At 37.4% G+C, this 72,089-nt stretch overlaps 1 protein-coding gene across 1 annotated transcript; it reads left to right on the top strand.

The window, feature by feature from the left end:
- The first annotated feature begins 29,478 nt into the window (after positions 1-29,478).
- On the top strand, positions 29,479-58,180 carry LOC150090674 (G protein-coupled receptor Mth2-like). The gene is made up of 3 exons (XM_090390157.1): positions 29,479-29,536; positions 49,666-50,588; positions 57,842-58,180. The coding sequence occupies exons 2-3, from the start codon at positions 49,666-49,668 to the stop codon at positions 58,158-58,160; spliced, it is 1,242 nt and encodes a 413-aa protein (XP_090246283.1). The 5' UTR covers positions 29,479-29,536; the 3' UTR covers positions 58,161-58,180.
- Positions 58,181-72,089: the final 13,909 nt, after the last annotated feature.

Here is a 72,089-nt window from a genome sequence, read left to right as displayed (position 1 = left end):
AGTACTTTATTTTTTTTAAGAATATGCTGTCCCATAATATTTCTGAAAAGCATATATTGTATATTCCTAAGCTATCAACGAACATTGGTCTAGAAAATTAAGCAAATTATTATTATTATCCTCGCCTCTAGAGGGGGCGCGGTGGTAACGACATTGGACTACCAGCCTGATGTACCCGGATTCGAATCCCGCCTTGGCGGAAGCGAACGCGGCTCCATCACACTGGGAGACCGGTATAATAATAATAGTAATAAATTAGAACAATAATAATTATTATTATTCTCTTTTGTCTTCTTATGGATTTTGTTTCCATCCATCCCACGACGGATAGCAATACCAGGTGCATGGGTTGGTTGTTATATCCGGCTATCATTATTGGTCAAGGAATTCTCTGACTATTCTAGAGGTTTCCAAGACTTTCTGAAATTCTGGGAGGCCTATTATTGTTAGGTTCTTATGCAGGCTCTTTGGCACCATGCCGGTGGTTGATACGACGATTAGGTTGGTCATTACTTGTTCCACATGCCACATACCGTAATACGGTACGCGTTCCTTGATCAACTGGTATTTCCTCCCTAGCTTCTGATCCTGGCGACCTGGTCGTGTCTATGAGTGTACTCCGTCTAAGTGATCACCCTGAATCCTGTGCTGGATCGTTTCTGAGGGCAGGTGGCATCGTCTACATGTGTCATCTGTCACTCCGGGTTCCTTGCCGATGAATTTTCTATAGTTTCTGGATGGCGAGCATAACTCTTTCAATTTCGGGGTAGAGAGTACCGCTCGTGAGTCATGCCTCGAAGCCATTTTATCTATGTGGTCTTGATGGAGGTCATTATAGTGTCTTCTTTTCCCATCTTTCTAGCTTCCTTTGTTCGAACTGGGCTGGAGGGGTCGCCTCGCTTAGGTTGGGTAGGATATGCCTCTGCCTACCTTCCTGATGGCCTGGTAGAGGGGGGCACTGTTTTTCTGGAAGTATTATTATTATAAACACATTTCTCCTTTATAGAATTTTTTCAGGCCTATAACGGTTATAGAGCTGGTACCAATGCATGGTGTGGTTGGTAGTGTTCGGTTACTATTATTATTGTTACTGTTCGTTGAGAAACTCTCTTACTCTTCTACAGGTTTTCACATTGTGGCTTTCTGGAGTTCCATGTATGTGTTCTCTGTAAGGCCTATTGTTGCTAGGTCCTTATGGAGGCTCTTTGGCATCATGCCGATGGTTGACGCGATGATCGGGATGATCATTACTTGTTCCATATTATTATTATTTCCCGCTTGGGGCTGAGAAAGATGTCAAGATATACATTCCATTTTTACAAACCAAAGTTCAGATATTTGGAGAGGATTCGTGGCATGAATGAGATATTCGTCACATTTTACTTTAGCATCTTCTTGGATTGTACAGTAAAGATACCAGTACAAAACTGGTATCTTTACCCGACATTCTGAAGTATTAGAGAAAGTACAACAATGAGTAAAGAATACGGTTATCGTGAAAGTGAGAAATCAGTGGTCGGTTACATTAATGGTTGACCTATGCAAATTAGAAATCCGAGAAATATTCATTAATTTGAAAGCGTTGATTTAAAAGAATAGTTCAATTAATGAACCGCTAGCAGAGCGTGGTTTCGATCCACGGACCTCTGGGTTATGGACCCAGCACGCTTTTCCTGCGCTACTCTGCTTTATTGTAATAGTTTCCTTTATTGACTTACATCAGGGACCTTTAGTGGGTACAAGTCGATAGATCAGCTTACATATTTTAAATAAAATTTCAAACATAACTTTAAATTAAAAGCAATTTCTTATAAATCTGAAAAATAGCAAATCACAAAAGAATTAAAACTTTAACGGAAATCACGGGCAGCAACTATTTTATTCACATTTGTATTTTAGTATTAGTAGATACAGTATTATTTTAGAACTGCTTATGTAGGTTATTATTATTATTATTTATTTATTTATTGATAAATATGATTGAAATCACCAGTCGCACTTCTTAAAAATTTAACTACGTTTAAGTATTTATTCGTATCTTAAGCATATTACTGTATTTCAAATTTTGTTCTAAATCAAACAAAGTGCCACTAATTAAATGAATTTTTGCGAATTTAATTAATATAAAAGTTATAAAAGAAAGAAGTTACCATAAATCAAATGAAAGAAAGCTTGAATTCGGCTGATGTTTAAAACGGGACCGTTCAAAGTCCGCAATTTATCTGACTAATTCAGCAAATTTACTAAGATAAATAAAATAAAAAATCTGTTTGGAAACGACTTATCAGAAAATGACTGCCTTATTACCCAACTGCTAAAATAGAAAGAAGAAGAGTTCACTTGGTCTTCAAACTGCTACTTAAATCTGGAAAGTAAAGTGACACTAAAGTGCGACATTTCCAGAGACTAGGAAGCAAAGTTCTGGAACAGTTCCAGCTCTTGGAGATAAAGTTACTTTAGAAGACCTTGATCACACCATTCAGGAGCTTCGACATAATAATAAATGAATGGATGAGTGTCTCTGGTGTGGGCTGGTGACTTCTGACAAACACAGTCATCCACGTGGAATCAAAGCTGATGAACTTGAGGCTTCCTCAAAACTTCATATAAGGTATATATGCGTCAAACGGCACCTGGGGTTTCTCCCATCTACGCGTGTGTACATTGTATCGGAAACAGAACACTGTCAAGCCAGAGATTTAAAAGTATGTGGGTCGTGGGCTGTGTAAGATGTTGTGCCTATTGTTCCTCTGGCTTATTGGCCGCTGGACCCCTATTGGGAACCGACGTTGTCCATAGCCCGCAACGTATAGGCTAGCCAGGTGTTACCAGTAAGTGATACTCTGGCAGGTCCTGCCACCTACTTTCCTGGGAGATCAGTGGCAAGGACCTAAAAAAAAAAAAAAAAAGTTTAAGTGATTGCGGTTTATTTAGGTGAGATTTCGTTCAAGAGGGCTGCGTGGGGTTGTACGCTGAAAGGACGAATTCTAGGAGCCTAAAAGGTCGGGCAAAATTTGGACGAACGCTGTGTAAGAGAAAGTAATGGGAGGGGAGACTGAAGAGTTGGGGGGTGAAGTAGGAAGGAGGGGTCGATAGTGAAGGTGACCCCATTTTTTTTTTTCAGTGGGTCATGCCCTGCCCCACCAGAGTGAAAATTTGGGGAAGCGAGAAGAGGGAACCCTCTACTCCCGCCCGCGGGAGTTGGAAGTAAAGATCCGCTCAAGGGAGAGCGGATTAAGAGTCGCCAATAGGCCGTCTCTATATCAGGGCTACCATAGTAATCCATGTCCAGGTCTTGTCCATTTGGGGGGGAGAACTGGGGAGTCCCGTCCGAGAGTCAATAGTAGTGAGGTTAGTTTTGGAGATAGTTCAGTATTCCGTGGGAAAACAAGATTCTGTACTTGAGTCCATTGCTGCAGTTTTCGTTGGTGGCGTGGGCCATTTGTTCCTTCAGGAGCGGAAACGTCCTGTCTGTACCTTCCTTTGGGACAAAGTCCCATATTTGGTTTCATGTTGTGGTTTTTAAAAAGGTTTACTCTTTAGTTCTTGGGGGGGCAGAGGGAGTCCATCCCTGCATGCTTGACATCAGACATCAGTAGAAGTTTGTCTGTTCCGATGTGACATTCATAGGATCAGGGGTCCCATGTTAGGGTCCTCGTATATGGAGAGTCCTTTGTGTTGGTATTCGCTGTCAGGATTGTGCTCTGTCCTCAGTTCTGATGTACAGTGGTGATATAAGCCAAGATTATAGCGGTGGGAGGGGCCTTCTTCTGTAAAAGAGTTCCTGTGCGAAGTTGGTAAAGGCATTATAGGTCTCGCTGGATTCCAAGAGGTAATGCTCTTGGTCCTTTGGATTAAAGTGTATTTTGGTAATTAATACACATCTTAGGTCTTCGTAGATTGGGTAAGTATACATTAGGTGCTCCCAGGTCTCTGGGAGCCCGCAGGAGCATAGGGGGTTGTCTGTTAATCCCATTGTTATTACTTCATATAACTGTTATTAAATTTTTAAATTGTTAAAATTAAATTGTTAAAACTTCATATATTTGGAAGAATATTCAGCAATCTAGCCTGACGGCAAACGTGCGAGTTCATCTATTTCAATGAAAGCTGCTGCTGCTGCTGCTGCAAGATAAGCATCAACACTTCACGAATTGAAAGAATCAATATTTCCAAACGTTGCATATCATTTCAATGACCACAAGTGGCTTTGCCAAAGAGTCGTACTTGCACCAAAAATAATGAAGTAGATACTACAAAAATAAGAGCTTTTTGAATTGCCTCATGTTGTAATGTGCAAAATTACGTCTGTTGGCTGTACCAAATAACAATATTATAACCAACTATCCATCAGAATTTCTCAGCTCTGTAACTACGTACTAAGCTCCTTCGGATAAACTGAAGTTGAAAATTAGTGCTTCTCTAATGCTTCATAGAAACCTAGACCGGACAATATTCTGCAATGGAACGCCTTTAGTTGTACTATATTGCGTATGTGGTAACCACATTACATAGATTGTCCATATATAACAAAGATACAATACTAGCCCCCTGGCCACGAGGGCAGGGGCTTGTTGCCAAAAAGCTCATGCTATACATCACTGAAACCATCATCATGACTAGCCATGCAGCGGGTCATCATATCTTCATTCTACGCATTCCAATCATACCGTTTGATCTCTTATTTCAATTTAAGCATCTTCATTTCCTTGCTTGCCTAAGTTTTGACATGAACATGAATAAGGCACAGGGACAAACCCTGAAAGTTGTTGTCTTCAGTACGCAAAAGCCTACATTTCAGTCTTGGTCAACGCTATGACTACTGCTGGTAAACGGCAAAACCTTTTAATTTTGGCCCAAAAGTAAAGTTTTCGATACAGAAACTCTGAATCGATAAAATATTGTCCAACAATATAATACAATGTGGGTAATAAATACTTTGTTTTTAATGTTCACTGAGTTGGCTTGCATTATCAAAATCCCCTTGTGTAGGAATGGACCTTGAGCCTTCACCAGTGTCCGTGACGCTGGTGAACGCGCAAAGTGGGGAATCGCTGATATAAGATTGTGATTCGCACACGTGGCGATCAGATTTTGAGTGTCTGCAAGGAAGAATGGGTAGGCGTCGAGATCTTTCCAAGTTCGAACGTTGGATGATATAGAAAGCGTGCAGGGAGCAGGTGCACCCGCTCCCGTTTTGTAGCGTCACGAGTCTACCGTGACTGCGGTCGAACAACTAGCAAAGGTCACACGTGGGACAGCCACATGTTGTCGATCCCCATGGTAAGCGTGATGTGTCTCGTCTCATAACACAGCAGCGAAGCAGTACAGTGGCTCCACTGACCACCCAGTACAAAGCAGAAATAGCAACACCAATATCCACACTGACCTTCTGTCTTTTGTATATTCTGTCAAGCACTAGGAGCTGTCCCAACTGCACACGGACTATGTACCGGACATTGCCTCGCATAGGCTATGGATAGTCGATGGTTGTCATACGTCATATCATACCACGGATACCCATGCCCACTGCGAGGCACAAGAAACTGCGCCTTGCACGGGCACATTAGCACCAACACTGGACCACTGACATGTCGAAATCTCATGAATCGCTCGTCTGATGAATCCCGTACATCATGCTGATGGGCGTAACCGCGTTTGGAGAAAGCAACACGAGGCCATGGCACCTGGATGCACTGTTGGAGTTCGTCAAGTTGGAGATGGTGGTGTTATGGTTTGGGGACTGCTTTCGTGCATTACCTGGATCCTCTGATGCGCTTGTGGGCAGCAAGTTGGTAGAGTTGCCGTCTTCCCCACACCAGGTGGAAAAGACCTGAGTTCGAATCTCGTCGATAACGTGAGAAATTTTTATGGGCTTTTTTCATAACGTGGCTGAGTTAGTCAGTCTCAGCTGAGGGCAGCGTAGTTTTTTCTCCCAGAAACTCTGGTTTTTCATCCATAAATCAGAAAATCGACTACAGAACAAACGCAATTTACAGACAATATATACGATGAAATATGACCTTAGTCGCTGAAGCGCCTAAAACTGCTATAGACAAACAAACAAACGATTCTCTGATCACCGTCACCGATAAAGAACACCCCTTTATGAGGACAGATTATTCAGAAAACTGCGGCGTCTATCAACAAGACAACGCGCCATTTCACAAAACCTGGCAGGTTGCTAATTTGTTTCAAGAACATGGCAATGAATTCTCCGTGGTGGGAATCTGCTGGAAAGGAAATTCTATACTACGACTATCTATGTGACAATGTGCGGGAATTACTGGACACACTGCGCAACGTATGGGTAGCATTACCACAGGACACACGCAATAACTTCTGGAATTCATAGCAAGACGTGTGCGAACTGTGTTACTAGCAAATGGTGGCCTTACGAGATTTTGGTAGCTTTTACTAATGCTAATGCAAAGCAAACTCAGTGTACGTTGTACTGTATACATAGGGATTTATGATTAACATACTGTATTGGTGAAATTAATTATTAAAGATTACGATTTAAGTAGCCAAGGAGAGAAGTCTGAATTTTTTCCCCTTCTTATTCTTCTCTAGATACAAGTTATTACAGCAACTAAAAGGTTCACTGAATCCTCTACTGAACTTGTTACTCCGTTCCTTATTTGATCATCTTTGAAGTGAATGGCCATCCCTTTCTCGAACAAACTGAAAGCTTTACACATCCTTTTTTTTTTTTTTTTTTTTTTTTGTCGTAAGCTGTTTTACTTGCAGTATTGGCTGCATTTCTTCTGATGCTGTTCCTCCCTGTTGCTCCAACTCAATCAGATCCTCTTTGTTCAGTTGCTCCGTCCATATAATCCACAGTACAGGCCATCCTTTGCAGGCCGAGTACTTCCATGGATTTTCTTCCTTTTTTCAATGCTGTTTATGGACAAGTGATGTGGGAGGTTTTTTTTTTTTTTTTTTTTTTTGACTGATGCTTTATAAGCTTGCTTTCTTGCATCATAATCCACTACTACTAATAATAATCATAGTGTATCCTTTCCAGAACTCCCGAATTGATAGCTGGTCCTCTCTCTCTCTCTCTCACTCTCTGATCAGTTGTCGATTGTCGAGGGTTATAAGCTTCGACATTCCTTGGTCCATCGGTTGCATCAAAGAGGTCATATTTATGGCATGAAAGCGACTTCTATGTTGCCATCCAGGCAGAGGCGAAACTATAAATTCTCGCCCTCCTAGCCAAAATGCTTAAAAGGTTTCCATGTGATCTTTAAAAAACATACCAAGCCAACCATCGGGCTCCCTACTCCTTGGGCCCTGGTGGTTGCAGATCTGGCATTATAGTTTCGCCACTACAACTAGATATTCAGTGTTAACAGAATGGCCAGGCACGTTGTGAAAAACAGAAAGACCCAATGTTAGTTTTGTTTCTTCGTGACGAAGGCAGAGACAAGGCGATTTTTTTTTTTAAATTTAGAATTTAACAGTTAAAACGACGTTATATCGAAACGCTATAATTAGAAACGACGCAAATCGGGACTGCCTGTATTTCAAAATATGCCTAACGCCTTAGACTGTTTAGCCTGCCTTGTACTAACTGAAACTAGTACACATCTGCTAAGACCACTTTAAGCTGGATATAAGAAGTAGCAAACAAAATTATTGTACCATACACAATGATTGTGCAAATAATACTCGACATTTATGACAGTATGGAAGAATAATGGTTGTGTATTGTTTGCCAGTTTGAAAATTAACAGACTACACAAAATCCCACTTCGAGGAACACTCGCGAACTCCAACTTACGCAACTGGTTGCAAGCATCGTTTACGATCAACACTGGTTAACAGGTTCTTTTATGCTGTATGATATTAAGCAGAAGAAAAATTTATAAAAAAATAAAAATAAATAAAATAAATAAAAAGTCCTCTGCACGTGTTTAGAACAGTGTTATTATTAGCAGTTTATTTATCATGCCATTTATACATAAAAACATACCTGTTATGTGTCATTGCATAATGAAGGTTAAGTGATGTGTGGCATTCGCATTTGAACGCTGCCATTTCTAACTTTTTAATTTTTTGCTCTTTTCGTTTTTATTGTGTAGTCATGACCTTCAGTACAAAAATGGAAAATATTACTCAGAATCTCCAATAACCATGTAAACGTATCCGCTCACATATTTGAAAACATTGATAGAATCTGCTGCATTTTATAATTTTCGTATGTGCGTGAGCAGCAGTGTAGAATACATATGATTGTCGTCTGCGCAGTTTCTGTCCAGCGTTAGCTCGAGTTTGGAATTTTTTTGTTAGTTCGAGTTTGGAATTTTTTTTGTTAGCTTCACGTTTTTGTTCCATTTGCGAAGCAAAGCTATTTCCTCTTTAACAGGAAATGAAATGATTTTTATATTTCCTGCCATTTTGCGATAGTTATTGGAGATAATAGAGACAATTTTTTTACGTAATATTTCCATGGTCTGCGTCAGTTCGGCGAGTATTTTAAATATATCAATTTCCAGAAATTAAAAAAAAAAAAGTGGTCTAGTATTTTAAACACACTGAATAATATTACAATGAAGATTATAGGGCAGCAACAGCAAGCCATTTCCAGAATGCGTGCTAAAAATGAGACGAAAGAAAAACATCTGATCCTTATGTGGTCATAAGGATCGGAGATCTCTCTCTCTCTCTCTCTCACTTCCCTAAGAGAGAGAGAGAGAGAGAGAGAGAGAGAGAGAGAGAGAAGTTCCCTTATGAACTCCTCTGATCCTATGTGGCCGACTCGGAGTATAAAAAGGAAATATATTGTTGGCATAACGTATCCAAGTGGTTAGCACAAGAATGCAATACCACACACGTTTGAGCAGACCATAATTGAAGCCTACATGACTGCTAAATATAATAATGACTATCTTCTTGTCGCTGTCAAAAAAAAAATAAAAAAATAGTTTTAAACTCCTTTGGCTTTGTGGACAATAAACAGAACATTTATTTATTTTTATTTATAAAAATTTTGCAATGCCATAAAAAAAAAAAAAAAAACTGACTAAAATTAGCAGTCTTGATTGATATAAAAACAATAATTTTCTAATGAGAACTTTGTTGTTGCAAAATTTTGCGCACAATTACACTTTTCAAAGTTCTCGTGAAATATGAAATAAATATTTTTTATTTGAGGATATTAAGTGAAAGGTAAATAAGTAATTATCTTGCCATCAATTCATTACTAATTAATTAATAAATAATAAATAAAATATAATTAATCAATTTACTAATATTTTTAATTTAAAATTAAATAATAGCACAATTAATTAATTATATTACATGATATATAATATAATTGTTTTCACTACCTGAACACAACTCACAACGTAATATTCACTCCATGTTTTGTAATACTTTGTAATCGCAGCACGTGAAATGCAACACATATTTCAGACTCGGTGATTTAGCGAATCAAAGAAACATTAGCAAATACCTCAGATCGTAATATGCTGTCAACACTTACGCAATGTAGTTTACTTATTTCTCTCTGGATATTATAAACAACTGAAAAATAACACATATTTCACGGTTCTGAAAATAGTGATAATCCATGATTTATGTAAATTGACAACAGAAACGAATGTTATGCGCGACCAAGAACATTTCGTTTCTTACGCATCTATCATATTGTCCATTCATTCTTCCAGTCAGGGCACGGCATCGAACATAATATCTAGTGCTTCAGCTACGATATATGGATAGCAATAAGTTGTGATTGTATGAAAAAAAAAAATAAATAATAATAATAAAGAAATAAGAACTACAAGATTTCTATTTGCCTGATTTTAATGCAGTTTGGGATGGTTCAACAAATATTTCTAAAAAGACACCAAAATATAAAATTTAATGAAAATCGGGCAATTGGGAATCGAGTTTTTAGATGCGGACTGACAGACAGATCGAAAGACAGAATAAATAAATAAAGGCATATTAGGGTTACCCGAGAACAACCTGACCTATCCATGTGTATTATGTTTATAAATTGAGTGTGCTCTCTGGTCGATTTGCCTGTTTGTTGAAAAAACTTGAGTTTCTGGGGTATTCGTCCAGCAAACTTTGCTATCCTCGCTTGAGACTAACTCAGCTAAAATAAATAAATAAAATAATAATAATAATAAATAAATAAAAAGTAAAAATTCCACACGTTATTAACAGGATTCACACCCCGGCCTTTTCTACCTAATGTGCTGATTAAGCTGATCATAACCATTGTGTTACCCAGCGAGGAAAAACAGACGGATAGACGGGAAGTAACAGGCACTATGCCCATATATGTAAATACACGTAACAAGGTATAATATTTAAAATCAGACCATGATTTTATTATTTTTTTTCCCACTGATGTATTGAAAAAACTGAGTCTAACTTTGTATTAATATTGGCATCATGATGCAAGGAAACAAAGCTTATACAGAACTAGCATAAAAATAAGCAATTTAGTTGCCCATTTCTTCTAATTAAAATTTTGTCAGAAACTTATTAAAATGCATTCAGACTATCTATCCACTTACATAACGCCGGGAGAGAGTTTATTGCAAGATTCAATTACTCTCTAGTTGAAGCATATTTTCGCACATCTATTCTGCAACCATCCTTTTCCAATTTAAATTTATGTTCCTTTGTGTTGTAAGATGTAAAATCTTACATGTTAATATTTTAGAAAAAAGAGTGAGATTTATTTAAAATAAAACTTAGGAAACAGCAAAATAGGACAGTAAACATTTACAGTCACGAATATTATTCTAGGTCACTCACAAGGAATTAAAAATTAGATAAGGTTGATTTAGAGAAGGGAGCGGTAAGCATTAGCAAAGGGATACATTTCAGTTCCCACCGTGGCAAAGAATAAACAATAACAACGGGAATGGTGACAGGACTAATGGCGAGCAGGCGGGAATATCTACGGCTCTGAGGAACAAAAGGGCTGTAGACTGAACATTGTGGGACATCCCTTTTGTCGGCCAGGTAGTAAATACGGTCAAATTACTCCGGCTAGCAATCTATTTGCGTCTGACTGTCGGCGATGGCAAGATTGTTAGAGTAATGTAAAATAAATCTGCGAAGTTTAACGAGGGATGGCGAAGGTGACGGCGAACTTCAAAGCAGCGGATTGCCTGGGAAAATTTTGGAAATTTATTAAAATGAGCTCTGAATATACAGCTTGGGAAATTTTAAAGGACGAATAGGAAATAATGAAAGTTGAACAAAATGAGAAGATTGGCTACTCTGAGAAAATAGGCAGACTCGACATAAGGAGGCGGTACGTGATTGAGATGACAAAAAGTGAGTGAGCAGGGGGAAAAAGAGTTAGTTCCCTCAGTTGAGCGTTATGTGGGCGGTTATGAAGATGAGTTAGGAACAGTGAGAACCCCGGGTTGAGTATGTGGGGGTATGTGGAAATGAGTTAGGAAAGACAGGGTTGGGTTTTGACAATGTTAGTGGGAAAATGAGTAATAAGTTGTGTAGGGTTAGATAAATCCTGTCCTGTCCTGTCCTGTCCTGTCCTGCCAGCCAGTTGAGAATGTTCTGACAAAGTTAAGATGGAGTAGTAAGATAAGTTTAAGTACAGTCAGTGGGTTAAGAAGGGTTAGATGAGTTTCATGATAAAAGAGAACAGTCGAGTAGTTGGCCATGGAAGAAATATAGTAGAAAGAAATAGTTTAGTCCGTCATCGGAAGGATGTGAAAGTGGCCAGAGTGAAAATAAGTGAAAGGAGGAACCTTGGTAAACCGAAAGAAGCAGCCTTGTGAAGCTGGAAGTAGGAGCCTTGGTAAGTAGAGAGAAATAGCCTAGTCCGTCATAGGAAGGCAGTGAAAGTGGCCATGTACATATAAGTGAAAGGAGGAACCTTGGTAAACCGAAAGAAGCAGCCTTGTGAAGCTGAAAGTAGGAGCCTTGGTAAAGGAGAAGATAAGCCTAGTCCATAATCGGAAGGTAGTGAAAGTGGCCAGCATGCAAATAAGTGAAGTGTATGGAGAGAAATAACCCTAGTCCATCATCTGAAGGCAGTGATAAAGGCAAGGCGCAGATAAGTGAGCTGAGAAGATAAAGTTGTAATTCCTAGTCCGCCAGAATAGCTGAACCGAAGGTTAAATAGCAGTATCAAAGACGAGCCCATAAATTTCCTAAAAGACACAATGATGCCCTGTCCAGACGTAGACTACAGCCCGTGGAGAAACTTGAAGTTCTGAGATGAATGCAGTTGGTAAACGATGATGCCATTCCCAGACAAGGAGCTGAAGGACCCAAAACGGAGAAATCCCATTCGTAAAATTAAGTAAGTGACTAGTTATATAGTATTCTCCCTCACAAATAAAGGACTGTTGGAACTCTAATATCAGATTAGTATAACGTTTAGAAAGATATTAAGGGAAGGATATACAAAGGTATAAATATATACATAAATATAGAGATAAGTCAGATGATAGTTTTGAGTTTTGATTAATATAATTAGACATATGTAGAAAGGAAAAGGAGAGGAATTTGATATTTGTTATTAGTTAATTGTCTAACATATAGGTATGATATATTTTGGAAGGGAAGGGTAGAGAAATACAGAGAAAGAATTAGTCTTATGAATGTAGCTAACCCTTGGGACCAGCATTAGTCCAGAAATTGATGTCAAATGTACTATCTGTCTTGATTAGAGAAGGTTAAGAAGTTATATTCCCCAAGACAATATGGGGCAATAATTAAATTAGAAATTTAGAGTGAAATTCCTAAATCAATTTATAAGGAAAGAATAAGATTTACATAAGAGAAAGAGTGTGAACTAAACCTCTTAAGTAATTATTGTTCATGTGTGGAGAAAGAAGAAACTAAAATAAGTTTATGTAATGATATTGATTGAGTTGTATTGAAGTGGATAACCTTGTTTAGAGTAAAACCACTGTATTGAATTGTCATATAACAAATTAAAATAAACAAATAAGTAAATAATAATATGTGCTTGAGAGTCGATAATTTTTATATTGTGTATATAAGTGTAAATAAAATGTTATGTTATATATTAATGTGTGTGTTGTTTGTCATTCTTGAACACTCAGCCTGTCCGAGGGGAATTATAAATAATTAAGAAGTTCCCTCGAACTTGGAATTCTCCTGTAAAGTAAAGTCAGATGTGTAAGTGGGGAAATTAAAATAAGGTGGACAACAACCATATAAGGGAACTCACATAAGGGAACAAATAAAAACAAAATAAATAATAATATAAAATACACAAATAATTATATAAAAATATATATATCATCATTTTCTTTTTTATTCCACCCCCCACAGTGTTTATCTGAAAAGGAGTATAGGCGCCATCAGTTTAGTTTACTTAAATTTCTTAAAGCCTTGCACATTTCAATTAGGTCATCAAGCAAGTGCCTAGTTTCCAGAGACCCAATGTCTCTTCGTGAGAATATCCTTTCACGCCCACAACAAATCTTATTGCTTGTCTCTGTACCTTTTGCAACAGATCTATGTCCTTCCTAAAATGTGGTTTCTGAACATGTCTTCAGTATTCCAGGCATTGTCTTATACGGGATTGCCTCTTTATTTCTGCTGGCAAAGTTCTTGAAAGAACCATATGGGCTGTTCTGGCAGTTTGATTACACCGCTCAGAGAATTTCACGTAGGAATGCACAATTTCACCTAAGTCTTTTTACTTATCAACTACTTTGAATTTGGTGCAGTCCAAATGATAGTTCTGCTGAAATGAAATACTTTGCATTTGTCAATGCTAGTATTAGTATTAGTAGTGGCAAGTGATGCAAGGGAGTAAACTTAAACGTCAGTCAAAAAAAAAAAAAAAAAAACCACTTCGTGTGTCCATCCTTCTAATAATTTTTTTTAATCCTCCTTTTAAACTCACTTCCACAATATCAGGTGGAAGTTTATTCCAAAAATTAATTATTCTCTGGCTAAAAGCGAATTATCGCACATCTATTCTGGAAGGTATTGTATCATGACGCGTACAATATTAACTTACAGGAATAGATACAATAAATATAAATTTTGACATAAAAATTACATGGTGGGGGGAGGGTATGGGAATCTGTGCCTCGCAGTAATTATTTTAACAAAAAAAAAAAAAAAAAAAAAAAGTTAAATTATTCTAAGTATGTGCAACCTACGTCTGTTTTTCTCCAATTATATGCATATCAGAGCTCACTGAATAAAATTCGTAGCAAATATCACCTTTTTTCTGATAATCTCTCCAGAAAAAAACCGTGTATTTTTCGTCAACCACATGAAACCAAAATATAATGGAAGCTACAAAATCTAAGATTGCAATCACACTAACAATCTTTTATTACGCATCGTCAAGAATTCTGAGGATTTTTCGCAGCTCGCAGCACCATTACAGTGCACACCAGCCTTGGACTATGTAATAATTGTCCTCGATTGAGCATGGTTGATTTAAAAGCGCCGACTCACACAAATCTGGATCTCATTAGATGATGCAGTGACCCGAAATCTAAGGCCCAATGCTAGCACGTGACAAAAACAATTCAGGACGTAAAAAAAAGTGTTACCAAATACTAAAATGTGTACTTTTTGTATTAGCTCTTTGAAGTACAAATGTCAAAATAAAAGTTATTCCATAATAGTGTTAAGTGACGTTCAGTGAATTGTGAAGTGGCGTTGTATAAAAAGAATCTCTGAGGTTTTTTAGGCATAACAGCCGTTATGCCATTTTTTTTTTTTTTTATGAGTTAGTTATGAATAGGATTTCGCATCAGCCAGATGCCTTGAACTGGAAGATAATTAAAAGGTAATGCTTTAAAACATTTCCAGTTGAGTCACCTATATCCCCTTCTTAAAATGAATCATCGTGGAGAAAATCCAGTAACGTTTTCTTCTCAAGAACTGTGTGTAATGAATTGTCAACATTGCACACTGTTTATTAGTAGTGATTTATTGCTTAGATCAACAGTTGATATAAAAATAAATATCAAAGTTGATATAAAAACAAAAATATATAACAAATGACGCAAGACTAGGTTGTAGAACAAAAAGAAATCCTTCTTACTTAGCATTTAGCTCTACGTGAAGATGGTTAATTTAAACAATAAGGAAAAGGTCAAAATATGGGCGTATGCGGAATTTCATCAAAACGAGTGGGTGGAAAAGGAAAAACCATCATATAAGAATGGCACTGAATTAATGTTTCATTCTGAAATAAAATATACTTGACTTTGTTAATCCATATAAGGTTGTCAGTGAACAGCGTTCTCCACATTATCTTTCATAAATTACTTTGGCTACACCTGACAGGTGCATTCTTCCTCAAACGGATGCAACATGCGAAATCTCAGCGAACGTACAGAAAGTACCAAAAGGTAAAAAATTAAATTTTCTGTTTATACTCCGGCACGACAACCAAGTCAGTAGAGTTTACAATAAATCGTTAATACAAATATTTATTGTATTTAGTAGTCACGGGCTTGAACCCCGGTCCACTCAAGGAACGCATGCTGTGCACTCTTGCTCCTGACTACTGGGCTAGGTACTCTGTGTAAGTTCCAAGAGTGATCAAGAAAACTGAAAACCAGATCCACATACAGATCATTTTGCTTTATCTTTTATGTTGATTGATTGATTGATTTGGTAGTTGTTGGCGCATCGGCTTCTGTGGCCATATTGCACCTCCCAAGGTTTTTGCAGTACTTTGATCCAAGCCCGAGGCGAGAATCGAACCCGCGACCTTTGGGTTGCCGGGCAGGTACTTTACCACTCGGCTAGCCCGGTCGGCCATCTTTTATGTGGAAGACAAAAAAAACAGTTGTAGATAAATCGAAATAGCCAGCAGGTACATTCATTAAATCAGTGCTGAAACAGCAAACATTGGAACAAAGGACTGAAATCTTTAATTAAGCGATTAAAAATCAGCTAAAAAATTAGCAGTAATTCGCGCACTGCAAAGAAGGCATTGTAGTAATTAGAATCTCAAAATGTAAAGTGAAAAAACAGCGCCACCGTAGCCAGGTGGGCAGGAGCAGCACACGCTTCTTGATTAGACCGGGGTTCGAGCCCGTGATCCCCAGATGCGGAAAGGTTAAGGAATGACCACCGTATATCCCCGGAGCAATATTACCTTAGTTGTTAATGCTCCAAATAACAAACAAACAAGAAAATAGCAATGATAAATACAACCCTACCGTCTTTCGCAATAAAAAAAGATTCAGAACAAATAATTTTTTTTTTTTATTATTTATTATGATTGAAAACGTTTGTCCTTCTACGATTTTCACGTATATTAGACCTCACAACGCTTCAGTGATTTTACATTCGGAAAATTAAAAAAAATATAAAAATCTTACATCATCATTGTTCATTCAGGAGGAAAATTATATTTTTCACAGTAAATGTACGTATTAGAAGCACTTCATATTAGAATTTTACTACCTATGATTTAAATTCAGAATAAATAAATATCAGTTTATTGTTTAGTATTCAAGAAACGAAGGGTTTCCGAAAAGTAAGGTAACACATTTTTTCTCTCGACGATGTTTAACAATACAAAGTTGAAATTACACACCAAGAAATAAGTGAACATGCACTACTTCTCCACAAAATCGCCAGTTTTATTGATGCACTTGTCCCAACGATGGATCCGTTTATCAATACCAGTACTGAAGAAGTCCGTGCCCACACTCAGTAACCAACATCGCACCGCATGATGACGTCCTCATCCCTGGTGAAATTCTTTTCTGAAAAGTGTTTTTTCAGAGGGCCGAACAAATGGAAGTCTGAAGGCGCTAAGCCTGGGCTGTAGGGGGGATGTGACAGAATTTCCCAACGATTACGTGCAACCACACACGAGTGGTGTGGAGCTGCGTTGTCGTGCAACAAAATCACGCCGATTGTTCGGAGTCCTGGTCGTTTGCGTCGAATGGGGGCTTTCAGTTTTCCAACGTTACACAGTAAAGCTGGGCACTGATTGTTCCTTCATTCGGCAAGAAATCCACCAACAGAACGCCTTGGCGATCCCAGAACGCTGTGGCCATGACATCAGGCCTGCCCGCCCGATGTCGATCTTCAACGTCAACACGGCCCACTTTAAATTCATTGCAGCCGGCACTCAACACGCAACATAACAACACACATACTTACATACCTACATATATACACTTGCCGGCCTTGGCCTTTTGCCTTTTCAGATGCTACTGCGATATATAGGGAAAACCCTGGAGACCGCAATTAAAACAAACACACCTTGACCTTGCATCAAAAACACACCTGCTTCTTTGTCATCACCTTTTAGCCATACACAGCAACCAGTTCACGGTGAATTTCACTTGGTGAAGACCCGTTTGCTTGCAAAAAGCGAATAACTTCAAGAACATCTGTTTGGACCACAATCGCACATTAACCGTCATTTTGCAACTGGAATCTGCTGCGAGGCGACAGTACTACGACACTGCACTGACGGTCTTTTTGAACGTTATTAACGCGTCTGTCTGTCCAACGCGTTTCATCTCATTCCCTTTCACCATTATTAAGGGGGAAAAAATGTGTTACCTTACTCTTCGGAAACCCTTCGTACAGTACTATCAACCAATCCCAGACAGCACAAAAGCCAGAAGGGTTTACCTGCTAGAGTTAAAAAAAAAAATGTAGATGGTTTTATCTTTTATGTCAAACATCCTTGGGGATACCTACAATGGATTTATGATAACTAAAGTAAGAGACGTATACTTGCGATTGCAACGTATCTAAATGTCTCTGGAACACAGCGTCGATTGAGGTACCTGATATGCTATTTTTTTTTTTTTTTCTTGTTTGTTATTTGGTTTTTAGGAGCATTAGCAACTAAGGCCATATTGCTCCGGGATATGCGGTGGTCATTCCCTGAATGACCTTTCCGCATCCTCCGTATTTGGTGGTGACGGGCTCGAACCCCCGGTCTAATCAAGAAGCGTGTGCTACGCACTGCTGCTCCTTCCCACCTGGCTACGGAGGCGCCCTCCTGATATGCGACCTTCGTCTTTACTGATGTGATTTGTTGAATAGTATGAGTGCAGCAATAAAAGTATTTGTCATATGACTGTAACAATATAAATACGTATTTGTAAGCGAAATTTCGCTGTGACGTAACTTCCGTGATGCATTTTTTGTGACCGATCAGATTTACTTGATTGGTGCCCCAAGGATATTTCACATAAAAAATTACAGGAAAAAATAACACACTAATTATAGAAGAAACATAAGCATCACATAAAATTGTTCTATATTCGGCGGTTTCATGCAAGTATTTATATTAGAAATGATTTTCTTTAAGTGTGGAATTTTGCTGTTGAGGGTCTGTTAAATTTTGAATTTCTTACTAAAAATTACGCGTTTTCACCTGATGGACTTTGTTTCTTTAACCTTATACACTCAATAATCATTGAGTGTATAAGGTTAAAGAAACGTGTTGGGACACCGTTCGTGTGGATAACAGCAACTATTTTCTTAAGTATTGACTTCATTAAATGTCCGAAGACGTCCGGATCTGCAGCTATGCTGCCTGCAAAGCTTTTCACAGTGTCAGAATAGATATCAATACATCTCACTTTCTGTTCCAACATCGAACAGATATTCAAATGGATTGAGGTCAGATGAATTTGGAGGCCAATCAAGATGGGTGGTATCTTCACTGTGTTCCTTGACCCACTCGTGCACAGTGCGGGACTGATGATACGACGTATTATCGTCTTGGAAGATCCCGTTTCTGTCCGAAAAAAAATCCAACATGGCAAGAAATAGCATCAGGGGTCCTAGTCCCTGGCAGTAAAGCATGCCCCATATTAAATAACCATCGCAACCTGCCTGGATAGTGGGTACCATGCATGATGAGTCCATGGACTCGTGTTGCTTGCGCCACACACGAAGGCGTCCGTCGGCGTGTTGTACCAGGTATTTGGACTCGACCAGCACTCGTTTCCAGTCCTCCAGTGTCCAACCAGCATGTTGTTGACTCCGTAGCATTCGCCGTCGAAGATGATCAACGGCAGGGAGAGGATGTCTCTTGGGTAGTCTTCTGTGGAACCCCTACGTCTGAGTGTGCGGCGCATCGTCATTTTGGATATTATTTTTGCATTCCCCATATTGTATTGCGATGTCAACTGTCACACAGTAATCACTGCCGTTGAGCCCGTACAACGAGCTGCACCCTTCTCGTATTACAAACATCCTCCCCCTTGCCTAATCCTTTACAGTTTTGTCGGCGAGAGGTGGTTTGAAACGTTCGACACCATTCTTTGTACACCTTAACCGCAGTGGGCCATAAGAAACCGATAAGACGTGCCGTTTCCGATATGGAAGGATCCGACGCACGAATTCCCACAATCACGCCCTTTGAAACTACATGATATCTTTATTACATCCCATAACTGCTACTTTATCACTTGGACTTGCACGACCAAATACAAATTACAACTGCTCTAGCGTAGGAAGCTGTTCGGCTTTTTATAATGCGAGCTATATGGCATAGTCCATTACAGATGGGGTGGTCATAATTCAGTGATTACTGAGTGTATAATTTTTATATCTTAAAAGCACCGGATAGCTCATTACACCTATCCCGTATATCCATATCGTAGCTATCCAATCTAAATCATCATATCACAGCTTGGAAATCGGGGAATATTTCGTGAACTATTTTTGGCAATACAGGCCAGCCCAATACCCAGTAGCAAGGAGATCAACAGCCAGATCAACTGGGAAAGTTTTAATTTATATTTAAGACAACTCTCAAATTTTAATAGTATACCCAAACTATCTTTCTCTCCTAAAGTTTTAAATATTACATTGATGATATTAAGGTGATATATTTCACCATAAGTTACTTGGAATAACAGTAGCTTCATAAACTTCAGATTAGGAGAGGACAGACTTAATTTTAAAAAAGAACTTAATGATGAAGAGAGCACCACTACCACCCTTTTTACGTTTTCTGTTATTTAGAATTATATTACAACCTGTAAGAGCGGTAAAAGATTATCAGTGGTCAATAGTCACGTTTCCATTAAGATCTATAATACCAAAACCTTGAGAAAAAACAAGAACTTCTAATTTAGATAATTTTTGTTTAAGCTACGTACGTTTACGCCCATAAAAGTTAACCCGAATAAAGTTATTACAAAGAATATTTGCAGCATTCGGAGAGTTCTTAACAATTGATCTACAGAAGAATGAGCAAGCTGACCGCTTCATGTCCATACTGTTTCCAAGAAAGGCATATCAAAACAGTTGACAACAGCATTTACTGGACTTTAAGCAGAACTTACGCGGACCGTCAATGAGATTCTTGGGGCTCTTTTCTTTAGACTCGTCGAACATTTCCGATCGGTGATTGTAGAGAACATGTAGGAACAAGTTTTTTCAGGGTCTGTACCATGTCCTGTTCAATTAAAAGCGAACAACTCATTATTACATCATTCGGGAACGAAAACAATGTTGAAGCATATCTGTTGATTTAATTCGTGAATAATTTTTCGAACGATAATTACTTTGTCTCCTTTAAAATGTTGAAGCTGCTCAGTTTTCATTTGAATACACCCTTATATTATTAGTCCCATGGTGGGACTATTAGCCCCATAAAGATGAGTGTTTTAAATTACCTGGAATAAGGCCAGATTTACCGAATGCAATGGTGTAGTTGCTCCAAGACTTCCAGGACAAAATCAATTACAACTGTTCCAGAGTCTCCTGCGACCTTATTTTTAGCGCCTCTAAAAATGTGCGCCAGTGCCACAAGCTATCTGACTTTCGGTTAGAGAACCAAAAAAGCCATCGAAGGTTAATATCTCCAATTTACATACACGATATATTAACACCTCATAAACTAAGTTGCCTTGGTAACAATTTGTGCTGAATCAAGGTCAAGAATTTCTAATGATATGGGGAAAACAAATTATAATGAGCACATTCAATTTCAGTTAGTTCATACTTATGCAGGACAGCGATCGCGTCGTTTAAATTTTTCAGATAATCCTTTGTTAAATCCTACCTTTTTTAAAGCTTTCTTGGTTATCGCTCCAAACTCTTTAATTCACCATACTCAATTTCAGATTAATTACATTCCTCAGAGTTCAGACACACCCTGTGAGGTGATGCTTATATCTCTCAGGAAATGTTATGGCATTTATTTATTCATAGATGAAGTCTGAGACCAATCCGTGTATTAAAGTCGTTTGCTGAAGAATAGTGCAATCAATAAGGACAAAGGATTGTTGTTGTTGTTGTTGTTGTTATTTGGTTTTTAGGAGCATTAGCAACTAAGGCCATATTGCTCCGGGAGATGCGGTGGTCATTCACTGACCTTTCCGCATCCTCCGTATTTGGTGGTGACGGGCTCGAACCCTGGTCTAATCAAGAAGCATGTGCTACGCACTGCTGCTCCTTCCCATCTGGCTACGGAGGCGCCCAAAGGATTGAAAAGGAGCCATGGGACGATGTCCTCCAAAAATTTAACACGAAGAGATAAGGGATGGGTCTGCATCTCTCCCACAAATAGGAATCATTTTGTGCAATTATACTATACAATCATTAGAGTCTGTGCTTTTAGCACAGTGGCATCGTCACCGTCCTCCCACACCAGGTGGAAAAGACCTGAGTTCGAGTCCCATTGATGATGTGAAGAATTTTTATGGGCCTTTTTCACAATGTTGCTGAGTTTGTCGGTCTCAAGAGAGGGTAGCATGGTTTTCTCTCCCGGAAACTGGGATTTTTCGTCCAGAAAACAGAAAACCGGCCTCAGAACGCACGCAATTTACAGACAATAAACACAAAGCAATATGGCCTTAGTCGCTAATGCTCCTAAAATCCTACTACTATTAAATAAACTCTAAACATTTTTATGATACTATGAGATAATATTCTTTTTCATGGTTTTTACAGAAAAGCTAATCTAATGAAAGACAGCATACCCTTTAAAAAGTACGTTCCTTTCGCAGCAGGCCTTTGGTGCCTTGCAGCAGTGTTTCTTTAAATTAAGAAAAATTGTTAAGATAGCTTTTATTAATTTTAATGAGTGTCTTTTTTCTATGGGGTATACTGAATCTGATAACTGGATAAAACTAAGGTTGATCCGATGGCCAGAAAGTGAATGCAGTTTCCATATTTTTATAAATTTCAGTTCCTATACACGAGCATTTTAATAAATCAAAACTCGGTATTAACGGACTTCGCATATTTTGTTTAAAATTTATTTTATGTACTTCTGTCCATTTTCAGCTATAGCAATGGCCGACGACTTTATTTTGACGTGAAAAAACAATTTATCTTTAAAACGATGATCAAAAATTCCATTATTTCACTTATCACGACGATTTATGATATAAATAAATGTCTACACCAGATTTAATCAAGAAAGTTTTACACCTAACAGAATTTTTATCAAACTCAGACTGGTAAAATTAACGCCTAGGCAGGCAAATAAATAATTAAGATGGGATGAGAAAAAGCCATCGTCCGAGGTTGTGCCACTTAATTTAATCCCGCGACACAGAATAATACATGATTTAGCATTAACAACAGCATTAAGCTAATAAACACGAATTTCATTCTCTTAAAATTATTACATCAAGCTAATAATGAAATGAAAATTTCCATGTCTGATAACAATATTTCCTTTAAAATTCAGCGAGTGGGAAGCAGTTATCTGCCCGCATTTCATTCATGAATCTTTAAAACCTCATTAAAGTAATTTAATTTAAAGTAATTAGTATGTTTCCACTCGTTTGACGGAGAAATTTTAAAAAATAATATTCAATTCCGGAACAAGAATATTAAAATATTCACCTTCCTTCGGAAAACACTGCTGTATTATATACAGATTTTATACGACTGTTATAATACCAACAACAGAATTACGCAAAGAGATAGTTAACAAAAACTCGACAGACACACACAAGGGAAAATAAATTTAAATTGGAAAAAATTTCCACCTGGTGGTGTGGACGTAGGCAGTCTGAATAAATGTAATGAAAGATTAGGCAAGATTTTAAGTTGCATAGAGTTTATCAAGAACCCATCTAGTCACATCATTGAGTGAGTTTGGTTGGAATCGGCAAAAATGCTGCGTCACGAAGCTACAGCAAAGTTTTCAAATGGGATCAAAGTAAGCAGTTGTCGAAAATCAAAATGTTATCACGAAAGAAAATTTTGTTGTTGTACAGTTTAGGCGCATGAATAACTTAGGCCATGTTGTGCAACTTACATAACATGTCTGTAAGTTGCATGTGTTCTGTGATCGATTTGCTGTTACTGAACGAAAAACCTGAGTTTCCGGGAGAAAAACCATGCTACCCTCGCCTAAGAACGACTAACTACGTTGCTACGTTGTGAAAAAGACCCATAAAAATTGCTCACATCATTGACGGCATTCGAACACAGGTCTTTTCTACCTGGTATGAGAAGAACGGTGATTATACCAACTGTGCTACATATGAGTGCGCTAGCATGGAGATGACTTGTTTCTTTTACTATACACTGTATAGGAAACCGTTAACATATCGGATTTTAATATATTTATGCCATTTTATCTATATCAGATCAGATTTAAACATATCTAACTGAAGTGGCACATGATCCACTGGAACATTGCCTAAAATGGTTACAGTCCATCAAGGGAGGGTTTACAAAACAAAGATTATTGATGAGCGAAATCTACCTCTTGCCACAATCAATTAAATGTTGTTTTAATTGTTGATTTGTAAGAGTCCTTCAGGCTTCTATAACGTGCAAGATGCAGTAAATGCAATTAACAACAGCCTCACACAACTAGGAAACTACCTCAAATCCTTTGGTCTGAAGATTAATCCAGACAAGTCCGTCTGCATGGTCTTTAGATTTAGGTCCAATCCGACAGTCATTCAGTCTACGCATGAAGGAAAAATCACCAGAAGTGTATCAAAGCATCGTGACCTCAGGGTGATCTTCGACGCAAAGTTACGGTTCAACTAGCAACTTGAACACCTACGCTTTCAAATAAGCCTAAATCGCTGGATGGCGAAACAGCATCTTCTGTATCGTCGCAAAGCCAGGCACTACCAAGAGATACATCCAGACCGCCATTTTCCAACGCGTCCTCTACGGAGCAGAAATTTGGGGTTATGAGACCAAAACTACATTAAAATCAATATGTGCAGCAGAGTTCTGGTTACTTAAATGGGCCACATGGAAGTCTAAGTTACCTCCACAGCAGCGAACCACAGTGAAGGCTCTCGGGCTGGAACGATTGACAATTAAGATGGAAGAGAGACGCCTAACTTTCACTGTAAAAATGCTCACGGGAAAGATCTCTGCCCCCATCATCTGGGATGTGATCCGATGGAGAATTTCCATTCCTGCGCTGAGAGCAATGCCTCAGCTGGGAGACTGAGGCATTCGACCCATGGGAGACTGCACATGTCTGAGACATTTCTGCCCACAGAAATGTTAACGTTGATACAGTCACTGGACGTGGACATGATGAACCTGTAGGATGACGAACTTGAAAAAAAAAAAAAAAAAAAAAACACTATCTGTGAACTATGAATCCTCCAATCTAGATGTATGGAGAACTGGTTCGCATGGGATCTATCCATGTATTTTATTTAATTAGTTTTGCTGTTTTGTTATCATTATTTATCTTGTTATAAAGATTACAGATTATTATGGGAATCAATATTGTAATATCTGTTTAGTTATTATTATTTCTCCTTGATAGGGTTCCCACCCCATGAAAGGTACTGGTATCAAGTACACAAGTGGTTGTTATTTCCGGCTATTATTACTATTGGCTGAGGAACTCGACCAATAGTAATAATAGCCTCTGTAGGATAGTCAGAGAATGTCCTACAGGAGTTCAGTATTGCGACTTTCTGGAGTTCTTTGAAGGTGTTCGCTGGTAGGCCTATTGCTGCTAAGCTCTTGAGTAGGATCCTTGGCACCATGCCAAGGGTTGACGCGGTGACTGGGCTGGTCGTTACTTGTTCCATATGCCACATCTCTTTGACCTGTCTTAGGTCTGTGTACTTCCTGATCTTTTCTTCGTAGGTTTTCGGGAGGTTGCCAGTGTTGGACACTGCTATGTCGATCAGTTAAATAGCCATTTCACTCTTGTCGACGAGGGTTATGTCCGGTCCGTTGTGCAGGATTGTCTTGTCTGTTATTATGGCGCGGTCCCAGTACAGCTTGTGGGTTGGGGTCTCTAGTACAGCCTGTGGTTCGTACTTCTAATATGGTATACTTTCTTTGATCAACTAGTATTTCCTTGCTAGCTTCTGATGTATTATCCTAGAGAAGACCGTAAGTGTATTCTATCTGGATGATCACCCTTCATCCTGCGGTGACGTACTCGATTGTTTCTGGGGCCAGGTGATATCATCAACATGTGTCATCTATCACAATGGGTTCCTTAGCGATGTATTTTCTTTAGTTGTACTGATTATCTAATCTTGGATGGCGAGCATGAATCCATTAGTCTTGGAAAAGAGTGTCCCGCTCATGAGCCATGCATTGAAAGCTATTTTATCTGTCATCTTAATGGAGGTCATTGTTGTGTATGCCATGGAGTATCTTCTTTGCCTCTCTTTCTATCTTCGTTTCTATTGTCTGGGCGGAAGGGCTCTCCTTGCTTAGACTGAGTAGGGCATGTCATTTGTCTATCTTCCTTATGGCCTGGTAGAGTGGCGCTGTGCTTTTCTGGACGGGATCCTTCAATTTAGCTATCGCTATCTTCTGTTGCTCGATAAGGTCTATCAAGCCCCTTGCTCCTTCTTACCGAAGCTACTATCAGTCTCTTCCCAGCTGACTTTGGGTGCCGTTCGCGGCTCTTGTTCATCATTGTCCTAGTCTTTCTCATGACATCCTCCAGCTCCATGTTAATCCAATCTATGATCCCGAAGGAGTATGTTAGCACTGGGACTACATAGGTGTTTATGGCTTTAACTGTGTTCCCTGAGTTCAGCTTTGCTTTCAGCAGGCTTCTGAGTGTCTGATGGTATTTTTTGGTCAGGCAGACCTTGATTTCCTTGTGCTCTAACTACTGAGCCTGCATCATACCTAGGTATTTGTAGGTCTTTGCCTCTGTCACGGCTTCGATCTCTTTACCATTCTGCTGCTAGTAGTCTCGGCTGTCAAATTCCCCTGATGCAATCCATGGCTCTTGCATTTGTGAAGACCAAATTCCATCCTGATATTATTGCTGAATTCTTCAGTGATTCAGAGTAGCTTCTCAGGTTCCGCTTAGAGCTTTATGTCATCCATGTACATCATGTAGGAGAGGGTGTATAGGTTTTTTCTTCCTTTTTTGAAGTTATATCACGTTGTTGAACATCGTGAATAGCGGGTTGAAGCTAAACAGAACCCAGTGGGCTCAAGGCATCTCGGTGAAAGATTCCTCTCCTGATGGGGGATCAGTCTGGTTGTGATGTTCTTGACCTTATTGGTGGTACTCCATTTCGATATGGTTGATCTAGGAAGTTTGTCACTGTCGGATTGACTTTATAGATCTTCAGCGTCTGTTAGCCATCTATGAGGCACGGAATCGAAGGCCTTGCGGTAATCGATATAGGCCCTGCACAGGTCGCAGAGCTTCTTGTAGGCCTGCTCTATAACTGTGGCATTAATGGTTAATTTCTCCTTTGCTTATCAGCTTGCATTCGTTGTGCTGCTCGGCCATGATGTTCTGGTCTGATATCTTCTTGGCTATGCAGCTGGTCAGGATCTCTGGGTGACTAATCATACAGGTGAACTGCTCTGCTAGGTGCTTGTGTGTGTGTGCAACTGAACTTCTTGAACCAGTAGTTGTGGACGTTATCTGTTCCTGGGGTTCGCTAATTGTGGGACTTCCTGATCAACTGTTTTACTTCTTCCTCTCGAATCTCTCATTCTGTCATCTCTTGTACGTCTTTGTTTTCTTCCGTTCTAGTTCTGTTCTTGGGGCTTAGCTGTTATCTCTTACTTCACTGCTCCATAAGCTGCTGCAGAACTCCTCGATCACCTTCTGCCCGGGTGGTCCGTTTCCGTCTTCTCAGAAACTCCTGTAGAAGGCTCTGTTATATTCATATTAAATTTTATATTTAAGATTCGGTTGTTTATTTTTCTATGGGAGGCCTCTTTGTAGCTGCGTAGTCTCTTGCTCAGTGCGAAGAGAGTCTACTTCAATGTCTCTACGTATTCATGACCTCATCTTTTCCACTTCAGCAGCTCTGGGTTGTATTTCTTCTTGCTCTTCCTCGACCAGTTCTATGCCCTCCATATTCTTTATTCTTTGTAGTTGGTCGCTCACATCCTTCTTGATTTTTTCCAAAATTGCAGGAACCATCAGATTCTTCGTGATGACGGTCATTCTCTGAACTACTATTTGCTGTTCGGTGATCTGAACATTTGGGAATCGTCCCAACTAATTATTATTATTATTATTATATTATTATTATTATTATTATTATTGGTCTCCAGCTTCGTTATTTCGTAGTATGCTTGCATGATGTTGGTATTCATTTCGATGCTCCATTTCATGCGTTGTCGTTTTCTCCCTGTATTATTATTATATTATTATTATTATTATTGCTCTTATATTCTTTCTCACTGACTGGGGTTCCACCTCGCGACGGGTATTGCTACCAAGTACACGGGGTGGTTGATGTTACTGTTGGTAAAGGAACTCTCTGCCTATCCTACAGGTGTACAGGATTGCGACTTTTTGGAGTTCCTTGTAGGTGTTCGCTGGGAGATCTATTGCTGCTAGGCTATTATGTAGGGTTTTTGGCACCATACCGGTGGTTGACACGATGATTGGGATGGTCGTTACTTGTTGCATGTGCCACATCTCTTTGATCTCCTGTCTTAGATTCGTGTACTTCCTGATTTTTTTCCTCATGAGTATTCTGCAGGTTGCCAGTGTTGGGTACCGCTATGTCAATCAGACAGGTAGTCTTTTCCTTATTGTCCACAAGGGTTATGTCCGATCTGTTGTGCGGGATTGTCTTATCCATTATTATGGCGCGGTCCCGGTACAGCTTGTATTGGGGTTTCTAGTACTGCCTGGGGTTCGTACTTATAGTACGGTACACATTCTTTGATTAACTGGTATTTCCTTACTAGCTTCTGATGTATTATAGTGGTTACCTGGTTGTGTCTACGAGTGTACTCAGTCTGGGTGATCACCTTGCATCCCGTGGTGATGTGTTGGATCATTTCAGGTGGCATCGTCGACATCTGTCATCGTTCACTCCGGGCTCCTTGGCTATGCATTTTATATAGTTTCTGGTGTTGATTACCTGGTCTTGGATGGCGAGCATGAATTCTTCAGTCTCGGGGAAGAGAGTCCCGCTCGTCGGGATTGTCGTTACTTCTTGCATATGCCACATTATCTTTGATCTCCTGTCTTAGGTTCGTGTACTTCCTGAATTATTATTATTATTGTTGTTGCTCTTATATTATTTCTCCCTGATTGGGGGGTTCCACTCCGTGACGGAACCCCCCAATCAGGAAGAAAGTTATTATTATTATTATTATTATTATTATTATTATTATTATTATTATTATTATGTGTCTTCTCTTTAAAAGAGAAATATCCATAATTCTTATATATTTTTTTTCAAGAGTTATATCTTTATTTTGATAAAAATAGGGAATTTCAATCAGAAATATATACCGTATTTTTAAATTACCATCACTCGTTTTAACCTAAACACTGTGTGCATGGAATTAATGACCGCCATCTGGCGTTAAAGAAAAAAATAGACATGTAGTACTTGATTAAAAAAAATATCAGTTTTTGGTGTAACCTTCTTTTCGTCACAACAGCTGTGCATCCTTCTGGCCGATTCTCTTAGGATGTTCCCCTGAATCACATACCAATATTTTCGACAGCTGTTGGAAATAATATTTCAAACGGTATAAATTGCCGTTTTCATCAAGAACAAAACTACAATTTGTTCTAGGTGACAATGACAATAAATACAAATAGAACGGGGATAAGAATGACAACTAAACCTGATATTAATCTATGTGAACATCATTCAGATGATGTCGCGTAATGTTTCCTGTGTATATAGCCTGTCGCATAATGACAAGCTACATACATAGGAAATGTTGAATATCGAACTCCCTATATAAAGGAATGTTACATGATTATCGTACTGATTTATCTGCGCAGTTTCGTAGCTCGGTGCGGAATTCCTCTTTGGACACTACTGTACACATAATATAAATATTCAAAATTCTACCCGGTCCTTTAAATTATAATACCCTCTAACATCCAAATAACATGTAGAAACCATTTCCTAGTATCGTCATCCATTCATTCGCCAGTGCCTTTCTCCGTTGGCTGCAAGTCGGATTTCCCGCTGTCAAGGTTGAAATTGTTACCCAGATGCTCCTATATAAAAATCCTCGATGATGCTTCTCATTTATGATGAGCGGGACGTTTGTATAACCCTATTAGATTGCAACTTTCGAATGACGGGTTTCGGCATGCTGTTTTTGGTGCTGCTCAGCTGGCTGAAAATGAACCACGGATGATAAGGCACACACACTACTGCAGGTAAGTGTTTTGAAAATCTTGCGAAATAGATATCAGGTGCCGTTTGCAACATTAATATGGGACAGCCGTTGCGACTAACTACAGGAGTAGCCTAGCATTAGACCTGTAGTACTTTCCTTTTCTGCTAGTACATTTTTCTTTATTTCCTCAAGTGATGATATTGCTTATTTTGAAAATGTTCCTTGCGTCTTAAACAGTTCAGGTTTGTAAAATTTTTTTGGTTAAATTTTATTTTATAAAATTCCCCTACGTCATCCAGTTAGATTTTATTTTAAACTGTATTTATTTTTAAACATTTGAATTTGTGTATAATTCATAACATATTGGGGGTAATTCTTGAAGACGCCGACAGCACTAGTAGAAATGAAAAATTAAAAAAGCCAACAAGAGACTCTGAAAGTAACTACAGATGGTATTGTTTCTTTTCTAACTTAAAGTTTGTCACAAACTACAATATTAAATTTAGAGAAAATTTACCTGGGGGGAAAAATGGGAAATTCGATCACTAATGCCCATTCTCCTCATGGAGCAACAGAGAACTGAGCTATAAGGCGCAACAGAGAACTAAGAAAGAACGTAGAGTTTCCATAGATTAACCCAGAAAGAGGCTGAGTTCAGTGGATGCCGGTTTTAAAGTTTTAAGTTTTTATTTACACTTCTGTTTGGCTAGCGTCTGTAAGAATTTATGTATCCAACCCCCGACCTCTAAAGGGCTTTTTTTAGTATAATTCATAACATTCGCGAATATTTATAATATTTTTGAATGATAATCGTCACAAATAATGGTTCACATTTCAGAGGAAACTGGACTATTTTTGTATTAAACATATAAAATTATTAAAAATAGAAATTTAGAAGAGACAAGATAAAATCAAAATCCATGAGTCTGGGAATATGAAGCAGAGATTTCAGAGAATAAAATATGGGCCTACTTTTTAATACCAGTTTTAACACTCAGCGATATTATGACAGATCGATTATAACTTGGCTATTAGGCGAGTCTACCCCATTCCGCTATGGATCTGGACTGAGCGCTTTAAAAAGATGTCTGAATGTTTATGAGTTAAAAAAATTCAAACTTTAATTCTGAAATTTCATTCGGACATGTGTGAGGGAGACAATATTCGGTTAAAAGCGGGGTTATATCCTTCAAACCAAAGGACCTTTTATTTCAAATGGTGTATCTCGGCATAACGCGGTTTATCCAACAGCGCGTGTTCGTTGTTGCATAATTTTTTTTTTTTTTTTTTTTTTAACCTTACAAGAAGTGTTCGGAGTGGAGTGAGAGAACTGGGCTAAACCGCGCGACACCGGAAAATTTCCCAGTGCGCCGGTGGTTGGTTGATTGGTTGTTGTGCTTTAGGTGCATTAGCAACTTAGGCCATATTGTGTCCATATAACATGTCCGTAAATTTCATGTGTTCTGTGATCGATTTGCTTTTGCTGGACGAAAAACCCGAGTTTCCTGGAGAAAAAAAACAAGGTACTCAAGCGCGTGAGACCGACTAACTCAGCCATGTTGTGAAAAAGACCCATAAAAATTCCTCACGTCATCGACGGGACTGGAACTCAGGTCTTTCCCACCCGGTGTGGGAAGGACAGTGATTATACCAACCGTGCTACCTACGAAGGTGCGCCGGTGGCCCAATGATCCTGCACAACGTGGGCCTCTAAATCAGCAAAAACGCTCAGTCAAAAACCCTCTTGTTTTCAGAGGTTTTTAACTGTAGTTAAAAAAAAAAAAAAATGCTCGACACATATCCAGGCTCCGCTTGTAACTACCAAGCTCTGCCATTGTGCATTCCAAGAATCTTTTCCAAAATAAGGAGTGCCTGTTTAGAAAGATAGAAATTAAAATTTATCATTTGGTAAGTCGTTTTCGAGAGACAGGTATTTTTTATAATAATAAACAGCTCCTGTAAACCAATGTTAACAGAAGAAAAAGTAAAAGTTCAGATCGCACTTCAGAATTCTCTAAGGAAATAGATAAGTCTAAACAATAGTGTTATAAAATTCAAAATGTCATTAAACTTCTTTAATGTGTATAATTTTAACTCCTGTATATAGGGTTTTGTTTTAAATGGATAACTCCTTCATTTCAATTTTGTTCATCCCCAAATACTAGTTATGGTGATTTACTCTGCCTGTGATTTGTAGTCTTTCGTGACTACTGACTAGCTACGCCAATTGTCACGCATGTGAAAAAGTTTGGATTCGATTTCCTTCATAAGACAAAAGTAGGATAAGCCTGTTGAAAAGACAGACGTCTTTTTCCTATGGTGGCTGAGTAAGCAATCTCCAGCAGAACTATAGTCTGTAGAATAAAGGCAATTTACTGATAGTGACAGAAAATGTTAATCTAGTTTTACCTTTCAATCAAATGAAGTCTGTATTCCGCTTAGATGAAAGTAAAATAAAAATACTTTTCAGCATGACGTGCGCGTTGTAGGCTTAAACCTTTATGGATTCCATGTATGCAAGGAAACGTTAGAGAGCCCACTACTAACTCATTTGCAGCACTGTAGTCTATAGTCTATAACTTTAATTTGTTTTAATAAATAATATATATACTGTATATATATTGTTGCACGGCTCCTACCAAATTATGGCAATTCGGCAGTGTTTTTTTATGCTGATACCGTACTGATAAAGGCCAATCAGTGTATCGTAGTGTAATGTTAGGTTATGTTTTTCGTATTAAGTGACTTGCAACTTAGTCCGGATGGCAGCAGAAGCTGCCACCAACTGGTTACCATTCCTAGCACTTGGACCCCCCCCCACATGGGAAGAGATGGAAAAAAAAAAAAAAAAATATCAGTATCATGGAATATCGTTCACGAAATACATATGAAGTTTGACAATCACGCTGAATCCGTCCTGGAAATATGCGTGTCTACGGGTTAAACGCTTGTGTATCATTCCTCAGTCATATATCAGTTCTTGGTCTGATATACGACTGAGAAATGATACATGAGCGTTAACCCGTTTTCTCTTAGATAACAAAGGCAATGAACAATTCGTACTGAATGTGATAAGAGACGATTCATAGTTGGACAAATTTACACAAGTCGGTTTTCTGTTCTTTGTTCCTGGTAAATTGTTATATTAAGGAAAATGTGAACACAATATCCTACTGTATGTCCATAATGAAGACACCTGAAACACATCGTTATTAGGTAATATCTTCTAAATCTGCGACTCCTCCACCCAAGAAATATATATATCCTGACTGTTCTAAGTAATTACAGATTTAAAAATTCACATCCAATATCCAGTTTCTGCATCTTTTTTCTTTCCCACTTGTCTTCGAGAGTCTCATCTTGCAACTTCAAAACTCGTTCTCATCAGTAACCAAGTTAACCGAATTCCATTCGTATAGATCAGTTTTTCTCAACCTTTTTTTTTTTTGTTTTGTTTTTTGCTCGTGGCCCTCTGTAGCCCCACAACTCACAATCGCTGTTAATTGGAAAAGCTTTCGTGATCCTCTGTGGCGGCCACGAAAGTTGGCATGTTCCCTGGGAGCCATAATGCCCACGTTGTGAACCACTGGTATAGATCTTTCAAGAAGTTACCTTCTTTCATATCCAGATCAACACAAAAAATGATGTTATGAGGTGTTGGTTTAGATGGTTTACTAATGGAAAGTCCCAATTCTTTCAAACGCGGATCTGACTCAAGCAAATTAACATTTTTCATAGTGCCCACTTCGACAATAACTGCATAAATATAAAAAACATTCACATTAGAGAACTAACTCACCTGCCCATATGTAAATTGCATGTTCGGTTGATTTACCTGTTTTGCTGGAAGAAAAACCCGATTCGTAGACAGCAAGGATTCTTCGGGGGAGCCTTTCTGTCCACGCCTGAGATCGATTAACTCAGCCACGGAGTGAAAAAAGCTCAAAAAAAAAAAAAAAAAAAAAAAAAAAACCGGGATTCCAACCAGGCCTTTTAACGAACTGCGTAAATATAGACGTCTCCAGATATGCAAAATTGTTTAGGTAACGCTAAACATCATAATGTATTTTCGGCGCTAACGGTTTTAGTATTAGTATCAAGAAAGCCAAAAACGTTTACTGCACTAGCCAATAAATAATATAAATAAAAAATAAATACAGTCTATAAAAAAAGTAAAAAGAAAATAAACAACCCATATGCTTCCTTCCTCACGTAGGGCTGACCTTCAAATTTGTCCAAGTTGTCAATCTTAACTACTCAAGGAGGTAATATATTCCAAATTAACAACTCTCTAATTTGCCTATTTCCGGGAGGTAAAATCTACCCTGATGATGTTTTTTTTCCTAGTGAAAACCAGTCTACTCCTATGTTAACAGAATGTGATTTATTCATTTCATTATACATGATCAGTGTTTATGTCATGTCGTTTGGACCTTTCTAAAAGGTATAGAACAGTAATGGTTAATGTCATTGCATTAACTGCAAAGGCTGTTTTAAGACATTATTGGACCTTTAATGAATTTTTAATTTGTCTGAAGTATTCTTAGATGGGCTGCAATAGTATCCTCAGATGGGCTGCAACACTAGAACAACGAGATGTGCCGAACCACGAAATCGGCTTTCTCCACACTTTGATGTCTGTAATAAAAATGTGAATCGTGATCGTTTCGCCACACACATTTCCAGTACCCGAAACACTGCCACCGTTCCCGAAAACCACCAAACGTTTTCGTTTGTTCACACACGAAAAGCTTGAGGGTTGCCATACAGTTGCGTAAACTTATTGCTCTGCGCTCCTCGCATGTTTTGTTAGTGTAACAGGGTTTCTGCCATTTGACAGAAACACACTTCCACATGACATCTTTCCCCAGAATTTCTTCTCGTTACCAATTTTATACCATAATAGCCACTGACTAAATACACTCAACACTAAATCGATACATGGGTAAATTCCACTATGCCTGTAATGAAGTTTCTTCTGCACGAACATCTATGATTATGCCTCTCGTATGGTCGTGATGTAATTTGCCTTTCCCATGGTGCATCTTTAATGACTCTGCCGAGACACTGCAGCTTTACTTATAGGTCTGTCTTACCACACGGTTATTTTACTCGCCTGCGACTGGATTCTCTAATAAATTGGTAGAGCAGTATAACAGATTTTAAACAAAACACAAACATAAAAAAAAAATACTAACTTTAGAATCTTGTTTACATTTCAAATAACAAAAAGGTTTTTCAACTTTTTTTTTGTATATTCATTTGGGACGCTGTGCATGTGATTAGCTTATCTGACCATACAAGCCTAGGGTATACTTCCTCGTGTGGTATCATTTTAGATAAATGAATAAAACCACCTTGTTGATTCTTTTCCTTCATAAATGGTAAGAATAAGATTGGATCAAATCGAATCCAGGCAGGTAAGTTCTGTTCTTAATGATTGTGCCAGTATACACCTCTAGAGGTGTACTGATACAAAGTAACTAATTTTATAGTCAATATTGCTCAACTGTATTCTACGCAGAGGTTGAAGCAGTCTGGTTATTAGCGAAAATAAATTTAATATAGGTTAACGTTCGTTCTTCCAGAATCCATGTCACGAGGTGCTCACTATGCCTTACTTACTTGCTCAAATTTAAAAGACGATAAATAAGAACGGTATTCTCTGTCACGTTCAGATTTTAATAAAATCGTGACCGATTGCTGACAAGAAAAGTTGAATTTCAAATGTACATGTTTTGATTCATTTCTGATTTTTCAAATCGGTGTGTGTAATTTTTTACGTTATTTATTTAGATATATATTTTTTCCAAATCTGGATACATGCTACTAACAAGAGCTGTGCATGCCATTTATGGCACGAGTAAGCAGATTGGCACCCCTGCTCTACACTAAAAAACAAACCTTTTCAGTTTTTTTTTAAAGTCCAAACAGAATTTACAAAAATTTTAAGCTACTATTCCACAAATGTTTTTATTTCTTAAATTAATTGCATTTTTTTTTTATTTAGCAGAAGTGAAAAGTAAATACTTGCAATTGATAATCTTGTTACCAATTAATTCTAATTGATTAATTAATAATATTTAAAAGTAATTGTTTTCACATCACTACACATACCTCACAACGTAATATTCACTCAATGTTTTGTAATATTGTATTTTATTTAAATCGTCCTCCATTTTTAATAAAATCTGAAACGCGACACATATTTTACGGATCTTCTGTGATTTAATAAAATAAACAGCAACCACGTACAAGCATGTACCTCAGATCACAGAATTTAGTCAATATTTTTGTAATGTACTTCACTTATATTCTATATTTTAATAGCAATTGAAAGATATCACAAATTTCGAATTTCTTCTGTGATTAATATAATAAGAAAAAATATTACTAATTCATGATTTATATATTTAATAAACTGATAAGAATACGAGCTCATCGAAGAGCAATCATTTCAAATACTCAAACCGATCACCTAGAACGTGTTTTTTTCCCCGCACATCCGCCGTATTGCCCATTCATTCCTTGGCGCACAGTATCAAACATAATATCCAGAGACAGAGTTTAGTGGTATTATAGTTTTTAAAGTGGCTAAATCCCATGTTCTCAAATATGGAATTTAGCCCCTGCAATATAAAATAAGATTTCTATATGTTTCTTAGGCACGAGTAGTTGAATAGTATGTTTCTTGGGCACGATGTACTCGAAGAGCTGTTCTTAGGTTTTTATGTCAATCTGCGGTTCACTATGTGCGCGTAGATACTGAAAGTCATTGATTATTTAAATTAATAAATTCTGTTTGGTTTGACATAATAGTTCTAAACATATTTTGAGGATTTTTGTTTTATTTGTATAAAGGGAAAATCCAAAGATTTGAGTGTTAAGTCGAAGTACATTGAAGTGTTGCTGAACTGATTCTATAGTTGAGTTGATCGGCATTACTTCGTCTACAATGATGATGTCACTTAACTGCATTTCGTCTTTTGAATCCTTAATTATGATGACAAAGTCATTTCCTGCCAGTCTTAAAATATAATCTAAAACAATGATGAAAAAGGTATGAATCAAACGTGCAACTTTGTAGACACCTGCAGAAATCGAACTCTCGTTCTTGGTATTTAACATTAATAATTTTAGGAGTCATTCCATAATAGCTTAGTACTAAGCTATTTGAAGTATACTTCAAACCTTTTTTGTCTATTTATTGAATCAAAGGATTTGCTTTTATGAGGTCTAACACTAAAAAGGTAATTTTTATCTTTGGATCCTTCCAAGAGTCTGCTAATGCAGTGTATCTGTTCTATAGTACTACGATAATTTAAAAAGCCTACTTGCTTCGGCCGTAGCATAAGGGTTATGCAAGGTTCAATAGTTTAAAAGCAGCCTGTGGTGATGACTGTACGGAGAATAAATAAATGCCGATGCAACTATGAGTTAGGAAAAGCCATCTCACCCAGCATTACGCCAATAGTTCAACGTGGACGTTGGATTGTCAAGAAATAATGACCTTGTAATAACCAGTCTTCAGCTGCATGGGTTTCTGCTTTAACCATAAAGATTCTCGCCCCAGAGTGCAATCAGTTTATTTCCTACGGGTTTTTCCCACTTCCAGATAACGGCAGTCACAGTATTTCAACTAAAGTTACGCATCCCTTGGACAAACCTCAATACTGTATAAGAATGATTTTTTTCCCTACTATAACATCTTTCAACAGTTTCATAGAAATGTGTCACGGTTTATAAGAAAAGTAGGTTAGGATGCTAATAAAAATGGATTTTTATAATATGCACAAGTGCAATAATTCAGCGGCGGAGAGAAATTTATTATCTTAAATGTAAAATGAATATTTTAACAATCCAAAGCAATGATGATTTTAAAAACAGAAAATGTCATCACCGATGTGCATAAAATGTCTATTTGTTCACATTGAATGACTCCCTATCTTTCCATAAATAAAAATACAGTATACACTACACTGCCAAAAGTAACGACATCTGCACGTTTCAAAGAACCTTAATTACATACTACATCGAGGATACAGTGTATAATTAAGGTTCTTTGCCGACGAGAATACAGTGTGTATGATTCAGGCTAAAGTCAGGTTGGCCCACCTTTAGCCTCAATCACGCACTAGTGTATGTAGATGTCAATTCAGCTGCAATGGGACGAAGAGACCAATTGCTAATATGGTATTCTATGATGACTCCCTGCTGGAAATCACTCAACATCTCGGCCCACTACTGTATTTCTTGATTTGCTTACTTCTAGCGTCAATGCAATTGCTTTTGTACCTATTCCTTAAACGTGGATGGTGATGTTCATTTTTTACAAAATCCCAGAGGTATCCGGATATTTTTGGCAATAAAATGTATAAAGGATGCTCAAATGGACACTGCTCGTATAAAGACACCTGCATATCTACAAATAACCTTTATTTACGGGAAAACTAATAACATATGCTGAAACTTTTAGCCTTCATGACTGCCTCTAGTCTCCATGAAACACCCTCCACTAATTTTCTGTAAATGTCCTCTAATTATTTTCCGCTATTGGGCCTTCAAAGCCACGACCAGTTCAGCTCTTTTTTGGGCGGCCTCTTCTCACAAGCAATTGATAATCCAATTCATCCAAGGATTTCTCTATAGGATTGAGGTCTATAATCACTGTCCTTCCCACATCGGGTGGAAAAGGCCCGGTTCGAATCGCGTGAATGACGCGAGGAATTTTAGACGTAGATAGCAAAGTCCCCCCCCCCGGAAACCCGAGTATTTCTTCCAGCACAACAGGCAAATCGATCAGAGAATACAAGCAATTTATGGTCATATTACACATGGACAGATGAGTTGGATCTCGGGTGGCCCTAATATGGCAGTTTGTAGGATAAGGTCAGAGCTCTGGACTGGCCAGTCCAACTTTTCGAAGCTCATGTCCTCAAACCAGCCGTCACAACGCGAGCAGTATGATATGGAGTGCTATCTTGTTGATACAAGCATGGGCTTTCCCCAACGAGCTAACACAGCGTAGGCAAAGCAAGCAAGCAGTATTATCCAGGACAATTGACGGACCCCAGCATTCATGGTTTATCCAAAAGAACCAATAGTCCCAGCCCAAACCATGAAAAACAGCACCAAAACATCACGCTGCCTCAGCCAAACTTAATTGTTGTCCAGCAGTAGCGTTCTCCGAACACCCGCCACACAGGCACGACCATCAGACTGGCAGACCATGTACCGTGATTCGTCACTCCAGAACACAGGTGTCAACGGTCCAAGAATAGCAGGCCTTAAACCAAGCTAGACGACGCCTGATATTACTAGGGATGATTAGTGGCTTGCGGACGGCTGCACGACGATGGTAATTCATATCATGCAGCATTCCAGTCGTCTCGTTGAGGGCATGTGTGTTGCGACAACGTCGACTTCCGTTCCGATAGAACGATTCTCTGCAGGGCTTTCCTGTCATGTTCCGTCAGCTTCAGAGGTTTCCCGGGTCGTTTCGTAATTTCGGCACCAGTCCGCTGCCATTTGTATTCACCACTCGTCGACCTAAGAATCTTCAGTGCCATTGAAATGTCAGTACAGACCGATTTCTTATAATATTTATAGTTGTGTCTGACACGTGGTGCTTGAGTAGAAGGTGACCAACTATCAACGGAGGGGTATCCGGATATTAATGGCAGAGCAGTGTATATACGTGTGTGTGTGTGTGTTTTTTTTTTTGGTAGTTGTTGGCGCATAGGCTTCTGTGGCCATAATGCACCTCCCAAGGTTTTTGCAGTACTTTGATCCAATCCCGAGGCGGGAATCGAACCCGCGACCTTTGGGTTGCCAGGGAAGCACTTTACCCACCCGGCTAGCCAGGTCGGCGTGTGTGTGTGTATACACCTGTGTCGATCATTCTCAATAATATGGTTACTACTAAAATGGATAATGACAAAGTGACAGAGTATTAAAAATTATTCAGACGTTTGATTCACTATTAATAACTACGATTTGTTTTTCAATGAAAATTAAATGTCTTCTGAATCAGTTTAAATGTCATTCAAATTTAAATGTCTGTGAATCAGTCTTATTAATGTCACACTATCAATCAGCAAATTTCTATTTCTAAATTCCTTCTGGACTTGGCCATCACATAACTTTTCGCCACATTGTAGTCTATTGCGACATTCTGAACAAATTTACATTGTGGCAATTCTTTAAAAATAAATATTCTGTTTATCCTCCGCAGCGGCCCCATAAGGGCAAAGGTGTTTAAAAAATAAAGAGAACACAAAAACATCGCCGTAATTTTTCACATAAGATAAAACCATGGTCAACTGAAACGCGTGTACTGCTATACTCTTGCCTTTGGCCATTCAGTATGACGGCTATTGCAGAGGAAGACCGCTGGTTTCAAAAAAATGTGGTGAATCTGCCATTTCTATCCTAGTGACTAGTTCTGGTTCCAGCTGAATACTCCTTAACTGTTTAGAACAACAATTGAGAGCCGAATAAGACGTCCTAGTTCAAGAAGAACCAGCAGCTGCCTTACAGAAAGAGAGGAGCAAGGTTCCAGTCTTAACATACAAAAAATCTGTATGAAATGTCCCCAGAGGGTTACTTATGTCACTAAAGCCCGCCCAAATCATACTCCATATTAATTTTTTTTTTCTTCCTAACCGGAAAAGTATGTGTCCTAATATGTATTGGAGATAGTTTCTATGGGAGCTGGAGATGTGCATAAAAAAGGGAAACGCAGGGTATCAGAAGCTCGAGATGCAAAGTTAATATATGAGATCCTGCAGTAATATTTCCAAGGGAAGCTCCAGATCCATTTTTTAGAGGTTCCTCCTAAGGAAATGGTTCGGGATTTTCTTGGGTGGAAACCCCTAGGAAATTTTCGGTGGGCTCCCCTAGCTAGCGCCTCATGAACCTATAAAGAAATCTGCCCTTGCTGAAATGACCTCCGAAGTTATTCCTAAGTTCTTTAGGAATAATTCTAACCCAGACTGTTCCTAAGTGGTGATACTCCCAGTGAGACATAGAAGGTCCTTTGCTCTCAGTCAGAAACAATCGTAGAAAACATTTAGTTTTGAAACCTTAACCACTAACTCTGGCTGTGCTAATTTGAACATTACATTCAAACGTGTGTTATATTATCTAGATGCAAAGTACAGGGTTGTTAAAATTAAAGTATCCCAATGTAGAGGGCTCTGGAGCGAGTTCTAAGGCTCGTACTGAAGAGAATTTGGACAACAAGTACAATAAAGAACGTGTTCGCCATTTATTGGAAAAATAAAAAAAAAAAATATTTACAAAATTTGTCACTATATGGCGCTGTGGCAATACAAATCACTCAAAAAGCACTACAATTATTCAATGTGTCCTACATTTTTGTCAACAACAGTTTCCATTCGAAGAACAACATTTTCTACAGCAAAATGTAACATGTCAACTGGAATAGCCAGCATATGACGTCTAATGCTGTCCTTCAGAAGATCTGCCAGAGTTTGACATCCTTCCCGATACACCTGGTTCTTCAAAAAACTCCACAACCAGAAGTCGCATGGGGTGAGGTCCGGTGATGGGGTAGCCAAGATGTCTGGAAACAATGGTTGATGACCCGTTCGTCTGTAAAGTGTTGCCTTAGCAATCTTTGGACACAACGGTGGCGCACCATCTTGCATGAATATGGTATCCCGAAGGCATCCACGTTGTTGCAGCTCTGGTATTGAGAAATTTGCCAAAATTTCATAATATCACTGTCCAGTGACGGAACAGGTGCGGGGTCCAGTCGGTGGACCCAGCACCTGTTAAAAAAAAATGGCCCAATCATGAATGTGGCCGTAAATCCACACCACACTGTGACTTTTGGAGAATGCAACGGGACCTCTTGGATAACTCGAGGGTTTTCTGTTGCCTAAATGCGATAGTTGTGCGTATTCACTTGTCCATTTAAGCAGAAGTGGGCTTCATCACTCCAAAGGCCATGGCCAAGTGATATCCACTGTCATTCGCATCAGAAACTGAAGTGCGTATGTGAAACGAATATCGGCATCACCATGCTTTAGCTGCTGTAGCATGTGCATTATACCTGATTACTAGCCTTACAGTGGAATACGGCATATTCACTTCACGAGAAACAGCTGGCACACTTGCGCTACCACATGAGATTGACTTGATAAATCCACGACACCACATCTTCAGCACGAGAGGAGTCCACTCGTTTTCCACCTCTACCTGGTTGAACACCAAGATGTCCTGTTGCTTCAAATTTCGCAATCATTTTGCCGACAGCACAAACAGATAGTCATAGGTCCACGTGGGCCTTATGCACTTCTGACGCCGAAATTCTCTGATAGCCGCAGCTGGATTGTTGCTGTCTGATAGTACAGCTTCACTAATAGCTCCTTTTCCTACAACGTTGTTGGCATTGCTGCTGCTGTAGTGTAGGCATACATCTACTGTATTTTTTTGAAGAGACTGCTTTGCTTTTATACAGTACAGTAGAGCTGAGTAGTGGCACTGTGGCAATAACTTACGATTATGCAAATAACGTAAGTTATTTGCATAATCGTAATTAAGATAGTTACGCGCCATACAATGACAAATTTTGTAACTATTTTTTTTTCCCCAATAAATGGCGAGCGCATTCTTTACTGTACCTGTTTTCCAAATTTCTCTTCGGTACGAGCCTTAGAACTCGCTCCAGAGTCCTCTACATTGGATACTTTAATTTCAACGACCCTGTATATTCAATGTAAAGTATCCTTGCTAAAGCAATTAAAATTCGGTGTTAATTTGGTTTTCCTTATTTTGACGTCTTGTTTAGAAGTAACTTGGAAGAGGAGTTATTGAATATGCTCATTCTACTGCAGCTACTGTCCAAATGTGAAAAATGCAACACAGTACAGGTTCGAAATGCGGATATGTGCTGAGTTGTAATCTTGGCAGAAGGTCGGAAACGGGAGTCAGTCGCATATTGTTTCGTCGTAAAAGAGTGACTTATTCAATGTCTCCTTTTTTGATAGCTGGTTTCGATTTTTCTGCCACTCATCCCTCTTCTGTTTAGATAAATTTACAATAAATAAAAACATTTTATGTCCAACGATTTTTCCACAGTGTGGGGGGGGGAAACGAATCATAACCGTGGCACTAGCCACAAAGGATCTTAAATAATATATATTTTTTAATTTTTGTAACTTTAATTAAAGATATGTGACAAATCACTGTGTAAGAATGGCCTGTTCTTACACTTTGTTGCGTGTGTGGGTGGTGAAAAATAATGAAATAGTAATGAATAATGACTGCTTTATGTAAAGAAATACAAGTCATCTTAAGGAACCATAATGAGAGGTATTGTAGGTGATAGATGGCGGATAGATGAATGCCCAAATGTGAGAAAGTACAGTAATATGAGAGACAGCAAAAGATTACACAGAATTCTAATCTTTGATTACACAGAATTGTAATTTCAGACGTTATCTTTGTTGCTGAAAGCAACAAAGATAACGTCTGAAAGTCGCATATTGTCCAATAGGGCGTTGTCCGCTTAGCTGGATGGCAAGGAATCAACTGAAAATATCAAAAATTCTGCATTGTTCATTTACTTCTTACTCTGCTTCCCACTCAGACATTTTTGGATTAAGTCAAAGGACACATATCCAATAATGGACATTATTCTGGCCCACTCCGTGATAATAGATACGAGATATGGGTGATAAGTACGCTATTAATACTTATCGCTATTAATACGCACGCTATTAATATTTTATAAATAAATTAAAATACAAAAGGATAAGTTTACTTTTTACTGATCAAAGGCTATTAAATAAGCATAACGTAGCATAAATTAAGAAGTTCAAGAAAAATGGGCAAATATTTGATTTAACCCATTTGATTTTACCTACAGAGTATGAAATAAAAATTGTCGAATTCTGATCAATTTGCGACCAGGTGTTGCTGTACCGCGTCAGTAAATTACATATGGTTGCGGTGCCTGTTTTGCAGGATGAAACCGAGTTTGGGATGGAAAACACTATACCCCTCGTTGAAGATTTATCAACTTGACCATGGTGTGAAATAAACTACAGAGTTAAAGAAACAGTGCCCACGAGAACTGAAATTTTAAATGTATTGCATACTATGATATTGTTTAGTGAAATTGCATCATTACATTGTATACTTTATTCTGTGAATACAAAGATCTATTATATGTCTATAAACACATAGTAGGCGAGCCAAATGTCAGGCTATACTCTTATTTTAGGTTCTCTTTAAATATATAGAAACTTTTAATAGAAACTAAACATTTATTAGTTAACAAACACAAAAGTTTATGATCATATGGAAACGTAAGTTAAAAGTTCAAAAATGTCATTATTTCAATAAATGAAAGCAACTTTTTGGCAATATTTTTGCAAACTTTTGAACATAACACGTGATTTTTTTTTTTTTTTTGAAAACTTTTCAGTTACCATGGTTTTCACACTCTCTACGATATTGGAGTAGACATAGTCTTTTAAATATTACCAAGGGAAAAAATCTCATGGCCTCGGCGGCCATTCGATACTGCCAAGAAGCCCGATCCACTCATTCGATTATTTTCATTAAGGAATTTCCCAACTTCGAGAGAATAATGCGTAAGAACACCATCCTGAGTGGATTAAAAAAAAAAAAGGATTTTCCCTTAATTTTTTAAATTTTAGTATATGCCAAATCTTGTAACATTGACAAAGGCTGTCTGAATCTGAAGTAATATTTCTTGTGGTAAAATAAAAAAGTCCAACAATCCCCCTAAGAAAATTTTAGCCCACCAAACAACACTTGGAAATATTGAACAATTAGACGGTATTCAAATAAACAAATTCCAATCCTGCAACTAAAACACTTTATTTACAATAAAATAAAATACGAGCGTATGAAATGAAATGAATTAAAATATATAGTAGTCTAAAACTAATGTGATTTAATTTACAATAAAATACGAAAATATAAAATATGATAAAAGCGATAAAAACAATTAATAAAATACCGTAACAATTGTAGCTTTCGGGGATAGCGATCCCCTTTCTCAACAGCATATTTCTGCTGTGTGGCACATCCTTAAATAGCAGATCCACGGCACTCGTCACATGGTTCCTCGGGAGTAAGGCCGGAATTTTCCATTTATGCACCGGAACCGGAAATGGCTCTGGAGCGCGCTAGCTGAAACCGTTCATCTCGCCCAAGAACCACAGTTTCCAAGAGGGGATGTAAACGTACACCCTTGTCTCTATTAATGGAATTGCTAGCTGCCCCAGTACGTAAACTCTCAAGCCATTTACGGTCCCAGAACCCCTGTGCATGATCCGTGATGACAGCATCCTCCGGGGAGATTTGATGTTGCTTCTGCCAAAAATGTTCTGCCACGGCAGACTTCCCATAATTTGCGGACTTTATTGCACTCATATGCTCCCCCAGATGGTCTTTCAGTCGTCGCCCCGTCTCACCTACATAACACACCCCACAATCCGGGCATTTCATCTCGTATACCACCCCACTGTTGCCTTCTTTCGTTATGGGGTCTTTGATACAAGATATCACTGTGTACAACCTCCGTCCCAGGAGTTGCACATAGCGTATCTGGCACCCCCGAATTACTCGTGCAATGTGGTCTGAAAGGCCCGGATAGTAGGGAATGTATGCAGTGCTCACAGGGGCGAACGGCTCAGTACGGGTGGACTCCGCTCCTCTAATAATTCTGTCCAACATCCTCTGGGGGTAGCCGCATTTCTTGAGGTCTGCCGTGACACGAATAATTTCGTTATCTCTGTCCTCAAAGGTGCTACAGTGGGACCACACCCTATCTACTAAAGCCTTAACAACACTACCCTTGTGCTGGCTGGCTTGTGCCGAGGTATAATGAGTATATTGACCTCGGCACATGGGCTTTCTAAACACCTTGGTCTTGAGCCTACAACCATCCCTAATAACCAACACGTCAAGGAATGGTAGGGTTCCCTCTGCTGCCACCTCCGAAGTAAATTTAATAAAAGGGGAGAAGCTATTAAGTACATCAAGTATCTGATCCTCCCTCCCCTTTTGTATAATGGCGAATGTGTCATCAACAAATATTTTCCATTTATGCATGGGAAATTCCAAACCCTCAAAAATTCGGACTTCCAACTTTTCCATAGCTAAGTTAGCCACTATGGCACTAATGGGGGAACCCATGGCTGTGCCATGGATCTGCTTATACATTGCATCTTGGAAAACCATGGTGGTACTGGATAAACAGAACTCCACACCCTCACAAATATCATTAACACTAAGAGGAGACCTAGTACTTAACAAAGCATCCTTTTCTAATGCCATTCTGACACATTGGACTCCGAATTTATTAGGGATACAAGTGAACAATGATGTAACATCAAACGTCTGGGGGAGCATATGAGTGCAATAAAGTCCGCAAATTATGGGAAGTCTGCCGTGGCAGAACATTTTTGGGAGAAGCAACATCAAATCTCCCCGGAGGATGCTGTCATCACGGATCATGCACAGGGGTTCTGGGACCGTAAATGGCTTGACAGTTTACGTATTGGGGCAGCTAGCAATTCCATTAATAGAGACAAGGGTGTACGTTTACATCCCCTCTTGGAAACTGTGGTTCTTGGGCGAGATGAACGGTTTCAGCTAGCGCGCTCCAGAGCCATTTCCGGTTCCGGTGCATAAATGGGAAATTCCGGCCTTACTCCCGAGGAACCGTGACGAGTGCCGTGAATCTGCTATTTAAGGATGTGCCACACAGCAGAAATATGCTGTTGAGAAAGCTACAGTTGTTACGGTATTTTATTAATTGCTTTTATTATATTTTATTGTAAATGAAATCACATTAGTTTTAGACTACTATATATTTTATTTCATTTCATACGCTCGTATTTTATTTTATTGTAAATAAAGTGTTTTAGTTGCAGGATTGGAATTTGTTTATTTAAATACCGGCTGATGTAAAGTCTAATTGTTCAATATGAATTGTCCCAACCTTGTAGGCCTATTTAGAGATAACACTTGGAAAATTTAATTCCTTTTAAATTTAGAAATTATTGCTCTCAATTAGCTCTCAATTAACTAGTAAACACAACTGTGTCAGTTAGCATGTCCACTGATCTCGAAAACGAAAACTGCCTCATCAGACCACATCATTTCATTTCAAAATTTTTCATTATTTCCGCAAAACTGGAAAAACTTTCTGCAAATTCAACTTTCCTACCTGAATCAACCTCATTAAGTGAATGCCGCAATTTTCGAATGCAAACCATATATCCTGAATCCTTTAAAATTCTTATTGAAGTGTGGGGTATTTTTAGTTTGTGGAATTGAACAGGGAGATTAGCAATAAATGCCGTTTCCTTAACAGGCTTAATCGTTTGATAGATAGGATGATTTGAAGGTGATGGAGAATCAGAATACTCAAGCAATTCTCTTTGATGATCTTCACGCTTGGATGTTTATAAAAGAAATTAGCTTTTTAAGCATATTATTTTTCAAGATGTATTTTAATGTGTACCCTGACTTTGGCTCACTCTGTATATTATATTAAAAGAATGGATGTTATTATTAGCTTTTTTTATTGCATCATACTACTGCAACCAGAGTTTATTGGTGATGCGTAAGAAGTGCTTGAAAAGCATTTCATCATTTCCCACCGTGTCTCTGCATGCATTTAAGTTGAAACGATTTCTTTGTCTACGTTGTATAAAACAACGTGTCACGAAAAGAGTTGGCTCAGTGAGGTGTACTGGCATCGACAGGTGAATTACTGGCGCACGTTACAAACTATACTTAATAGTTGCCATAGTTTTAAAATGCTACAATAATAAAGTGGACGGAGCATGCTCGAAATTTGTAAGTGTACAATGTACAATAGAATTAATATTAGACATTATAGCAAAGTATGGATAACCTATAAACCAATAGTATCCTAATGCTATTTTACCTAATTTACCTTGATAACAAAGCAAAATTACATTAGGATTAAATTTAATATTTTTGATTAACTTCAGACTACATAGAAATTTTTAATTTATGAACAGGGCCAATTTATAAAAATAAAATGACATCAAAATGCTAGTGCACAATATATGGTACAAAATAAAGCGATTAGAATATTCCAATTGTGTTGATTTAAATCATAATTTTTAATTTTAAAATATGATTTGATTTATCCCGTCGGAGACTGAAGCATTCTTAAAAGGTCTGTTCAATCGGGACAGTAGCTAACCGATCTCAGAGAAAGGATTAGGGATCCCCGTGAGCTGTTCCGGACTTTCATCCCGCACAACGTGAATATATGCCCGTACACTTGTAAAGACATAATACACAATAAAAAAAATCGTAGATAATTTCATAGGACCCGATGCAATATAATCAAACAGTCGATGTGCCAAGAAAATGTAACCCCCACCAAAATAAACAGCAACATATGGATAGAATTTTAATTCGTCCTTATTTTGTTATGACATTTTGAATTGTTAAGTAGGTCCACATGTCTCTTAAGAGAGAAACCGCCCGAATTTTATGTTGACACGTATTTGCATTGCGTTTGATTAATAGGTTATAAAGTAAATGATAACTGAAAAACAGAAGGTTTTTTATTTTTTTTTAATTTTATATATATCTTTTGGCTTGCTAAAGTGAAAACTATGTTCACCAAAATTAAAAGCCATGTTTTTTTTATAAAGAGTGACTAATCAGCTTTCAAGATGTTTCGCTTCCGCTTTCCGGCTCATTTTAAAACAAGAATCCCTGTCGGTGAAGCGAAAAATGACTATGCTCATTCTGATGGGAGTAACCCCCATCAGAATGAGCATAGTCACTTTACCACGATAGTTAATGTTGTGGTAAAATGAATCTTCAGCCTTGCTGTATTTATTGTTATAGGTAAAGTGACATGGCAGTGCATTCAAAAGATAAATACGATATCTCATAATGACGCTAAGAAACAGGCATCATCAAGCAGATTAACAAAATATGTTTGCACCTATTGCTTAAATTAAGAGCTGTCAGCGTAGGTAGGGTGTTATATGGCATAATAAGACAGTTCCTGTAATCTGGGATTCTGTTTTGCAGTCTGAATTTTATGAGTCACACGCCATCTGGAACACCCTGATGGTTAGCTGTATGTGTGTGTGTGTGGGGGGGGGGGGTTTCTTTGGTATAAACGTGGCTGGCTCAGTTTGATCAAAAGTTCTCTCTGGTAAAAGGGTGAGAAACCATTTAGCTGATGAGGGATTAGATACTTTGGCAACAGTAGCGAAACTACAAATTCTGGGCTCTCTCGATCCTTTGTTCCTCTACCGGATAGTATACTGTATAATCGGATAGTAGCAATGGCATACCAGGCGGTATGGCAGTTTTGCCAACGTTCGATAATCCGGCTTATCCTTCGCCAGTTATTGTTGTTATTTGGTTTTTAGGAGCATTAACAACTAAGGCCATATTGCTCCAGGATATGCGGTGGTCATTCTCTGACCTTTCCGCATCCTCCGTATTTGGTAGTGACAGGCTCGAACCCCGGTCTAATCAAGAAGCGTGTGCTACGCACTGCTGCTCCTTCCCACCTGGCTACGGAGGCGCCAGTTACTCCAGTTACGAAGGGAGGCCCCTTCGCCAGTTACTCAGTAAAATAATTACAGCAAGATTGTAAAATTAAAAACAATTAAAATAGTAGCTTATTCTCTTAATCAAAAGCAAATTAATTTTAGCGGTTACGACTTAGAAATGCATCGATACTATCAGGACTGAACGAACGCTTCGTCAAGCCCTGGACACAAATAATTTCAGGTGCCCTTAAAATATTTCTGTTATTTTATGAGTATTTTAATATTATTTGAATAAAAAATCAACTTAAGTATTCTTTTAGTGGCATAGTACGAAGGTATATCAATAACTGGAAATAGGTGAAATAATGAGCACTTAAATTTGCCTTTAAATTTTTAAAGAATTACAGATTATTATTATTACACGTTTCGTGGTATTTCCAATTCAAAATGCTAACTATTTGAATGACTCTCATACGTTAGTTTTATTTGTTAAAACTTTATTATGAACAAGCTAGTATTTCCCTTCTTAACTAATTTTTAAAAAAATTTATATGATGATGATTAATAAAATCTTTTGAATAGCCTCTTTTTTATATTGCAGATGGATGCAATGCTTGAAGGTGCATCGAAATTTCTTGTACCGTCCGGAAAGAGGATTGAAACATGTGAACTACACAAAAGACATCTAAGAAGGTATCAAAACAAGTATTGGCCATTTAGCACATACGACAAATCAGAAATAATAATGTCTTCCAAATACTCCATAGCAACACTTACTACCAATCCGATTCCTGATACCATCGTGCCAGGACTGAATGAACATTTTGTTGGGTCCTGGGTGAAAATAATTACAAGTGTCCTTAAAAATAATTCGGAGACAACAAGCAATTCCTCCTCCTACCCATCGGTATCAGAATACTATCCGATTATCATTACTAACTTGATGCTTTCTATTGTGTGTCTTTTTGTTATCTGTATTGTATACTGCTTCATGAGTGACTTTTACAATGTGCCTGGAAGAACTGTGTTATCCCTAAGCTTCTGTCTTCTGATCACATACATAGGTTTTGCTATTGATTTAGGATTCCGTAAGAACATACCACGGATTCCTTGTCTGGTTATTGCAGTCATAATCCATGTGACATTTTTAGCGACATTTTTTTGGACCAATGTAATGGCTTTCGATATTATGAGAGCTATACGAGACTTCAATCCTAGTGTTCAGGTACATTATGATAAGAGAAAGTTCTGGATTTATACAGCATATTCCTGGACGTGCACAACCGTACTATCCTTACCAGCCCTTATTATGGACTTTGGTGGTCTGGGTCCCAAAAGATATAGACCGAACTTTGCAACGACTCGCTGCTGGCTTGGTCACTATCCAGCCCATTTACTATATTTCAGTGGTCCAGTAGCATTAATACTGTTAAGTAATGTAGTGATGTTTGTATTGACCGCTTTAGCTATACACAAAGTAAGAAGTGAGACAGTTGTAGCACAAATAAAACAGAAGAGGAGAAGGTGAGTTAGTATCAATAAGTTATATATTCTTTGTTTCCGTCAGTTTGTGTAAGTCAGTTTGCGGAGTCAGAACTTTGTCATATTTTTTTTTTTTTTTAGATTAATAGTAATACAGACTTAATGGTTTTACTATAACAATGGCTTATTATAGGCATAGTCTATAATAAGCAAATTGGTTAATGTATTATAGTGCATTACATTTCAGGCGCGCGTTTGATTTTTTTTAATTGAAGTTTTATTTATTTATTTTTTTGTGATTAACAGAAATGAAAAGTAAATAACTAATTAACTTGTTGACAGTTAATTACTAATTAATTAACCATAAGATATAAAAGTAATTGTTTTCACTTTACTGCATATACCTCAACTTAATATTCACGCAACTTTTCGTAATGTACTTTACTTATTTTCTTATGGGTGTTAATAAAAATGAAATGCAATGCGTATGTGATTCACGCCGTGATTTAATAAATTTAACAGATAACATGTTTCTCGGGTTGTACTATGCTCTCAACACTTTCCTAATAAACTTTATTTCTTCCTGGATTTTAGTGAATATTGCAATAAAACACGTATTTAATGTTTCTGTTGTGGATAATAAGCAAACAGTAATAATTCACGATTTATATATTTAGTAAACTGACAACAAAAAAGCACCACTAAAAAAAAAGCAACTATTATTCCTGAACCAAGAATATTTCATTACTGCTTCTCGCCATATTGTCTATTTGCATCCAATCAGCGCAAGGCATAAAAAACGTAATATTTAGTGCCTCAGCTACAATATATAGTACGTATATGGATAGCCTATGTGATATGAATGAAACAAAGAAATAATAATAAATTCACGGATTTCTATTGGTTCTATTTTAATGAAACTTGGGACAGTTCAACAAATCTTACTGAAAGAGCTGAATATAAAACTTCATGAAAATCTGTCCATTAGGAGTAATAGTAGCATTAGTATTAGCAATGGTCACATGGTGCAAGGAACACCATGGCAGAATTTCCTTATGCTGCCATGGTTTTTTAGTTTGGGGCAGCATAAGCTTATGCTGCCCCAGCATAAGCTTATGCTGCCCCAGCTAAAAAAAAATTTATAAAATAAATAAAATAACAAAAAATAAATAAAATAAAAAATAACAATAAAAATAAAAAATAAGAATAATAATAAGAAGAAAATTAAAAATAATAATAATTAATAAGAGAAAAGGAAATAGGCAACCTATGCGCTTCCCTCCTCTCTTAGGTAATTATCCAGCTGACCTTTGAATTTCCCCAAACTGTCAGCCTCTACCACCCATGTAGGTAATTTATTCCAGTAATTTATAACTCGCTGGCTAAAATAAAACTTCCTGCAATCCGGTCTAAACATCTCCCTCTCCGTAAATTGAAATTATGGACCCTAGTTCTAGAATCATTTATAACTGTAAACATTTTGTCCTCATTCATTTTACTTATGCCTCTCAGAACCTTAAACACCTCAATCAAGTCTCCTCTAAGGTGCCTAGTTTCCAAGCTCTGTAACCCACATATTCGAAATCTTTCTTCACATGGACGCCCTTTTGCCGATTTCACCAGGCGAGTTACCCATCTTTGGACCCTTTCAAGGAGTACAGTCTTTCTTTAGGTGCGGTCTCCATACTTGAACACAGTATTCCAAATGTGGCCTAATAAAAGCCTTATATAATGGGATTATGACATCCTTATCTCTACTAGCAATTGTTCGATAAATCGTCGATAGGACACAATGGGCCTTCGTTGCAAACAGTCTACAATGCTCGCAGAACTTCATGTCTGACCGTATCGTAATACCCAAGTCCTTTTCCTCCATTACCGGCTTTAGTTTAACTCCACCAAGTGTATAAGTTATTTTGGGGTTACTGTTCCCCAGATGCAATAAATAAAATAAAAACAAAATACCTTACACTTTGCTGGATTAAAGCATAGCTGCCAGTTTTCTGACTAGCCCTGAAGTCTATCTAGGTCACTCTGAAGGAACTCTGCTTGGCAGTGATCATTAACTACCAATCTTTATATCATCTGCAAATTTAGACATCATGCCCTCTATCCATTTATCGATGTCATTTATGAAAATCAAAAACAATAGTGTTCCTAATACTGATCCTTGGGGAACCTCACTTCTTACATCAACCCAATCTGAGGAATTACCATTTATCACAACCATCTGCCTCCTGCCTAGAAGCCATCCAGCTATCCATTTAAGCATTTTTCCTGTGATTCCAACTTATAAAGTAACCGCTCATGTGAGACTGAGTTGAATGCTTTGCTGAAATACAAATAAATAAAAAAGTCGAAATTATCCCCTAAATCCAGCTCTCGAGTGACCCTGTGAAAATAGCTAACCAGATTCGTTAAACATGATTTCCCCTTTACAAAACCATGCTGAGTATCCTTCAGAATTCCATTTCTATCTAAATGATCCTGAATTACACCCTTGATCATTGCCTCCATGGTTTTCCCTACTACTGAAGTTAAGACTGACCGGCCGGTAATTTTTCACTTCAATCTTAGAACCGCCCTTATGTATCGGAGATACACTGGCACTTTTCCAATCCAACGGAATCACTCCCGAGTCCATAATTAGCCCTAATGGTTCAATGCGCTCACTTGCCGCCTCCCTTAAGATTATAGGGTATATGCCATCAACCCCAGGAGCCTTACTGGCCTGTAGGCTCGAGAAAGGTTTTTCATTAAATAAACATGTCAAATTTCGACATCATTAATTACATTTTTTTCAACTTCACTCCCATAATATCTCATTTACACAAAGGGTTTTTCTTCGGTAAATATCGATGCAAAGTAACTGTTGAGTTCATCTGCAACTTCAGCTGAGGTATCTAATACTATCCCACGTCCGTTTCGTAAGGGTCCGATCTGGTTTGTCCTTTTCTTCTTTGCATTAATATATGTAAAGAATTCCTTATCTCTCTCCCCTCTGTGCTCTTGAGAAGAATTATAATATATGGGAGGACGAACACGATGACACATTCGTGCTTTATGCGTATTCAGTATATTCGAATTTTCTTAGTTTCATTATGAAGATTCACTCAACTGCAGCCAACAATTTATAACTATAAAAAAGTTAAACATAACATACACAATATTTATGTCCCCTCATTTTTTCCCTTCCCAGATTAATCTGGGAAGGGAAAAAATCCCATCAGCATTGAGCTTGCTCAAACCATTCAAGCCCTTATACACCTCAATCAGATCACATCGCATATCGCAGACCAAATATTGTGTATTTATTCGAAAATGATAAGACTGTAAAAGATTTTTCCAATGTCTTTGATTTTTAATAAATTAAACAAATAGCAGCAAATAGCCCTGATCGCGGTATACTGTCAATACTTCCTCTATGCAGTTCACTTATTTCTTCCTGAATTATAATAACAATTAAAATATAATATGTATTTAATATTTCACGCTGCGTGATTAATATAATAACCAAATAGTAATAATTTATGATTTATATATTTAACAAACTGATAACAAAAATGCGAGCAAAAAACAATGACTTTTATGCACAAACTGAAAACATTTCGTTTCTCTTGAGAATCCGCCATATTGAATATTCATTCTTCCAATCAGCGCACAGCAACAAGCATAATATACGGCGGTTCGGCTGCAATATGCGGTATATGCTTAGTTTACGTGATATGTATGAAAAATAAAAAGAAATAATAAGTGCTGGATTTCTGTTTTTTCGATTTTAATGAAATTTAGGATAGTCAGACAAAGGAGCTTATAAAATTTCAAGAAAATCCATCCCGTGGGAGTCGTGTTATGACCTGGAGTTCCCCAGGGTTCAGTATTAGGTTCATTGTTGTTTTCTGCATTTATTAAATGATATTGATGACGGCATATCAGGCTTAATGTCTAAGTTTGCCAACGATACGAAGGTTCGCAGGGTTGTTATGACACTAATGACAGTATGCTACTGCAACAGGATCTAGAAAAGTTGAGAAGATGGGCTGAGAAGTGGCAACTAAAGTTTAACATTTATAAATGTCAAGTACTGCAAACGGGTAGCAGCAACCCCAGAGTAACGTATCAACTTTGTGGTACTACACTCAGGGTGGTAGAGAATGAAAAGGACATGGGGTAATTGTGCAGTCAGATATGAAGTTTTCTGCACAAGTTTTCTGTGCAGACGGTCTGTAAGAGTAGCTCATGGTGTCTTGTCAATGATATACAGGAATTTTTCTAGCAGGGATAAGGAGGTGATTATCCTCTTGTATAAAGCAATGGTTAGGCCGCACCTTGAGTACTGTATGCCGGTCTGGAGGCCTTATTTTAGGAAGGATATAGAGCTGTTGGAACGAGTACAGAGAAGGGCAGCAAGATTAGTGAATGGAACAAAGGATTGCTCTTATGAAGAAAGGCTTAAGTTTTGTAAATTACAGTGTCTCTTGACTAGGCACCTGCGACGTGATCTGATTGAGGTGTATAAGGACTTGAATGGTTTGAGCAAGCTGAATGCTGATGGGATTTTTCCCCTTACCCAGATTAATCGCCTGAGGGGACATAAATTCAAATTGAGGAAAGACAGTTGTAGAATACATGTGCGGAAATTTGCTTTTAGCCAGCGGGTGGTTGATTTCTGGAACAAACTTCCATCTGTCGTTGTAGATGTTGATAGCTTAAATAAATTCAAGGCAGAACTAGACAAACATTTGGAGCGAATGGATGGATGAAATGGGAAGGGTGGTTTTTTTTTTTTTTTTTGGCTGATGCTGTATAAGCTTGCTTTCTTGCATCACATGCCTCTATTAATGCCAATGTTATTGCGGACGTATGGACACAACGGGTGCTTTTTTTACGTATATATGCCAAAGCAATGACTTTTATGCACAAACTGAAAACATTTCGTTTCTCTTGAGAATCCGCCATATTGAATATTCATTCTTCCAATCAGCGCACAGCAACAAGCATAATATACGGCGGTTCGGCTGCAATATGCGGTATATGCTTAGTTTACGTGATATGTATGAAAAATAAAAAGAAATAATAAGTGCTGGATTTCTGTTTTTTCGATTTTAATGAAATTTAGGATAGTCAGACAAAGGAGCTTATAAAATTTCAAGAAAATCCATCCCGTGGGAGTCGTGTTATGACCTGGAGTTCCCCAGGGTTCAGTATTAGGTTCATTGTTGTTTTCTGCATTTATTAAATGATATTGATGACGGCATATCAGGCTTAATGTCTAAGTTTGCCAACGATACGAAGGTTCGCAGGGTTGTTATGACACTAATGACAGTATGCTACTGCAACAGGATCTAGAAAAGTTGAGAAGATGGGCTGAGAAGTGGCAACTAAAGTTTAACATTTATAAATGTCAAGTACTGCAAACGGGTAGCAGCAACCCCAGAGTAACGTATCAACTTTGTGGTACTACACTCAGGGTGGTAGAGAATGAAAAGGACATGGGGTAATTGTGCAGTCAGATATGAAGTTTTCTGCACAAGTTTTCTGTGCAGACGGTCTGTAAGAGTAGCTCATGGTGTCTTGTCAATGATATACAGGAATTTTTCTAGCAGGGATAAGGAGGTGATTATCCTCTTGTATAAAGCAATGGTTAGGCCGCACCTTGAGTACTGTATGCCGGTCTGGAGGCCTTATTTTAGGAAGGATATAGAGCTGTTGGAACGAGTACAGAGAAGGGCAGCAAGATTAGTGAATGGAACAAAGGATTGCTCTTATGAAGAAAGGCTTAAGTTTTGTAAATTACAGTGTCTCTTGACTAGGCACCTGCGACGTGATCTGATTGAGGTGTATAAGGACTTGAATGGTTTGAGCAAGCTGAATGCTGATGGGATTTTTCCCCTTACCCAGATTAATCGCCTGAGGGGACATAAATTCAAATTGAGGAAAGACAGTTGTAGAATACATGTGCGGAAATTTGCTTTTAGCCAGCGGGTGGTTGATTTCTGGAACAAACTTCCATCTGTCGTTGTAGATGTTGATAGCTTAAATAAATTCAAGGCAGAACTAGACAAACATTTGGAGCGAATGGATGGATGAAATGGGAAGGGTGGTTTTTTTTTTTTTTTTGGCTGATGCTGTATAAGCTTGCTTTCTTGCATCACATGCCTCTATTAATGCCAATGTTATTGCGGACGTATGGACACAACGGGTGCTTTTTTTACGTATATATGCCAAAGCACAGTACAAACCAGAAAATCACGAATCTTTGAATTTAAACCTTTCTTTTGATGAATCTTGCCTGTTTCAACACCTGGTTGACAATTTTTAAAACATGTTGGCAGATTGTGTATCTGCATGTAACGATATTGATTCTGCGAAAGATATCGGCAGAATACTTATGGTATTAAACTGAATATATTTTTCTTGGCGAAATGGTTCTCAAGGTACGCGTTTTCGCTTTACGTGGAATACTACATATATCGTAATTCGGCCGTTCGGAATTCTAGCGGTGGAGAAAAGAATTTATAGTGGCCTAGCTTTACTGGAACATGGACCAAGATGGAAATTATGCACACATCGATATTTCCATAGTGCAGATTCAGTATAGCATCCCTGCTCGAAGCAGTGGCGCACAACTCTCCACACTGCAACCTCGTCAGTGTCATCGTGGATAAATTATTGGTGGGCTCTTTGATAAAGCTATTAATTATCCTACACTTGGCGTTATAACCTTCACTACGAAATTATGCATAATGTAACATCGGATGTCCAAGGAGCTTAATACAGTAATAGAAATTTCGACTCTTTCCATCATGAGGAATAAGCTAGTGAATGATGCGCAGCCTGGCTCACCTCCTAGTGGTGTTGGCGGGCAACGCAGGGTCCTACTTGGGGCCCTGAGGCCAAGTAGCCAGAGAAACCACAGAACCCAACATAATACTGTACACATACAACATCACACACTTCTGACATTTACAGAGTTTTGTATACTTCACAAGAGTACTGATGGCACAGTTGTGAGAGACCACCGGTGGCGCCTTATCCCCAAACACTATGCCACTATGTATGTTGATTTGACCGTTTGCGTATAATATCTGAACTTCCAGTGAAGATATATTTATGACATTTTATATTTTGGTTTTGAACGATTTGTCGGGTCTTCCCAAATTTGATTAAAATCGGAACAACAGAAATCCAGCAGATATTTAAATGTAATGCACTACGTACATTAGTTAACTTATTTTACAAATTAATAACCAGTTAATTTTTAACTAAATAGATTTTTTTTCTCTCTCTTTTAGGTTCTATTTATACATCAAACTCGTGCTAGTTATGGGCCTCATCTGGCTGTCGGAATTTATACCACTGATAACAGGAATATACAAACTGTATGCTCTGGCAGGATTTTTAAGTTCACTTCAAGGTGTCTTTTTGTTCGTTATTTTCTTGGCCAAGAAAAAGGTATGGAAACAAATATGTCCTGCAAGTAGGTGTTCCTTATGGAAAAGGAAGTCAACTCTCGTTATCGGACGACCAACAGCGTCTTCGCTCGTTAGTGTTACAACAACGTTAAGTAACTCTAGCATCAGCAGCAATCCCGAAGGAAAATATAGTTCATAATGCCGGAACTGATTTTTGATTTATTGGTATCTCTGGCTGTGATAATTATTTATTTATGAACTAACTACATTTTGTTTAAAGAGAAGTAAAATGACTCATCATATGACTTCTTCGACTACTCACAAGTAGTTGAAGAAGTCATATCACAGTTCATTTATTTTTCATTCACAATTATATTATTCTTTGGTACCTTTTAACCAGAATTTCATCACAACGTAAAGTCAGTATTCAAAGAACATCTAAATTTTATTCACGGATTCTGTTTAAACCCACTGAAAATCTAGAATGTGAAGTAAACTGCATCGCATACAGATACAAAACGCTGTCCATCTCACTCTGGGAAACAAAGTTGTAAATACCTGAAGACGTCCGTGTATTTGTTCCCACTACGGTAGAGATGCATGCTTTTACTTGTAGTTCTAAAAGCCAACGAATGACCATTTATATAAAATAACGTTTACGATCCGAAGAAGTTATAGTAATAGTGGAACAGAATTTGCTTGAGATATATATAAAACTTATTAACTGCTCACAGCTTTACTGGAATATGACTATGTTGATTCTGCACATGTCGATATTCACATAGCACAGCTTCAACAATGCAAGGCAACACGAGTTTTTAAACTTAAATATTTAAAAATCATTACAATAACGCAATTAAAAACTGTATACGGGCAGTTAAAGGGCACATATTAAAATTATTTTTTCAACATAACATCTTTCAAATGCTTTTAAAGAACAGCCAACATTGATGCAATCGAAGAAACTGCACTTTGCAAGATAGAAACCAAAGTGTCCAATTTCAAGTGATATACCTGTCTGACTGAAAATTGTGTCTTTTAATGGGTAAGCTTAAGTATATTTTACGCAGAATGAACCTAATTTCCGTGAATGAAATTTTTCTGATCTGAAGACGTGCCTGTAAATAAATATGATATTTTATGTCTCCTATTTTGTAGAATGGAATACTCGTTGTAAATAAATATTTCTATTAGGAGAGTAATTTTCTTACGTATAGGATGTTACGATGTGATAGAATGAATTTATGCTCACTCTGTATACCTTTATTTCTTTTGTAATTTTATTAGAAAATAAACAGTTTGGAAATATTATTGTTGTAATAGCCTACTTGTAATAACAACACTTCGAAATAAAAAGTAACTTTTCTTGCCTTTAAATTGTTGTCTTTAAAAAAAATTAAAAAAAAAAAAAACACTTTTAAAAAGTCGTTAGCTTTTAATCCGATATTTTTTGTCATCTCAATTCTCGCCTGAAAAATAATTCTAAGGAATACGTACAGCATTAGTAAATTTCTTAAATATCACCCTAAACTACTGTATTATATTTCAAAGGAACGATGACAAATGCTAATTAAATTAATTGGTTTGGATATTTTTTGAAACGTAGACTATTTTGATCATAACTAGCCTTTGTAAGCTATATATTGTACATTGACTATAGAGATGTTTCAAGGGTAGATCTGTATGTTGTGCAGGCTGAAAACCCCAGATTGTTTTGTCATTTATATGATTATCAACAATACCTTGATCAAAATTGAAAATTTACGTGGCAAAAACCTAACCGATATATTCAATGCTTTGCGAAAAGTTTGTTGGGACGACACAACGGATTATTATTGTTGGGATTTCGAGCCAGAACTGTATATCCAATCTTGGAGCTACTGGAAATTTAAAGTTAAGTGTGTGTTAAGCGCCAAAGCACACTAAGGCTATGAGGCATCAGTATACTGTGTTTGTAATTGCGTGTATTGGTTTGCTGTTTTCTGGATGCAAAATTCGAGTTTTCGAGAGAAAAAAGTCGCGTGACTCTCGTTTGAGACGGAATAACACAACTATGTTGTTTAAAAAAAAAAAAAAAAAAAAAATCCTTACGGGATTCTAAATCAGGCCTATTCCACTTGATATGGGAGGAGAATGATTACACCTGCCAACACGATGCTTACCTCCAAGAACTTAAATACTGTTTTTAACCAATTATGGTAAGATTTCGAAAATCACCGTGATAGTTTCACATCACCTCACAGTTATTAACAAAATATGCCAATTTCGCATAATCTAGCCAGTAATGTATGACATACTGATTTATCTTAACAGATATAAGCTAATTCTCTTAATTTTAACAATCGGTTCTGGCCTCGGTTTTCTTGTGATAAACATAATCAGACTTCTACCTATGGTTCTTAGGTTCAAGTTCCGATGCAACGATTTACAATTTGAAGAGAGAATACTTGGCGTTCTTGGTGAGGATTTTTGTAGGCTGTGCCAAGGTTTTCCAAGTAGTAACTGATCGTGATGTTCTCAGGGTTGTAAATCTATTCTCCAAACATAAACAGTTAAATTATAAACACTTGAATTATACGTATACAGTATATCCCTTTATTTTAACATTAAACGTTGGTACATTGTTTGATGTAGATGTGATAGAGACTTTTTACGGTGATTTTCGGAATCAGCGCGTTTATTTAATCCAGAATCACATATTTTAATTGCTGAGGTATGACAAAAAATATTTTTTGTTGCTAATGTTATTAATACTGAGCTACCCACGAAGTTTAAAGTTTTAGGAAAGGTTGCAATAAAGGAGTGATAGTTAGATCGTGCAGCAACGTTAACCCGTGGACAACAACGGCAATTTCTCAAAAGTTATGAGAGTTTTTAGAACCACAAGTGCACTCATTTTTGTCTGTTTATGCTGCTTAAAGTGTAAAAGGTCGCTCCTTTAAGCTGCGATTGGTATATATGCGCTATTGCTTGTTTACCAGAGAAGCAACGCAAACACCCCAACTATAATTTGTGTATGTTCTCTGGTCGGTCTGCTTATTTGCCAAACGGGACAAAAAAAAAAAAAAAAAAGGGATTTTCTGGGAGAAAAGCCTTGCTACTCTCGCCAGAGACCGATTACCTTGGACACAGTATGAAACAAAGGTGTGGGTGGACGATAATTACAGCCACTCTGCCACCCAAGAAGATGTGGCATCAGTCAGTTATACGTAAGAAACAAAAATAATTTTTAAAACCTGAAAAGCCTTTAGAGGTAGAAAGTAGGATGTATAGGAAATTCTTGTAAAGACATATACTGTTATTCTTTTTTCTAAATTTAGTACTACATTTTGCGATAAATTTTACGGTGGAAAGGAGATACAGCATCTCAGACACTTTGGAGTTTTCCACTTCTGAGATTTCTTCCAGTCATTCTTCATATTTCATCATTTAATGCATAGGCCATATTTTTATTTTTAGTTTTAATTTCCTAAAATTTAGAATTGTTGTTGCTGATAAATTCTGTGCTGGCTGATAGAGACACCCTGTCTCGACTGGTTTTTTAAGTTCCTATTTCTACATATGGTCGGTGACTTAAAATTTATTCATACAAAGTCATTTTTGAGTTCTACACAATTTAGGATGTCATCAGCAAAGAGCTCAGTGCATGAACAATTACTTGGCTTCAAACGTTATATAAGTTCTTGCTTATATGTATGTCTGCAGCCTGTACCATTAACCATTCGTATATTTTTACAGACAGATGGAACAGAAAAGATTATACACTGTTGAAACGAAACAAAAGAAAAAAGAAAAAGACAACAGAGCTAGGGAAAACGATTCTTCAGGACTTCAGTGTTATACCTAAATGATGAAGAAATAAGAAAATACAAAGCATTCAAAACATTTTCATTATTCAAAAATGCAGGTTGAACAGCAATTATCTTTACTTCATTAACAAATTCAAAAAATAAGTAAATGAAATAAAATAAATAATTGAGATAGAGATAAACAGTTTGTCCCAAAGTTATTTTACCATCTTGAATAATGTCGATAGGTGGCGCTCTTGAGGCATAACATAACGATTCTTAACATAGATTTTTATCCACGTTCAGCATCGACTGTCTCAGCTGCCATGATAACCCTTGGTTTCAATCACTGCGGATTTTCACCAAGCTCGGTACACCATATCCATATAGCCCACAAAACAACAACAACAACAAAAACGTCTAATGGCATCATGTTCGACGAAAGCAGCAGTCAAGGAATAAGATCACCACGTCTTTCTCATGCTCTGAGAAGTGGTGAAGTACGCATCTAAAGAAGAAGCCATCGAGTTGTAGTTCTTCAAGTTATAGATACACAAACTCTTCCTGAATATCGAGGTATTCTTAAAAGCCTATCTGTACCACAAGAATAACAATCATAAGAATAATAATCATCACGAAGGAGACTACACTAGACTCTGGACTGTCTTGTAATGAATAATTAAATGTGCTTCCATTCAGTGCATAGGATTTTCATATTCCAGATTCTCGTGTCTCTTCACAATCCCAGATAAATGAGTGTCTGAAAGCATGATGCGAATGAAAAAGTCGTTATCATTCTCCATTCATCAAGCGAACTTATGGCAAACTTTTTCCTTGTCGCTCTGTCAGCTTAAGTTATTGCATATAGTAGGTACCACTTGTACGTATGCTGACGTAAAAGCTGATGAACACTTTGATGGCCACACAAGTCGTATACGCTTGGCATATTCTTCCCAAACAAGCAGTCGGCCGCCAGCTTTATGATGAAGGATAGGCCCTCTCTTTTCACACTGATTATACTGAACATGGAATTATTATCGTGATGTTGTTTCTGTTGAAATGTCCGCATTCTTATTTGAGATTTGCACTCCAAAATCAAACTTGGTCTGAAATAAACTATTTAAATGTGCTGCGCATACCCTAATCCCTTGGAAAGAAGCCATTTTCAATAGTGATATTAATTTAAAAAATATCCTGTAAAATTGTTGTTTTATTATTTTAGAGAAACATTTTGAGTTTCTATGTATTTGATGTAATGAGAATTATTCGAAAGATTCCATTTTATTATTATTTTTTCTTCTATACGTTTACTCTGCTACACCTCAACTTCGAAAGTAAACTAGCACTTACAACACATTTAAAAGTGCCAATTTAGAAAAAATGAAAAGGCTCTGAACAAATTTGTGTCTAATAACATCAGTAAAAATTTTAAAATTAAACTTAAATTTCTCTATTTATTTCCTTTTTATAAAAATCATCTTCATAGATGCCAGTTTCGTTATACTTTTTTAATAAAAGGTTTTACTGAACATTTATTTGTTTATTAAGCTGAAATTAAGGCATTAAATTATGTGGCAATTTACAAAAATAGATGAAGGAAGGCATATCAGTTTAAGCCAAAAAGGAAGTCGTTGGCATTTCAACCAATAATAGCATTTCCTTGTGATAACTGCTTAAGGAAATGCTGTTTAACACAGCATTTCTTTAAGAGGGTGTCAAATATTCTTAAACAAGATTATTGGTTTCACTGCTAGAATAAGACTGTGTAAATATAAATGCATTTCCTAGACTAATATAACTAAATAATACTTTTACGATATTGTTTACAATATTTACAAAATATGGCACAACATTGCATGTGATATTCATAATAATATAGTCATCAGGGGTTTTACATAATAATTTACTTACTAAGTCACCTAATGCTATGCTTAGGTGACTTATAAACTCGTAGTAATTTAATAAAAGAAACACATCTTATTATTTTTACAATATAACGTCTGAATAAACAAAACGTAATCCTTACCTTGTTATCAAATAAGGTCACTCTGATCTTACGAAATATTCGTCATTAGCAGAACGGTCCAATTGGTAAAAACAATCACACAAAGTATTTTGAGTCAACAAACACAGAACGCCATCAGAAGATTGCAACTACGTTTTAAAAACAGTGCACTTACAAACATGCAGTGAAACACCATTTACGATAGCATATCAAAAACTGAACATGCAATAAGATTTTTTAGAACTGTTCAGTGGTGAATATGTAAATGAAATTAATTAATTTGATATTTTTTGAACTAAATAAATCTTCAGAAAAGCACAGTAGTCAAAATACATCACTCAACTTCATAATACATTGCGCCACCTGTAATACAATGCTTAACAAACGTAAACTAGATAAATAAAAATGTTAATAATTCAAAACGATAAGCAAAAATTCAAAATTAAATAAATTTCACAAATAAAATAGATAATTTAAAATTCAAAATTAAATAAATTTCACAAAATAAAATAGATAATTTAAAATTCAAAATTAAAAAAATAATGTCACAAAATAAAACAGATAATTCAAAATACCGACATTAAATAAACTTCACAAACTTCCACAACAGATGAAAGTTTTTTCCAGCAATTAACAACTTTCATAAGTAAGTTATTTAGTAAATTATTTATTATTTAGTAAATTATTTTATATCAACAATTCCGAAAGAGTTTCTTCTTCAGACGCCTCCTTCATTTAACATTATTTAATATACACACATGAGCCAAAACATTATAACCGCCTACCTAATAGCCGCTTGCAGACGGCGTGGAATCGATTCCACGAGACCGCAGAAAATGTCCTCAGGTATCCTGGACCAGATTGACAGAAAGACGTCCAGTAGTTTAGGCGTCCAGGGGAGCACACGAAATGCTTGGACATGATTCTCGAACCATTCCTACATAATGTGGGCCTTATGACACAGGGCGTTTTCTTTTTAAAGAGTCCAGTGCCATCTGGACACGGTCACTATATAGGGAAAAAATTTGTTCGAAACAATGCCCACGGCCATCTGAAACCTAGATGAGTTTGGGAAATTTAAAAAAAAATAAATAATAAAATAAAAGGATTTATTTCAGATATATAATTTCAGCTGTATTATATAACTAAAAAAGGTGTCAATGCACTGTAAAATACAAGGCCTTTAAAATAAAATTCGACAGATGGAACATACAAAAGATAAATCCATGTTTTTATTGGTTCTGCAAATATTTGGAGCGGCACTTTTTGGCAAGATCCAAGAAAATAATCCTTATGGATGAAACACATTGATATCTTTTCTTTTTATTTTATTTATTTATTCAGTTTTTTGATTGACGAAAGCCATCAGTCCTTACATTTCCCATCCACATTTTTAAGTCTGAAAGAGAGAAGGAAAAATGCCGTTCTCCACTTGTCAAAAGTTGCATTTTGACATACATACGGATTGTCCAAATGTCCTATGAAAAAGGTCGATGTGTTTCTGGCGCTCGTCCAGACTTCCATTACCGGTGGTTCTTTATCGGTCATGTGCAATTGTCCCTCGTGCCTACGCCTATTCTTTGATTGTTAGTCTCGTGTTTCTCATTCAACGCTAAAGGGGATAACGTAATCGACTCCAATATCAGTATCACTAAACTGGAGGATTTATCTGTTAACAGCGTGATTATCATTTTTAGAGTGTGGATTACCTTTAAAAGGAAAGTTGCTGCGTCTTATCTGAGTTTCTCAGAATCTTTGATAGCACACTGGAAACAGGTTTGCTTCCTTCTATACTCTGTCTTCCACGGTTATAACTGTCGTATCTAACCGTAGAGAACGTAGAATATTTGTATATGGGTGTCTGTTCGTTTGTTTCTGATTGCGTATTAGGTATACGTTACGTTAAAGTATCATATATTGATATAATAACAACTGCTACGACGAAGAGTTAAAATATTCGGAACAAAACTACGGTTGGTAACTAGAATTGAGTGTGATTAGCAAACGTCTGAACCATCAAGTTTTCAGAAACTGATACTTAGTAAAACGTAAGGATCCCAAATGTCTCTGTCTTAGCTATTGGTCCACTCTGAATTTAAAATTTTTCAACAACTAGCTCCTACATTTTCAAAAATTCTATCTAATAATGCAATATGAGATTAGCATAGCAAACTTATAAAAATCAGTACAAAATCGGCAGTGGTATGAAACTGCAAAGTTGGCCATGGCATGTAAATGGTTACTACAGTGATCGAGAATAGTTTTCACTACATGTATCGAAATGTTTCATTTTTACGGAAAACAAATTCCCGATTTTAAAACATTGGCGTGGGGGGGATAAACACCTTAAGGCTAACCATAGCGAGTTAGGCATGTAAATCACTGCTACTCGCAACGATCAATCGTAAGGGGGTATCCGCTTGAAACATTAACCTTTTTTTTTTTCTTTTCTTGCGGCTGCGCACTTTCTAAATCAATCTCTCTCTTCTAGAAATGGCAAGAAGTTTACCCTTCTCTATTTCTATTTTAAGAAATTGATGTTGGGGCATCTGTTCATAAAAGTTCATGAATTCATTTACTTTTTCATTGGTTTCAACTTACTGATTAAAAGAATAAGGTGTTCTTTCAAATTTAATACAATGAATGTCAAATTTACGCTGAAGTCTGGATTCATTTCAACATTTTTGAGTCACAACCCTCGCGGCTAGCACAGTAATTATGATTTATACTCTTCTACCTCGTATGAACATGGTTTGACTTTGAAAATCGGATTTTTTTGTGGAATAATAAATCTGATTTAAAAAAAAATTGGATTTTTTTTATCCTGCACAATTAACCCCAGGGACTCACATCTGGCGAGTATGGGCTTGGTACACCCAGAGTCCTGAGCTGGATATCATCATTTCTCTCTCTCTCTCTCAGGGTAACTCAGAAATTTTTTACGGCTGATGCAGCATAAGCCTCAGGCTTCCTTGCAACATGTGGCTAATAATAATAATAATAATAAGGAGGAAGAGAGTCCCCCCCCAACCAGGAGGCACAAACGAAGCTAGAAAGATGGGCAGAGAAGACACAACATGGCAGACACTATAATGATCTCCATCAAGACTACATAGATAAAATTGCTTCCAATGCATGGCTCACGAGCGGGACCCTCTTCCCCAAGACTGAAGGATTCATGCTCGCCATCCAAGACCAGGAAATCAACACCAGGAACTATAGAAAATACATCGCCAAGGAGCCCGGAGTGTTCGATGCCACATGCCGACGGTGCCACCTGGCCTCAGAAACGATCCAAAACATCACCGCGGGATGCAAGGTGATCACCCAGACTGAGAACATTCCTAGACACAACCAGGTAACCAGGATAATACATCAGAAGCTAGCAAGGAAATACCAGTTGATCAAAGAATGTGTACTGTTCTACAAGTACGAACCCCAGGCAGTACCAGAAACCCCAACACAAGCTCTACCAGGACTGCGCCATAATAACGGATAGGACAATCCCGCACAACAGACCGGACATAACCCTTTTGGACAAGAAGGAAAAGTTTACCTATCTGATTGACATAGCGGTACCTAACACTGGCAACCTGCAGAAACCCATGAGGAAAACATCAGGAAGTACACGAATCTAAGACAGGAGATCAAAGAGATGTGGCATATGCAACAAGTAATGACCATTCCGATCATCGTTTCAACCACGGGTATGGTGCCAAAGACCCTACACAACAGCCTAGCCGCAATAGGTCTCCCAGCGAACACCTACAAGGAACTCCTGAAAGTCGCAATCCTGAACACCTGTAGGACAGTCAGAGAGTTCCTCGACCAACTGTAAACCAGACATAACAACAACCACTGTAACAACAGACATAACAAACAGTATTTGGTAGCAATACCCATTACGAGGTGCATTTCTCGTATTATTATATGTATTATTTCTCCCTAATCAGGGAGAAATAATATAAAAGCAACAACAACAACAACAACAACAACAACAACAACAACAATAATAATAATAATAATAATAATAATAATAATAATAATAATAATAATAACTTAGTTGCCTTGTCACAAAAAGAACAATTTTCTCTAAGGAGATTATTTCTAAACACAAACATAGCATTAGCTGGCACCATCTATTGGAAAAGAGGGAAACTAGTGGCGTGTTTCTTTAAATTATTTCCACGTCAAGTGGAAATTGGGAAGTCATGTTCGGTGAATCAGTCTGAGCAGAGATTTTAAGTTGTTTAAGAACGCGATAACGTCTATAAACGGAATATTAACAGCATTCGAATAACCACCACTTCAATTTTTGACAATAATGGCAAAATGTCATAAAAGCGCCTTTGACTTTCGTGAAAACAATTTATTAAGACCACACAAACGCAGGTTGTGTTTAAATCCTCAGATAAACAACTAGGCCACGTGTACATAGGCCACTGCGCACCTGACACGGATTTAAATAAAAAAAAAAAAAGAAAAAATAAGTGATGTGTCACGTTTAGTATAGTACTTGACAGAGTTAAAAATAACGGTCAATAACATATCAGTCCCAGGATTTTATAATAAATGATTCGGTTAGTGCTTGAAATTGGAAAATATGAACAATCGGAAACACTAATAATTGGCAACAAAATTAAGATTACGCATGTTAATTATATATTTGTGAATATGATAATGAATAAATATTGAAGAAATATGGAAGAATATGAAAATAAGATTAAATATAGTCATTGTCAAAAGTTTATCCAAAGGATTACGCACCAGTTTTTCTTTGGTCTGGCATTAGGCAAAATGAATTAGAACCGTGTTCGAACTTGCAAGAGGCACTGACTACCTTATCTTAGCATTTTGGAAAACTTTACTGTTCTTTAGTATTATTTATAATTTTAACAGGAATATTGGCTTAATCTCGCAATACGAAATTATATTAATACTGTTATTATTCTTTTTTATAACCAGCAAAAAAAAAAAAAGTATGTCAATTTGAAATCAGCGTATCTAACTTAGAGAAAAAAAATATTAGAAACTTTCTTTAAATCTACGACCTGTGAGATTCACACTGTATATTAAACTTCAAAATAAATATTTATATTAAACATTTTGCAAAACATTGTTTTCAGATTTCTGTTTGGTTTCAACAGCTGCAGCGTACCAAAAACATCTTCAAATGAAGCTCACTTTTCTGCCATTTCATTTCAATATGTTTTCTGCGAGCATTTTAATTAATACATTTAACTGTTGTCACGTTTCGAAAGTATATTTTTTTATGAAAGCCCCAACCACGAACGGTATTAGAACCTATAGTACTTAGTACCGTGCATGGGTTGAAGGTTGAAAAGATGAGAGAAGATACTTGTGGGCATTAGATTTGAATTTCTGAAGATTGTAATTTGCCTGGAATAGACCTTCATACGATCAGCATTTTTTGACGACTAACTACTAATTATATACAGGGGAGACTACAGCCAGCACACGTCCCGGGGAAAACAGCCTCACCGGCCCAATTTGTCTTACCCCTTGGGGGAGAGGGGGGCAGGATCATAATTTCTTCTCTACAATGTTTGGGCTTGTGGAAGCTCACCCGCCTACCCTGCCTTCCAATTTTACCTTAAAAATATATATATAAATAAATATTCGTCGTATAGGAAAAGAGTAAGTGTTAAGAGCTGAGAAGAAAAATATTAATTTTTTCTATGTACATCCTTGAAAATACGCAGTGGAGCGTGGTTTTTTCGAATGATGCAGCAGAATTTTTATCTGTCATGTCTAGGGTACAAGTGGGGTCCTCAGTATCCTTCTCACAGCATAGACATAAAAGTTATCTTGGCTTAATATCATAGTTACATTCCTAAAAAGGATATCGTTAAGTTCGGGACGGTTCTAGAGTTCAGGGAATCCCCAAGTGTGAGAATTAATGGCGTGAAAAAAGGATAGCAAGGAGGAACTGTTGCCTGGATTGAGATTTGAAGTCCTTTTTCAGGCCAGGGCCTGGAGGTATTGTACTTGCTCCATCTCCCTTAGTACCGGCCCTACGTTAAACAGAATATCGTTAACGGAATAGCTTTTTTTTTTTTTTTTTTTTTTCATAATAATTCACATATGAACAGAAGTATTTCTCCTCCTAAATACAAAACATAATTTTCATCTCCAAAACAAATAAGAATAAACAGATGTGTATTTACATTCCTCATTAACTGTCTTCTAATGTTGAATATAATATTACATTCCATTAATTGAATGCGTATGTATGTATAGGAAGCATGATCAAAAAGTTCGGGGACAGATCTAATATTTAGGAAATGATGAAGTTTACCGAATATTAGGATGAATCACCTTAGAATTATTTCCCTGGTCATGTATATACTGATTCCAAGCTTCTGTAACTTCCGGAAGCATTCCTGAGAGACGTCTTTTGGATTTTCTGATGGGTCCTGGTCACATTCTGAATAAATTCCTTAGTCGTTGCAAATCTTTGACATTTCAAGGTAGTTTTAAGCTTGGGAGAAGAAAAAAAAAGGAAAAAAGGTTACTATACCCAATAAGCATGGCTGATGAAGGACCACAGTGATGGAAATACTCGCAAAAAATTCTTGAAAGGGAACGGCTAAGTGTGGAGGGGAACATTTATGATGCAAGCGCCAATTCCCGGAAGCCAACTTTTCCTGTATTCTTCGAATAGCGTCTCACGATCATCATATAATTCTTTTGTGGTATTCCTACATATACTTACAATAAATAATAATAAAGTTTTGCATAATATCAGTTATTAATAAATAATACAAACCTCAAACTTATTTCGAAAATATTAAACATTTTTCTAATCAATATAGGCCTTGCATGTGTTGATACTGAAACGGTTTGAGCACAATATTTTTTATGATTGGATAAATAATAAAAAATATTGTTTCATATTTATGAACAACTCTCTAGATTTAAGTTCATCGGTGTCCTGGTTCTTTATTTAAAAATAAAAAACATAAGCAAGTCCTGTAGAAAACACTTCTGCATTTTATTTCTGAAAAGAAACTGCGCTTAATTCGTTCTGGATTTTGGTGTAGAGTGTGTTTAGTGTCAAACGGCACCAGGGGTTTCCCCCATCTCCGCGTGCTATACATTGTGGGTGTGAAACAGAACACTGTCAATGCCAGAGGTTAAAAAAGTGTATGGATTTTGTACATGTGTAGTGTCGTGTACCGTTGTTCCTCTGGTCATTTAGCCGCTGGGCCCCTAATGGGACCCAACGTTGTCCACACTCTGCCTCGTGGAGGCAGACCAGGTACACCACTATTATAGTTATTTACTCTGGCAAGTCCTGCCACCTAATTTCCTGAGATTTCAGTGGCTAGGACCTTAAAAAAAAAATAATAATAATAAATAATAATAATAAAATAAAATAAAATAAAATAAATAAATAAATAAAATAAAAATAAATAATAATAATAAAATAAAAATAAATAATAATAATAAAATAAATAAAATAAAAATAAATAATAATAATAAAATAAAAATAAATAATAATAATAAAATAAAATAAAATAAATAATAATAATAAAATAAAATAAAATAAAATAAATTAATTAATTAAATAATTAAATAAAAATAATAATAATAATAAAATAAAATAAAATAAATAAATTAATTAAATAATTAAATAAAAATAATAATAATAATAAAAATAAAAAAAAATAATAAAAAAATAAAATAAATAAAAATAAATAAAATAAAATAAAATCAAAAAAAACCCGTTATAGTTATGGGTCAGCCAAAAAGAAGTACTATTTATGCAAATAAATGTTGTTAAGTTTTTGGGTGTAGGACTCAAGCAATTTATCAATGGTTCAGACACTAGTAATTATAATTAAAACAGAGAGAGAGAGGGGTGGGGAGACTGAAGACTGGGGAGAAAAGACAGAAATAAGGGGTCCATAGAGAAGATGATCCCCAAATCAGTGGAGCAGGCCCATACCCCACCAGAGGGAAGAGAGGGGCGGCGAGGAGAGGAGGAGCGCAGAAGTCACCTCCCCCCCTCCCGTCCGGGGAGTGGAGGCAAAGGGCCACACAAGGGAGTGTGGCTTAAAAAAAAAAAAATTTTCTATAGAGTCCCAAAGGAAGGTCTTGTATCTGGGTGAGAGCCAGTTTCGTTGAGTCCAAGGATGGTTAGTTTAGTCGTGGTGCCTGTTCTTGATCCCGGTAGATAGCAATAAGTGTCCTCCTTCAGGTGCACAGTGTCAAATCCTTTTACTCCTCTTGCGAGTCCAACAGGTTTGATTCCCTATCGCGAGGGAAGTAAGTCGGCTTTGTCATCAGGAGGCAGCGGAGATCCTCATAG

Source organism: Mastigoproctus giganteus, chromosome 1 (genome assembly GCF_048544385.1).
Source record: "Mastigoproctus giganteus isolate SK-2022 chromosome 1, ASM4854438v1, whole genome shotgun sequence".
In the NCBI taxonomy this organism is placed as follows: Eukaryota; Metazoa; Arthropoda; class Arachnida; order Uropygi; family Thelyphonidae; genus Mastigoproctus; species Mastigoproctus giganteus.
The sequence above is the reverse complement of the archived record's forward strand: the minus strand, read 5'-3'. Positions and strand labels throughout refer to the sequence as shown.

Bases quoted from the DNA above. Each gene is read 5' to 3' on its own strand.
- LOC150090674 (XM_090390157.1), top strand. From the start codon at position 49,666: ATGGATGCAATGCTTGAAGGTGCATCGAAATTTCTTGTACCGTCCGGA. The intron at 50,589-57,841 runs GTGAGTTAGTAT...TCTCTCTTTTAG, and splicing joins ATAAAACAGAAGAGGAGAAG to GTTCTATTTATACATCAAAC.